We start from the raw sequence: 72,089 nt of genomic DNA, 5'->3' as shown, positions 1-72,089 counted from the left end.
ACCATGTGATTGCTGGGAATTGAACTCAGGACATTTAGAAAAGCAGCCAGAGCTCTCAAACTCTGAGCCATCTCTCTAGACTGGACCTGGGATTCCTATCACCCATGGTGCTGTTGGGGTTAATTCCATATTTGTACCTGAGAAAAGCAATGTGAGAGAAGAGACTGAACTACTAGAGAGGAATTGTTGCCTGAGCCCAGAATGGAGTCGGAGGTACAGAGGACTCAGGGGTGAATCCTAGCTCTGCTGCTAAATAGTATATTAAAAAAAAAAATCACTACCTGCCTAGGCCTCAGTTTCCTCATCTTTAAAATGTGTTAGTTCCTAGATCCCTGGAATGGAATAAACTCTTATTGAGATGATTATTTAAAATTGCTTAACAGAAGGGCCTCTGGCTTAGGCCTTGTCTTAGTCACTCTTTTGTTGCTGTAAAGAGACACCATGACCAAGGCAGCTTATAAAAGAAAGTGTTTCCCTGGGGGCTTGCTCACAGTTTCCGAGTGTGAGTCCATGGCCACAACGGTGTCACACAGGGAGGCAGGCAGGCATGGGGGTGGGGTGGCAGTGAGGGCTTCCATACTGAGACAGCAACCGAGAGACAAACAGAAAGAGGCCTAAACACTCATACAGAAGATCCTATGGGGACAAATTCTATCGGGCCTATAGTTGAACCATCTAGAGGCTAAGAAAGGAGGAGTGCTTCCTCCCGGGGGTTGAGACCAGCATATGTACCACAGGAAGCATCGGCCTCAGCCACAGCCACAGCCACAGCAGCCGAGCAGTTTCTACACACCAACTGCATTTGATCATTGCTATAATCTGTGCCTCTTACTGTTCCTGTTGAGAGAGATGCTGTGTGGCTCAGCTGCCCTCAAACTCATGGTGCCTCCTCTCCTTGACCACCACACTCATCTTCAACAGACTTTAACAGGAAACATTTTAAAAATGAGAGACAATGCCTTACCCATGCTTGATTTCACCAGGGTCTCTGTAATGCAAACTTACCTGGAAGTTGTGATAAGGTATCCCGTGAGAAACAGCACAAGAGATAAGGGGTTTTATTCTGCATTCCAGTCCATCCTGGGGAAGGGATTTCAGGGGGAACCTGGGGTATTTTTTTTGATCTTGAGAGAATTAAATGCTCATAGTCAGTTTTGCTTAGCTTTTTATTCAGTCCAGGAGCCCAGCCTATGGAATAGAGCCCCACACATGGTTAAGGTGGGTTTTCCCATGTAGGTAATCCCTCACAGGCAAGCCTACAGTTTTGTCTCTGGATGCCTCTGGACCCCCACAAGTTGACAACATTAACTACCACTGTGTTCACTCAGTAATCAATATGACATGTTGAGTGTTTGTGGATTAACATTTCCAAGTTTGGGGATTACTCGCTAAAGTAAGCATTTTGCACACATTCAAAATGAACCCCACAAGATGACACCAATACTTCACTGTGCTTGAAGAATTCTGGTGTGTCCACCAGGAAAAACTACTTGGACACAGGGTTCAAGCTGATAGAAAATATTAGTGAGCTGGCAACTACACTGAGCACTCAGGATCCTAGGGTAGCCCTCAGCTGTTCTCAAGGTGAGCTTTTAAGCACAAAACCCATAACCTGTGTCTGAGGTCTGTCTTCCCCTCCTTTTGCTGGCATCCCAGACTTGGGAAAACATCATTTTATTCTTCTCTTCCTTGAACCAGAGATTTTCATATTATATTATCTCACAGAGGTGAGATAATACAACATTTATCAGGTTTATTTCACTTGACATACCTTATCCATGTTCAGCCATAATTTTTCTTCATATGAAAATTCTTCCATTGTGTGCATGTCATGTATGATGAGTAATCTTGGGTTGTCAACTTGATCATATCTGGAATCAACTAAAACTCAAGCACCTGGGCACATCTGTCAGGAATGTTCTTTTCTTTTGTTTTTTATTTTATTTTTTATTTTAGAACCGTCTTTTTCTTTTTCTTTTTCTTTTTTTGTTAACTTTCTAAAAAGATTTTCGAAATTATACTATAATTACATTTCTCCCTTCCCTTTCCTCCCTCCACACCCTGGCATTTCCCCTCCCTACTCTGCTTCAGATCCATGGCCTCCTCTTCTTTCATTAATTGTTATGGCATTGCAAATATGTATATCAGTATGCATAATCCCAAATATAACCTGCTAAGTCCATAAAACTTTGCTGGTGTGAGGAGCTTCCGGGAGGCTGTTCTGCACTGGGCATCTAATCGGTGTGCCCTCCATGAAGTTGGCCCCCTTCAGACAGGATTTTCCTGGACTGGGTCATTTGAGAGGGATCCTTTGGGGTCAGATGACCCACCCTAAATTTGGGCCACACCTTCCAGTGGAAGCCTGCATAAAAGATCCTGGAAAAAGGGAGTCTTTGCCTTTTGTCCACTCACCCTCCCTTTCTCTGGCAAGTTCATCCATCTTGCTGCTGAGGCATTTCTTCACTGGCATTCTAGCCTACTTCTTTGGGATTTCAACTTATACTGAGGACCAGCTTAGACAGCCAGCTTTGTAGATTGAACAAACTACGGGGATCTTGAAGGTGGTAGGGATTAAACCTTGGCCTTTGTTTATGCACAGCATACGCTCAGTAATTGCTGATCTACAACCTCCCTTCCTATATCCTGTATTTTATCATTCGGGGCTCTTTGTATCCAAGGCTGACTGTGAAAGCCCAACGCTGCTTAAGATGACCTTGAACTTGTGGTTCTCCTGCCTCTGCTTCCAGAGCGCTAGAAGAAGAGGCGTGCCCCATCACCTGCAGTTGTGTGTGGTCTGGGAAGCAAACCCAGGGTTCTTATTTGCTGGGCCAAGAGTTCCACCAAGTGAGCTCCACTCCACTCCAGCCCAGCTCTGCTGCCCCACAACTCAGCCCACACATGCTGACTTCTTTGAGAGAGCCTGCACACAGGCACACACACACATATGCACACACGTACACACGTGAACACAGACAAACACACACCAGAAGCTACAGAAAGAAAGAACACAAGGTTAAATGTCAAAAATGTCAAACTGTGTCCAGAACATGAAGTGGGGTTTGGAAAGGCAGCTGTGACGGCCATTCTTGACTGTCAACTGGATTCCAGTTATCTGGTATTATGTAAAACCCCAAAATGAAAAGGCACACCTGTGAGGTATTCCTTGCTTAATTTTAATCCTCATCTTTGAGGAGGGAAGCCGTGCCTCTAATCCAGGCCACACCTTCTGCTAGAAGCCTCTATAAAAGGCGCTGGAACTAGGGAGCTTTTGCTATTTGCCTGTTACTGCCTCACTGAGAAGAAGTCCATTACTTCACTGTCCTTGCGGTAACATGTGTAGACTTCTGGCCTTTACTGAAGACCAGCTGATACATCCACACTCATGGACTGAAAAACTACTGGACTTTTGGACCTTCCATTCATAGGCAGCCATCTCTGGACTAGCTGGACTTCAGCCTGTAAATCATCTATCTAAACTCATCTATCTATCTGTCTGTCTGTCTGTCTATCTATCTATCTATCTATCTATCTATCTATCTATCTATCTATCGTGTGTGTGTGTGCGTGTGTGTGTGTGTGTTCTGAATAAATAAAAAGAAACAGCTTTTTTTTTTCTTTTAAACATCAACTCATTTTCATTACAAACAAAACTCTTTAATCTTGTTTTGATGAAGCCTCAAAATGTGCCTGGCCTTGCCTACATTCTAGAAGAAAGACATTTTGGAATCAAACTTGCAAAGGGAGGGGGCTGTGTGATCTCTTGCCAGTCCGTGGCTTGAGCTCAATCACGCAGGTCAAGATGAGCATTAGCACTAGCAGTGCATTTCCATGAAAATTTCTGCTCCTTTCATAACAAAGAGGGCTGTGCTACCCTGCACTCAGTCTTAACTGCAGCTCGGCTGTGAATGTCTGGAGAAGCCCAACCTTGGACTCTCAGAAGCAATATTTATCTGTGTGCTGTGTTCTCACACAATAGGAGTAGGACAGTTGGGATCTCTGGGCACTAATTCACTTTCACACCACACTGCACCAGGACTCACCTTCCTCTGTCAGCTCTTTATTTATTTTTGACTCGCTGCTTTAAAAGATAACAGTTTGAAAACTCCAAGGTTGGTGATGCAGTTTGATTTCCATGTCAGTATTCTGGGGCTTCTGACTAAACTTCCCTGTTAATAACCAACATCTAGACTTACGGGTTAGTTCTATAATTTCATAGTTGGCAGGGTAAGTTTCACTTCTGATCCCTACCAAAATGTCGCCAATGTTTGGCCCTCCTAGCTCACACAGTTTGTCTTGTTTGCCCAGGTCTTCTACTAGTGTGACAACATTTCCGGTTCCTCAAACTGTACCTCATGTGACACAATGTCAAATCATTCCCCTAATACTTTCAGAGAGAGCCACTGAGGAAAACAGCATGTCATTTTCCTACAGCCTGGCAATGTAGAGTTGCCAAAGAAAATAAAGTTTCCATCTTACTATAGTTCCAAAAATGGGAATTAACTTAAGTCCATTAGAAGCATGCACAGAATCTTTATGATAAAATACAATGAGAACAAAACGAAAAGGAAAGACCCAAATTGCTCAGGACAGATAGCATATGTGTTCATCAGAGAACAATGGGGGAGCTGTGGCCCTCTGGACCGGTTGCCAGGCACCCTATCTCATACTGCAGGCCTGGACATTCTTCTGCAGCAGGGTGGGTCTTGTCCCCATTCACCCACTTCTCCTTTTGTCCTTGTCCTTCTGCTTTATGGAAGACTACCAGGAGAACTTAGTTTAATTAATATGGGGTATAGAATTCATAAAGAAACGTGTAAAGCTAGCCTGTTCCTTTCACAGATACACACCACAGGGTCAAGAACTTGACTCAGGATACAACTTAAGTGGGGGATGGAAGTGATGGTGAACATTATGTTTAAAGTTACTGTGCTTAAGAGAACTTTGAAAAATCCCAGGTTGGTGGGACACTTCTCTGCTTAAAAAGCTCCCGGTGCTCTGCACAGCACAGCAGGGCTCCCTTGCACTGGGCATTCTGGAGCTTCTCTGTACACTGGCTCCTTCATCAGATCCTCATGACATCAGGGCAGCCCAGAACTGAGTTTAAGACCCGAGGGCTCAGCGGTGAGTCCTACCTCCCCCAATTCCTACCATCAAAAAACTCACAGTCTAACCTCATGTGCAGTACACAGAAAAACAAGTCCTTTGGTGCTGGAGCCCAGCTGCCAGAGGGCTTAGCTAGAATGCCCTAAAGCCTGGGTTTATTCCCCAGGACTACAGAAAACCAGTCCTGGAGGCATCTGCCTAAAATCTCACCATTTAGTGGGTAAAAACAGAGGCATCAGGAGTTCAAGGTCATTCTTTCCTACTTTGCAAATTTGGGGCCATCTTGGGCTCCATGAGATCTTGTCTCAATAAACAAGTTCAAGGCCAGCCTGGTCTACATGAGACCTGATGTCCATAATAAAAGAGCCTTACTCTTACATCCTATTCTGATATAGAACAGAACATCGCTAAAAATTAAATTGAGGCAATTAGCAAGTTAAAAAATGCCAGCTCAGTACACCTGCATATGTTTAAAAAATGTGAAGTATTTTTTGTCTTCTATCATACCTAAATTTTGAGTGGATCTCTGGAAAAGTTATTTCCATTGACCGAGGGTAAAATTTGTCTTTTCTCTGGAATGCATTTTCCTCTCTCAAAGATGGCCTAGTACTTACTATTCAACCTTTAAATGCAGGAACATGGGGCTGCAGAGTGATGGGTGGGAGGTGGGGTAGAGAGGTGGAGGAGGGGTGGTGATGGCTCAGGGATAGTCTTGCATGTATGAGGCCTTGGTTAATTCTCCACCACTGCAAACTAACAATCAATTGTTGAAGAGCTGTTCTTCTATAACACCTTATTCCCCAACCTGCCTCACGCACAGTCTGCTTTTCCTCCTGTCCATCTCCCCAAGTCCTGAACTTGGATGACACCATTATTCCCACAGCCTGCAACTCTTTATTTATGCAATACACGGTTAAGATACTTCAGGACAGCTGCCTAACGCCGACTCCCCGTTCTTGGCTTGTGTTTGTTCACAAACTAAGGAGCAGTCTAAAAGTCTCTCCGACCCTTAGATCTTGCAGTGAAAACATTTTGGCATCAGACACGCCTTTGCTATCTATCACTCAGCATTTGATAAACTGGTTGAGAGGAGCCAGAAAAGGTCCTAAGGGGTAAACACAGCTGGGTGAAAGCCAGCGACACTTAAGTGTGACCAATGCCAAGTATACAGCTCTTTCCCTGTCATCCTAGTGCCTGAGCTACATCTGGGATCTAGAGGGCGATGGTGCTCAGGCAGTTTTCCTCCCTTCCTCAACTGGACAACTTCGCCCTCTTGTGCTTTTTGACAGGCAGTTCCTTCACAGCCCAATGTTCAGTTGCCTCCTGGTGTCTAGCATCTTGGATTCTTTAAGGGCGACACCCGACTCTGGACTTCCTCCACTGGAAAAAACTGTCGAGGGCCCACACAGAAGGCAGCAAGAAAGTCTGTCCCTAGGTTTAGAGGAGTCTCTGGGCGCAGACCACCGCGAGGAGGTGCGGGGCTCAGCGGGCTCCGCCCAGGGCGGTCACCGCTGGTGCGTGGGCCCCACTTGGGTTGGCCACAGGGGCATCCATCTTCCAGGACGAGCTCAGAGCCAGGACTGGGGCGAGGGCGGGGAAAGGGTTTGCCCGGAGCACGGTCCCCTCGAGCGTCAGGGCCCCGCCTCGCCGAAGGGCCGGGGGCCCGGGCAGCAGCGGCCTTATTCCAGGCTCTATGAGCACAGGGCTGAGAGCGCGCTGAGGGCTGGGGGACCACAGGGCTGGGGCGCGGCTCCGGGTGCGCTTGTGGCCGCGGCCGCCAGGGGACAGCAGTGCCGGTGGGCGGCGGAGACCGAGCCCAGGCGCCGGGCGACCGAGGCAGCAGAGGACCCTCGCGGCGCCGGCTCCGGAGACGCGTTCCCCGCTGGGGCTGAATCAGGCGCGTCCGAGGCGCGTCGCCGCCGCCGCCCTTCGAGCCCCGCCGATCGGACTCGCGCGGGGACGGCCATCCCTTCGGCCTGCCGGGCATAGGCAACGGTGGCGGCGTCCCAGCCCTGGGGCTCTGGCAGGAAGGGAGGAGGCGGCGGCGGCCGGCGGGGCGCGACCCCCGCGAGGGTCTCCACAATGGTGCGTGGCGCTGGCGCGGTCCCCGCGTCCGCCCTGCGGCCATAGAGGAAGCGGCCGGGAGCCGCCCCCACCCCGCACCCCCCAGCCACTCGCTTGCCCAAGTTGGCATGGCCTCGCGGGCTGGGGCTCCAGCTCACCAGGACCTGCAGACCAGGACCCAACAGACACCTCGCTGCTCTTAGCTTGCTTTTGTCCGCTGTTTTGTTTGTTTGTTGGTTTGTTTGTTTTTCACATCAAAGAAAAAAATGACGCAAATATCTTCCAATATTTTGCCCCTTTTTTTCCACCAGGCATTGGTTTTCCTGTACTGAGATTACATTTTGCATTGTTCGTGTATATGACTCGCAAACATTTTCTTTCAATCTGCTGCTTTTGATATTTTTTTCAGAGATTTTGCTTTTGGAGTCATATATGGAAACTTACCATCAATCCTCAAGGTAATGGAGATCATTTTCTATGGTTTCTTTTAAACACTTTATAATAATTTTATGTTTAATCTACAGTCCTCTTCAAGGTAACTTTTCATAGGCTGTGAAAATTATAACTATTTTGCTCATGGATATCTAATTATTCGAACACCATTTCTTGAAAAAATTTACCTTTTCTTCATTGTTTTTGTACCAGTGGCAAAAAACCAACTAACTGTTCACAAGCACATCGACATTAAGATGTTCTGTTGAATGCTTGGGCTCACTGACAACACAGTGCCTTGGTCGCTGTGGCTTTATTCTGTCTGGAGTACTGTGCCTCCTCCGTATTTCTTTCACTTTTCCAGACTGTTGTCATTCTTGTGCTTCCCTCATGTGCTTTTACTTGTCCGTGTTTCTAAAGCATTAAGGTTCATTATCTATTTGGATTTATTGAAGTCCATCAATAATTTAGGGAATAAGTGTTACCTCAAGTACATGTTCTCTGATGAATACATATTCTATCTGTCCTCAACAATTTTGTCTTTCCTTTTCATTGTGTTCTCATTGTATTTTATCATAAAGATTCTGTGCATGCTTCTATTGGACTTAAGTTAATTCCCATTTTTGGAACTATAGTAAGATGGAAACTTTATTTTCTTTGGCAACTCTACATTGCCAGGCTGTAGGAAAATGACATGCTGTTTTCCTCAGTGGCTCTCTCTGAAAGTATTAGGGGAATGATTTGACATTGTGTCACAAGAGGTACAGTTCGAGGAACCGGAAATGTTGTCACACTAGTAGAAGACCTGGGCAAACAAGACAAACTGTGTGAGCTAGGAGGGCCAAATTGGCGACATTTTGGTAGGGATCAGAAGTGAAACTTACCCTGCCCACTATGAAATTATAGAACTAACCTGTAAGTCTAGATGTTGATTAATAACAGGGAAGTTTAGTCAGAAGCCCCAGAATACTGACATGGAAATCAAGCTGCATCACCAACCTGGGAGTTTTCAAACCATTGTCTTTTAAAGCAGCGTGTCAAAAATAAATAAACAGCAGACAGAAGAAGGTGAGTCCTGCTGCAGTGTGGTGTGAAAGTGAATTAGTGCCCAGAGACCCCAACTGTCCTACTCCTATTGTGTGAGAACACAGCACACAGATAAATATTGCTTCTAGAGTTCAAGGTTGGGCTTCTCCAGACATGCACAGCCAAGCTGCAGTTAAGACTGAGTGCAGGGTAGCACAGCCCTCTTTGTTATGAAAGGAGCAGAAATTTTCATGGAAATGCACTGCTAGTGCTAATGCTCATCTTGACCTGCCTGAGTGAGCTCAAGCCACGGACTGGCAAGAGATCACACAGCCCGCTCGCTTTGCAAGTTTGATTCCAAAATGTCTTTCTTCTAGAATGTAGGCAAGGCCAGGCACATGTTGAGGCTTCATCAAAACAAGATTAAAGAGTTTTGTTTGTAATGAAAATGAGTTGATGTTTAAAAGAAAATAGAAAGCTGTTTCTTTTTATTTATTCACTTTCCTGCCAATTGTAGCCCCTTCCTCATCTCCTCCTGATCCCACACCCTCACTCTTTCCCTTGCTCCCCTCCCCTTCTCCTTAGAAAGTGGGAGCCCCCACCATCACCAACCCACGCCAGCATATCCAGTCGCTTTAGGGCCGCATGCATGCCGTATCAGAAGAACTGACAGTGCCACTTGCCCTTTGGCATCCACATCACTGTGGCAGTGTACACGTCTCTCAGAGCGAGGAACTGTGCTATTTGTCTGGGTTTACCCAGGTGTGGCGGGTGGAAGACATTAGCACAGCCAACCATGATGAAGGAGGAGGTCACTCACACATCAGAGAGCAGGAAGAGTAGGGAGGGGACAAGACTCAGTGCACAGCTGATGGGGCCAACACAGAGAAATCTTTCTTTTTATCCATTTGTTCCCTCAATTGGAGTGACCTAGAAACAGCTTGCTCATGAAAGATTAGCCACATTTACGAACACAGATCTCTTTAATAACAAACCCAGAATTCTCTTTGTAATATTCTGGTTTTTTTTTTTTTAACTCAGAACAAGCATCACAAATTCATTGATACATAAGCACCCAACTTCTATAATCTATTTTTTAAAGAATTTGTTAGACTAGATCAGAAATCTCTAATACCATGGTTATATATTTTAAAAGCCTGCCTCCAGTGCCCTCTTCTGTTAACTATAGGTAAGTGCAGTTTCCCGTCTGCCTTTGAGAAGAAAGTTATTTTGGCAGAACTGTTTGACTGCAAAATTTTGCAAATTTTGGACAGTTTATTTCTACTGACTTCTTTTGTATCAATTACAGTTTACTCATTTCGTTCTACTGACTTCTTTTGTTGCTATGTTAAGAAGCTACAGCATCGAAGAAATGTATTACAAAGATTGAGTTCTTTTTCAAAAACCTGCAAGATTTATGATTTATAATAATGTTTCTCCAGGTTGACTATGTTACCATCTTCCAGGCAAGGTGCCTGTTTGTAGGATGACCTATGCCAATCAATATGAACCAGCACCTGCTCGTGGTAGCTGTCAGGCACACACAGGTGTCATCTACAAGACAGAGGTGGCCACACACTGCATTTTGACATAACCAAGGTTCTGTTTGCTCTGCCACATTGCTAAAACAAGTGATGAGGATGTAGGGTGCTAAATAACTACTTGCTGCTTGCACATGTGTTTAAGAACATTCTCCAGATTCCAACAGTTTTCCAAAGAGAGATGCAAGTCAGTTTTACTGGACACTGGTCATGAGACCAAAAAAACAAAACAAAACTTAACCAAAGCAATTTTAGATGGCCAAAGATCAAACCAACAACAGGACAAGTATAAGATTCTTCTTGGGGATGGAAAAAAATGTTAATAACTAATTAACAATCCTCAGGTACCAATAACAGGATTAAGAACACCACGGGTACTGAAAAATAGAATGTATGGTATCATAAATTTTAGATGTTCTCTGGGTCAAAATACTAGTAGTTTATTATAAAGAGGATAAGGACAAAATTTTTTAATGTATGATTTAAAATTTAGACTAAAGAGCCTTTCTATGCTTATCAACATTTATAAAAGTTTTTCGTGCTACTAAAAATGCCCAGGTTTCTCAGAAATCACAATAGAAAATAACTAAGTTCACATGAAAAAATAAAAAATGAAACAAAAAGATCCAATATGCATATAAATAAAGAGTTTAATTAAAGACATTAGAAGATCCAGGCTGGAGAAAAGGCTCGATCAGTAAAGTGCTTGCAAAGAAGAACAAGGTCCAAAGGTCCCAGTTCTGTCCCAGGACACAGTAATCCCAGGGATGGAAAGGCAGAGGCAGGAAGATCCCCAAGGTCCCTTGGTATCTGTCCTGGCTAGTCTTTTGTTAACATGAGCTAGAGTCATCTCAAAGGAGGGAGCCTCAATTGATCCATAAGATACAGCTGTAGGTCATATTCTTAATTTGTGATTGATGAGGAGGGGCCCAGCCCATCCTGAATGGTGCCATCCCTGGGCTGATGGTCCTAGTTCTATAAGAAAGCAGGCTGAGCAAGCCATGAGGAGCAAGCCAGTAAGCAACACCGCTCCATGGCCTCTGCATCAGCTCCTGCCTCCAGGTCCCCACTCTGCTTGAGTTCCCGTCCTGATTTCCTTCAGTGATATGTAAGTCAAATAAACGTTTTCCTCCCTGACATTCTTGTTGGTCACAGTGTTTCACTGTAGTAATAGCAGCCCTAACTAAGACAAGTTGGTACCAGGATTGTGGGGTGTTGCTGTGAGACTGAGCTGACCTTGATGTTTTGGGAGGATTGCAGAAGGACTTAAAACTTTGGATGAAAAAACCATTGAGTGTTGACAGCTTAGTGGGCAGCTGCTGGAGCTTGGAAGATAAGGATGTTGAGAGCGGTGCTGACAATAGAGGCCTGGCTTGGCAAGTTTCAGAGGAAAGCAAAGACTCTGCTGGGCCATTTCTGTGAGGAATCTGTGGTGTCTGAACACCTGGAGCTGAAGAATCAGCTGTGATGAACAAAAGACCAGCACCGTTGAAGAGAAAGCTTTGTGTGACTGAGACAATCAGTGCTGGTCAGCCTCAGCTGAGGAAGGAGCAGTGCTTAAGAGTCCAGCATCATTAACGTAAAGCCTTCTGGAAAGTGTTTTCTTGGGGTCAACACACAGGCGCTGTGTTCCAGAGGTGGCCAAGGCTGTTGGCAACAGAACTTTGTAGTGTACGAGTCACCCATGTGGTACTGGTTTTGAAGGCAAGAAGGAGTGTGGAGATCAGCTGAGACTTGGCTCTGTGAGAAGCCAGGAGAGGCCACTGCTGAAGGTGCAGCCTCAGCAGCAGTTGAAGACCCAGGATTAAAGGGACCATGCAGAGAGCCTTTGAGAGGCTATTGGGGAAATCCATCCCAGTTGCAGTAACATAAGATGACCACCAAGAAGAGCAACAGCAATGGAATGGTGCCTTCTGGAGCTTGGAAGACAAGCTGTGTGTGCTGCAGGGGGTGGGGCTGGAGAAGTGACCCAAGCCCCTTAGAGGAGCCCAGAAGGTCATCTGCAAAGATTAAACAAACCTACAAAAGAGAAACACAAACACAGTGTACAAATGTGGGTCAAAGCAGCCATTGGTAAGTCAGTGTAAGAGGAACAGCTTGAGAAGACAGTGTAAACTGTATCCTGTCCTGGTATGGAATTTGCTAGATTGTGTATTTCCTTTAACGAAGTCAGTTTCAGGGAGTCTGTTCTTAAGGCAATGTAGGTTTTCTCTACTGTGTTCCTTGCTCTCTTCTGAGTCTTGCTCACTAAGTGAACTGTGAGCATCTGAATTATTCTGCAATCTGTTTCAGGCAATCTAAAGTAGACTTTGCTTATAAAAATAAAAATAAAAAAAAGTTACTCCTCAGAATTCTTCCAGCCACCCCCATTTCCCAGTTTCCAAGCCCCTTCCACATGTAACTGTTTGTTACAGTGGCACCTCCCTTCCAGGTGTTCTACCCACATAGCACAGTTTGCTGAGGCTGCTGTAGTGAACTGGTGATGGAGTGATTGAGAACTTTACAGCTTCTGCCTTCCTCAAGGCAGGAGTCTGTGTCTCTGGAAGGCTCTGCACCTCAGCAGCTAGGTCACATTGAGACACTCTGCTGTGTAAGACAATAGTCACAGGATCTAGAGATTAAGGTATGACCTGGAGAAGCGGGGCATTATTTAGCCTGACACATTTGGATGTTTTATACAATGGCCCACATTTTCACACTGGTTGTTAGTGTGGCTTTAAGAGCATGGCATAACGGAAATGGACCAAAGAATATCTTTCAAAATAACTGACAAGGGGTTCTCAGAGGTTGTAGGCCTGCATATTAATGTTACCTCATGTAACAAAACAAAGCATTGTGGTTGCTCTTAGGAGACAGGATGAAGTGTCAGCTTGCAGAGCGGATCATGCCTTCAAGGTCGTCTGAGCAAATGGGGAGGTGATATCTATCCCCTTGACACACTGAATGCTTTGGTGTACTTGTGGCTTCAGCACAAGACACATAGTCTCTCCAGTCACGATATTAAATTAATTCTAATAATGATGGTATTTTAGTTTATAATATACATTTTGCTTCAGAATATGATGGGTAGCCAGGGTTCAGTGACATTTGGGGTTCCACGGTATAAGTAAAATGTCCTGTCATCTTTACAACTACAGCCATGAAGTCTACCCGGCATACAGTAAGCTGCCACACAGGACCAAGGATTGTCTCAGTCACAGCCTGCAACCGACCATGGAGAGAAACGTCTCAGGTCAGAGTCAAAAGAGAAAAGAATAAAACATACATTTTCCTAACATTCTAAAACGGCTAAGACAGCAGATGTGTCTGGTTTTGTTCTTTGACTACCAGGTTTGTATCTGTGGGAACATGTTTTCGAAGGCACTCTTGATCGCCCGGACGTGACTGCGCAATGGAGGGAAGGACAGTTGATTGTAGGAAGAAGACAGTACAGGTACAGATAGACAACACTGACCTTGCCTGCCGCATGACTCCTCATGGACCTACCAGAGGGAATATACTCTCATAAGTATGCTCTATATTTTATCATATAGTATGCACAGTATATTTATACTTTTATAAACTTATTTTATATCTTTATGCTTCAGCTTGGGAAGAATACAGAAATCTATCCTGGGAATGAATAAATAAATGAATAGGTCCTGCTTACACTTTAGTAAATGTTTTCTTATTAAATTAGACATTTCAAGGTAATTTTGGAGGGAAAGCTGGAGATCTGCCTCAGTGGCAGATGAGTTGCCTGGCATGTGCCAGGCCCCGGGATCAGTCCCCAGTGCAGAGAAGAAAGAAACTAAAAGTCTGTAAATAAATCCTGGGGAGTCTTATTTCACTTTGGTTTTAGCTGATGATATGGAAAACTTCATGTTCCACATTTCATACACTTGACTCGTAAATGAACACAATGTTCTATGCCTTAGAGGACGAAAGTAAACATTACTTTCATGATTTTCTTTTCATTCGTAGTTAGGTTAACCTGGAAATACTCAGAGTCCAACTTTTACTTATTAAAACATTTTATGTCATATCTACTATGATTTACGTAATTATATAGGCTCCATTTTTTTCCAAAATTCAAAATTGTTTCTGTTTTGATTTTTAGATTCTAAAAAACCAGTGCATTGCCAACACTTTCAAGGGTTTTACTTTTATTTAACTTACTATTCACTGTATAATTTCTTAATTTTCAAATAGAATTAAGATGACTTTAATTAAAAAAAACATAGTTTTATCATGAAGGTACTATTTCCAGTTGGCTTTTAATGGAAATAAATTAGTTGTTTTTACATGTTTAATTGGTTTTTGTTATTTTTGTTTAAAGACAGTGTTTTTCTGTGTAGCCTTGGCTGCCCTGAACTTGCTTTATAGACCAGGCTGGCCTCAAAATCACAACGATCTGCCTGCCTCTGCCTTTTCAGTGCTGGGATTACAGGTGCATATCACCGAACCGGGCTTGTCCCTGTTTGTCTTCAATTAAATATTTTATTTAATGATAGTACATGAGGACATGAATACATGTTAGATCATGAATACATGATCCAGTTCAACCTGCATTCCCTCCCCTCCAGTTCCTTCTCTGTACAACCCACCACTTCTCCCTTCAACCTTATGTTCACATGTGTGCCCACATACACACCTCGGCAGCCTGCAGCTACCAGCTGGTTTTGAGAACAGGTTTCTGGCAGAAGCTTAGTGATTAGGCTAGGCTGTCTGGACAGTGAGCACCAGAGATCTGCCTCTCCATCACGATATCAGCCTGTTATCTTAGTTCAAGAATTGTCCTTAGGTCCTCATGCTCACAGCACAAGCACTTTGCCAACTCAGCTAGCTCCCGAGCCTGTCATTGCTTGACTCTCTCAAAGCTACTCTTTCAAATCATGCATGCAGTGTAAACAGGTATTTAGCCTCACTGTTCTAATCTCATTGTAGGTTGTGTGTATACTCCTAAACTTCACACTAGTTAGATTTCACTGCTTGAAAGAATAAGTGGATCTTAGTGGCAGGAAGGCTGTCATAGAATGTGCAACACCTTGGGTTCAATGGCCAGTCCAAAAAAAAAAATTTATTGCATGCATAAATTGCTTTCTGTGTTTGTAGTTGAACAGTGAACATGTCAGTGGACTAACATTGCAGAGACGTTTCTGGAATTCAACTAGTCTATAGAATGGAATATGTGAGACTCTCATTTCTTCCCTGAAGGCACAGTCATGCGTGTCATCCTTAAGCTTATAATTACTTGGTATTACCACAGTGATAGAAAACATCATTAACTACCACCAAGAAAGGCTAAGCCCAGTTTGCCTTTCTGAGGTTTGTACACAAGATTTAAGTCATCATGGAAGAAACCGTGTTCTTTCCTCTTAGAGAACTTTATAGTCAAGTTCTGTGACAGACTTTTAAAATACCTTATTAAACAATGAAAAGTAGTAGATAATGTATCCAAAATTAATGAAGTTTTATGGAATCGCAAGTTGTACTCTCAGTCAAGTTACACTGGTGCTAACTTGAGTGAATTCCAAAACTATACTGTTTGCACAGTTACTTCGGACTGAAATGATTCCTCTGGGCTTGCTATATGGAAGTGCTTACTCTGAAGACATTTTTCAGTTGAGGCAAGCGGTAGAAAAATATATTGAAAATTGTAAGTTCTGATGCTTACACATATGCTGAGTAACCCACAAGAGCAAATTAGAATTCTGTACATGATTATTTTCAGTTAATGGATTATCAGTAATAACCTTAGATAATTAGAACATAGCACTCATTCTGTACATTATACTACTCATACACAAGCCTTATTTTTATAATGTTAGTGTATAGTAGGAAATTTTCCTGTTTTAAGTGTAGTAGTTAGGGGTTGGAGATACAGCTCAGTTGGTAGAACTCTCACTGAACATGCGCACATCTGGCCTTGGTTCCCAGCGCCACATGGACAGGGAGTGGGGCGCACATTCTTATTCCTAGCACACCGAGAGTGAGGGCATCCATAATTCTCTGCCTTAACTAGATGCTCAGGCATCTTTACCCCTTCTCTCTCGGGGCCTTCCCTCACCCTGAGCTCTCTGGGAGGTGATCTCCCTACTCCAGGATGTTCTGTGCATTCCATCCTTCTCTTCTCAGACCATGTTCTGTCAGGTGCTGCCTCTCTCTCCTTCATTTTCCACCCCACTACTCTCCATTAATCCTCATCCAGGATTTCAGAACACTTGTCCACACTCACTGTTTTCACTTCCCACCTGCTCATTCCCTTGCACTTTGACTCCCAAAGTTCAGAACACTTCGGCAGCAGTGATTGCTTGGGGCAGCGGATGACAGTGTGAGTTATGGAGCATGTCTATTCCTTTTATGAAAACTCTTGAAAATATATTGCAAAGAAGAAAATACAACATTCTCCCACTTGCTAACCACTCAGACTTAACATATCTGAGCTGTCAGGAATTCTTAATGTTTAACTTTCCTCCTAACAGAATTGTTTCCAATAAAAGCCTTTTCTTTCTTTCCTACTCTTTTTATTCTTCACTAAAGAATTGCTATTAGGAATTTAAAGTATATTCTCACTCAAATTTTTATATTTCTACTGATGGAAGATATATAAGTATTTTTCAATACTTATTTTTATGTACTTTCATATTTACATAAAATTATCCTTTAAGGGCTGGTAAGATGAGTTGCCGGGTAAAAGTGGTTGCCCTTAACTCAGACAACCTGAATTCAACCCCAAGGTCTGCGTGGTGGAAGGAGAGAACCAACTCCTCCAAGTTGTCCTCTGGCTGTCACAAACACGCCGTGGCACACGCATGCACACAAATCCTTTTAATTATGTTCAGAATCTCCTGAAGCTTGATGCTTTCCTTTACATTGTATCTTACTGCCTTGCCTTCAGTGAAGAAATGAGAGTCCACTCTCATATACTAGCTGAATTTCTACATCCAAAGCTTTCTATTATTCTGTCCCACTTGCTCAGAAGAACTTGCATTATACAAATTGTACATCCAATGAGAATATTAATTTAATCTTATTCTAGATTTTATATAAAACGATTGAAATTTCCTTTGTTCAGTTTTGTTTATCTCTTGCTTGTGGTGTGTTGTTTTCGACAGCTTCATCACTGGCCGGGGTGTGGTTCCAGGGTACTTCTCCATAGAAGTGGACATTGTGGTCCTTGTGTTAAATGGAAGAGAAAAAGGAAAGATCTCCCATGCCACCCAGTGGTTACTGTAGGCACAGAATTTAATGCAAACCCAGAAACTGCGGCATCTGGCTGTTGTCTTGCTTGGAAATGAATACTGTGACAATGACTGGATAATGCAGTTCCTCAAAAGAAATGGAGGCTTTGTGGACCTGCTTTTCATAACATACGACAGCCCTTGGATTAATGGCGCAGATGTTTTCCAGTGGCCTTTAGGTGTAGCAACTTTGTAAGTACAAGATAAGAAAGGCATCCCTCTTATGGTGTTTTAAATGGCAGTAAGCTCACTGGTGATGAGGCAGGCCAATCTTTCCTACCATCAAGAAGAGTGGCCTAGAGCATAAGTGGCAATAGTATCTGCTTTGTTGTATTTTACCATCTTCTGAGGAGAACTGAAGAGTACTTGTTTGTTCTAAAAATGGATATAGGATAAAATTTTAAGCTTATTAGTGTCCTGAAGAGATGTTTAGCAGAGAATGAACAAAGACAGAGCCATAATTCTTGTGAAAACAAATACTGTTGTGGCAGTATTTTTATATGCTGTATACACATTCCTTGGGTTTGTGATTGGCTGACTTGATGTTAATCTCAACTATAAAAGCAGAGGTTAATTAAATGATAGTTTAGGGTCCTCAATATATAATCATCCTCCAGTTTAAAAAAAATGGAAAACATTTTTTAAACTTTCTGTGGATAGATTTTTAATAGTAAGAGATAGGCTCTCAGTAGTATATAAACTTTATGAGGTCAGGAGTTTTCTTCCCTGATTTAAAATAGCTCTGTAGAAATGGGCTATAGAGGTGGCTCAGCACTTAAGAACAATTACTGCTCATATAGTAAACTCAGATTCAGTTCTAAGCACCCACAGGCTGTGTCTCATTGCCATGTGTGATTACAGTTCCAAGGCTCTGAATCCCTGTTCTGAAATCTGCGGGCGCTTGGCTACACATGGAGACAAGCAGGCATACAAATATACTAATATACACATAAATTAAAAAAAAAAGTAAATTTTAAAATAATGCTTATACACAGTAGGTACTCAGATATTTGCTGAGGAAGTGAATCATCTCACTGATAGAATTAAATCCGACATTCGTTATTATGTCACTGGTTACCATTTGTGAATTCAGACTGCTTTAGCTGTACAGATGTCACTAGAGAAATGCCAGGGACAGGTATTCCCACCCCTACATGGACAACATTCCAGGCGAACAGGTTTAGGCTGGGACCATCCTTAAAATTTCAAAAACTTTGTAAGTACACCCAACCTTCAGAAAAATCTATTTATTGAAAAGAGCCTGTATTTGTAGAAATATTTATACTTTTTCCACATTGTATGACACCACCTACTCACCTAATAGAAGACAGAAGCATAGTAATTCTGGTGTTGCCATCCTCACCTTGTTCCCGATGAGGAGATATTGGGTAGCATCTGGAAACCTTTTGGTTGTCTCAACTGAAGAGGGGGAATTATAACAACTGGTGTCATGGGGGTAGAGCCCAGGAATATTATTAAACATGGTGCAGTCTATGGCACTCTTTCAAACAAACAGTTATTTGACCCAAAATGCCATAATAATCTTATATACAGCATAGACTACAGGCACACATTTATATGCAAACCAGTGCCCATGGAATGAGCCTCCTCTGTATAATAACAGGTTTGTTGTAAGCGGTGATTGATATATCTTCTAGTAAACTGCTGTTAGTCCTAAACAGCTGTATAACCAAATCACCATACAGAGACTGGGTTTATTTAGTTAACCTAGAACACAGTGTTGGGCAATAGCTACTCCATCCTAAAACTCCAAGCCCTCATGTTTTCCTAACATTTAGATTTCCCACGTTATACTTGCTTTTTGTGACATATTAGATCCAGTCCATCTCCATGTAGTTCCAAGATCTGTCCTCCAGCTCTCTCTCCTAGCTCTCCTCTCCTCCCACTGCCCTCTGGCTCCTTCCCTCTTTCCTGTCCTCTGGCTCCTCCGAGCTCAACATTGTGTCTAATTTCTTTAGTTTGGCCTGTTTGCACACAGTTGAGACAGGATGCTTAAAATAAATATTACAAGGCAATATCCGGATTGAAACCAGACAGCTGTTGGGGGGGGAGGGAGATATCAGCATTTGAATGAACAAGGGTAAGGTGTATACATTTCAAAAGAATGTTATACCAACACAGGTTTTATTCATTGTTTTATTCTTTGGAATTTTTTTGAAATTAAATTTTCAGAGTTCATGATTATAACAGTATATATTCTTTTTAGTGGACAAATAGGACTGTTTATGTCTGTGGTGTACAATGTGCATAGAAACCATTGTCCTTAACACATGGCTTAACAAGCCAAGCTGTGGGGCATCCTACCATATAGTACTTCATTACTTGCTTTTATAGATACAGAAAGTTTCCCGTGGTTGAAGCCAGCTGGTCGATGCTGCATGATGAGAGGCCCTACATATGTAATTTTTTTAGGAACTGTCTATGAAAACTCATCAAGACAAGCACTAATGAACATTTTGAAACAAGATGGAGGTGATAAACTTTTTTGGGTTTCTGCAAGAGAGCAGTACATTCAATGTTTGCATGGTTCCTTCCTGTTGTTCTCCAATCCGAATGTCACCTTGTGTACAAATAGGTTTCCAGAGAAACAATGGTAACTGCTTATTCCAGCCTCCTGTCTGAAGGTACAGCAGTAACTAAAACTTAGGAAACTGGCTTTTCTCCAGTCTTTCCCATTATAATCAGGAAGCAAGTATTGATGTAGTAATGGAAGTCATTTTGCAATAATATCTTTTGCTATTAAATAAACACGTGGAGTGTAAAGCTGATTGGCCAGGGAATGGATGCCTAATACATATGCTTCTAGATCTAAAAATTTATTTTTAATTAAGACAGAAATTGCCTTCTAGATGGATATCACTAATTACTATGAATTTAATACAATTACTGTTAATGTAATTGTATTAAATTCATTTACTCTGAGTTACCAAACAACTGCCAAATGCCAGAAACCATCTTACTCATAATAACAGTGAAAACAAAACAAAAACAGTGCCCTCATAGCACTTGTTGGTGGAGACAAGTAAAACAGTGTGTGTCAGGAGATGGTAATGCCGTGTAAGAAAAGAATTAAAGACAAGAAGGCCACAGAGAGGACTGAGGTGGAGGGTAGAACATTTGTTTTCAAGGAGCGAAGGAGAGCACCAGGTGGAGGGCTATATTATATACAGGCCTGAAGAGGGCACAAGAGTCAGCAGGGTCCATTTAGAGAGGGGAGCCAAAGCAAAGGACATAAGGCATGAGGGTGCTTACACAGCAGCTGAAGGGCTGGTGAGTGAGAGGTGGTATGAGAGAGGAAAGTCTTACTGGAGGAAAAGCACTAATAAAATGGTTCTGGTTGAGCTGAGCTAGAGGTCAGCTAGTACCCTCTGTGCTCCTGCTGCTTCTAGACCATTCTGTCCTTCTGCACCCGGAACCCCAGTTCTCAGTCTCATGCCAGTGTGTGTAACTGGTACTCTGTAGCCCTGAGCCTTCACCTTTGCCTTACCTTTATGTTTCCTTAAAGACTGGAGATCCAGTGCCCCTCTGGCTGACACCAGTCTTGTCTGAATTCTTGGTGACTTCTAAGTCTAGCCAATCCTTCCATCACCTTGGTATAAGGTTTCTTTCCTTTCTCCCCTTCATAGATCATAGGCTTCGATCAGCCATTTCCTGTTATGGTCATTCCTAAATGGACACTTGGATTTCACATACCACAAGGTTTCTCCATGACCTCGAATTCTAGCATTCCTGTTGGTAACCATCCTATCTTGCCATTCCAGCTCATTCTCTGTAATGGGACTCCACAGTTCAGCTGGAATTTACAACATGGTTTTTACTATTCCATGATTGTTCTTCCTGTCCTTGTATCAACTTCCGCATTACACAGCTTAAATTCTACAGTCAACCAGCCCTGCATATATGTTCCCCTTTCTAATTCCCCCATCTAGCGAGCCCTACCTGTCTAGTCTCCCCTTCTGCCCACTCCATAGCCATACTCACGCAGCTGTGCATAAGTTTAGACAGTTTGAAAGCTGAAGAACCCATCACTCATGTATTTCCTAAAGTATTCCCCCTTCGTCCTCAAAGACTGCTTTATACCTTCTGTCCTAACCTCTTGACACCTCCTCAGTCTCCCTTTAGAGACTGGAGCTTATTTCACTAAGAGAATACGAATAGAAAAGAATGCCAGGCTCAGCTTCTGCATGTATGTGGCCTATATATTCATTCCATTCTCAAGACCACAGCCAGATTGAATGTTAAAATGTTTATTGCTTATGTCGTTCCCTCATCAGAACACTACAGGTCAGTCTTCTGTGAGCAGACTTTATGGTTTTTGACTGCTCACCTCAGTTCCTCTACTTCCACCTTGCTGGCCTCCCTACCAGTTCTTGGGCATACCAAGCACAAGCATGACCTTCATCTTTGTTTATTCTCTACTCTTCCCCACGTCTGCACTAGCCTGCCTGTTCACATACAGCTCTTGATTCTGAGCCCTTGGCAGTGAAACATTCAGTAATCACCCATACGAGAATGCAGCCCTGTCACTCCAGAAGCCCCTCTGTGCTTTTCCTCACAGGGCTTCAGACTTTCTAGAAAATGTCCTGACTTAACTGAAAGACCTAATGCCCACCACTGGATACAGCACAGCTGCATCAGAGTAAGCCGAGAGAACTCAACCTTCGGGAATTAAGGAGTGAATGAATACACCCATTCGGAGATTGATCACCGGATATTTTTAAATATACAGCAATAAAATGTTCAGATCATTTTCAAATATTCAAAACAAAAAACTTGTTTTAGGCAGAGTCTCATGTAGCACAGGCTGGCCTCAAACTCGGTATTTAGCCCAGGATGATGTTAAACTCCTGATTCTTCCTATGCCTCCCAACTTATAGAATTAGGGAATTATATACCCAGTTTATGGATAGATGATGATCAATACTAGGTCTGAGTTCTAGCAGCTGGGCTATACCCACACCCCCAAGCCTTAAAGAAGTTTTAAGAAATGTGTTTGGTCCAACATTTTCATTGCCTCTCACATTTATCATCTCTATGATGTGTTCACAATTTTGATAACTGACATTAAAAGATTTGCTTCAAAAAAGATGCCATAGGAAAGGAAAACTTACAGGGATTTCTTTGTTGTTTGTTTAATTTCCTAGGTGGAAGCCTCAGGAGAGAAATGAAAGACTTAAGAATTACCAAGATGCTTTGCTTCAGAGTGACCTCACTTTGTGTCCTGTAGGAGTGAACACAGAGTGTTACAGAATATATGAGGCCTGCTCCTTTGGCTCCAATCCTGTGGTAGAAGATGTGATGACAGCTGGCCACTGTGGAAACATGTCCAGTCACCACAGCGCTCCTCTGCAGTTACTCAAGGCCATGGGTGCCCCCTTTATCTTCATCAAGGACTGGAAGGAGCTTCCTGCCATTTTAGAAAAGGAGAAGACTGTAACTTTACAAGAAAACATTCAAAGAAGAAAAATGTTACTTCACTGGTACCAACACTTCAAAACAGAACTAAAATAGAAATTTACTAATATTTTAGAATGCTCATTTTTTATGAATAATAAAGGTTAATCATACCTAGTTGTAAGTGTGTGTTCGTAAGTGTGAATATGTACAGCACTTGATAAGGTGGCTCCATCAACTCAGTTTCACAGAAGGGACCACATGTTCTCCTTTTTGGCTACTGCTGTATACAAGATCAAAGAAATGGTGATATTTTACTGAGGCTGACCTGGCAAGATACTGACACAGGCAGCCTGAGGGGGTCACAATCAAAGTCACATTTAAGTGGGATTCATTTAAATGGAACTAAAATTCTTCGTTTCATATTTTTAAGGTAATGCGAATACCCCATTTTTAAAAAAGATTTATTTATTTATCTATTATGCAGTATTCTGCCTGCCTCTGTGGCAGCCGGCCAGAAGAGGGCACCAGATCTCATGCTAGATGGTTGTGAGCCACCATGTGATTGCTGGGAATTGAACTCAGGACCTTTAGAAAAGCAGCCAGTGCTCTTAAACTCTGAGCCATCTCTCTAGACTGGACCTGGGATTCCTATCACCCGTGGTGCTGTTGGGGTTTATTCTGTATTTGTACCTGAGAAAAGCAATGTGAGACAAGAGACTGAACTACTAGAGAGGAATTGTTGCCTGAGCCCAGAACAGAGTAGGAGGTACAGAGGGCTCAGTGGTGAATCCTAGCTCTGCTGCTAAATAGGATATTAAAAAAAAATCACTACCTGCATAGGCCTCAGTTTCCTTATCTTTAAAATGTGTTAGTTCTTAGATCCCTGGAATGGAATAAACTCTTATTGAGATGATTATTTAAAATTGCTTAACAGAAGGGCCTCTGGCTTAGGCCTTGTCTTAGTCACTCTTCTGTTGCTGTAAAGAGACACCATGACCAAGGCAGCTTACAAAAGAAAGCCTTTCCCTGGGGGCTTGCTCACAGGTTGGGAGGGTGAGTCCATGGCCACAAGGGTATCACACAGGGTGGCAGGCAGGCATGGGGGTGGAGCGGCAGTGAGGGCTTCCATACGAGACAGCAATCGAAAGACAAACAGAAAGAGGCCTAAACACTCAAACAGCAGTGCCTATGGGGACAAATTCTATGGGGCCTATAGTTGAAGCATCTAGAGGCTAAGAAAGGAGGGGTGCTTCCTCCCCGGGATTGAGACCAGCATAGGTACCACAGGAAGCATCAGCCTACAGCCTCAGCCACAGCAGCCAAGCAGTTTCTACACACCAACTGCATTTGATCATCGCTATAATCTGTGCCTCTTACTGTTCCTGTTGAGAGAGATGCTGTGTGGCTCAGCTGCCCTCAAACTCATGGTGCCTCCTCTCCTCGACCACCACACTCAGCTTCAACAGACTTTAACAGGAAACATTTTAAAAATGAGAGACAATGCCTTACCCATGCTTGATTTCACCAGGGTCTCTGTAATGCAAACTTACCTGGAAGTTGTGATAAGGTATCCCGTGAGAAAGAGTACAAAAGATAACAGGTTTTATTCTGAATTCCAGTCCATCCTGGGGAAGGGATTTCAGGAGGAACCTAGGGTATTTTGTTCAATTTTGAGAGAGTTAAATGCTCATAGTCAGTTTTGCTTAGCTTTTTATTCAGTCCAGGAGCCCATCCTATGGAATAGAGCCCCATACAAGGTTAAGGTGGGTTTTCCCATGTAGGTAATCCTTCACAGGCATGCCTACAGATTTGTCTCCGGATGCCTCTGGACCCCCACAAGTTGACAACATTAACTACCACTGTGTTCACTCAGCAATCAATATGACATGTTGAGTGTTTGTGGATTAACATTTCCAAGTTTGGGGAATACTCGCTAAAGTGAGCATTTTGCACACATTCTCACAAGAAACCCACAAGATGACACCAATATTCCCCTAATATTCCTAAATGGAATCTGGAGGCTAAAGATTCTGTAAATCAGACATAACGAGGATGTAATCCCAGCACACATCTTCCCGAACCCGGATTGACTCTTCTTTCCTGCTGTCTGCTGTTTCCTGTGGACCTGTAACTCCTTGCCACTGGAAAGCAGGTTCACGCACGCAAGATGAGCACTTCTGATCACGGCTTTATACCGATTGATCTTGTTCCTCACCTGGCCTTCAGTGCCATCATCTTTCTCAGACTGAAGAACCAAACCTACTCCCAAATTTGAAAATGGTGGACAGCTAAAGTCTGGGCTACCTGAAGTCTGGTTCCCCCATCAGTCCTGTGTGACTTGGCTCCACCTTGTGGTGGCTGTTTTCTTAGCCCTCTGCTCCTCTCTTTCGCCTCCTAATTTACATCTTTTCACTCTTCAGAGGTATGTGATGAGAACTTTGCCTGCTGGTGAGATTCCAGCCCTCTCTGGATAGTCCAAGTTTCCAGAAGCAGAGCTTCCTGTCCCATGTGACCCTTTACTCTTGGTGGAAGCAGGCTCTCAACACATGTCCAGCACTGTCTGGACTCCCAGTGACCCCTGACCTCACAAAGTGCTTGCACTTACATGTTCAGTGGATAGTGTTTGGGATCCAGTCCTGGGACATTTCATAACCAACATCAGAGCACTTTAGAGTCTGTTTTAAACTCAGACACACCACTTCACACTTAAGATGACACTTCTCAGGACTAATGCGCATATGGGGCACAGGGAGATCTCGTCCTTCTTCGGAGGGAAGCCTGAGATGCTGAAGTTCCAGTAAGTTCTGAGGAGGTGTGCTACAAGGGCCATTCTGAGGAGCAAAGACACCATAAGTTCCAAATATTGACTGGGAAAAGAATTCTCCAGGTGAGTCTACTCATGTGAAGCTCAGAACTAAAGCACATCAAGAGAGTAACCTTATAAAAGTTTTACTACCTGAGTGCCAGTGACGGTGCTGCCAAGACATTTTTCATTGAACACATCTCTACAAACTAATTGTTTCTTCAGTACACTTTTCGTCTTCACCTACTCACCTGTAAGAGCATCGGGCTTGTACTCAGGTCCATCTGTTTCCATTCTGCACGAGTCACAGTTCACTTACAATGGATCTGCCTTCTTTCCCCTCACCTCGGTAATTCTGAACACCTACCCCAACCAGCCTCTCCTTAGGACAACAGTTTTCTGCACTTAGAATCCTACTAAGGGTTCCCATGTGTCTGATGCACAGTGTAGTCAGAATATGAATATTCCAGGAGCCTATACCGATGAAAATATTAAATCCCATCCCTTATTTTAACAAGATGGTGTTAGCACTCCAAGGAACGCAGCAAGAGTTAGGCCAGACAAGAACTGTCAGCTGCAACTCAACAGTGAGGATGAAAGGTGGGATAGTAAGTATTCAGAGCAAAGCGTGACAAAAAGATCTCTTAGCAGCTGCAGATCTCTGCCCATATTCTAGAAGGCAAAGGTCAAGCTCTCTTTTCCTTACACTTCGGTAGATGGCATTAAGGGGGTGCCTGTTTTTCTAGCCTCTTCCCTACAGACACAGGCTGTGGCATTAGTCTTGACTTGTTGATAGATATTTGCCCAGGGAGAACAGTCTAGGGTTGGTGAATGGCGCATAACCTCCCCCTGAACCCCAGAAAAAGAAGCCCCAAACTAACTGGGGCACTGTGTACCCTCACTTGTACAGGCCACTGCCACTCTTGACAGCATGTTTCCTTCTGATCCATACTATCACGTAGCTTTTGAGGAAAGTAATGTTTGCATGGCTTTAGCTCATTCTTGAGGAAGAGGCCAAGAACCTGAAAACCCGAGGCCTGGTGCCCCAAGCACCAGCAGCATTCCTATCGTTCTGAGTTGCTCCAGGTGTCACACACCCCACAGGCCATCAGAAGTGGTTAGTGACAGGGAGACAGAATGCTTGTGCCCTAGAGCGATCCTTCTTCCTCAGTACTGAAAAAACAAAACACAGAGTCGGAACTCCACAGAGCTTTCTATAAGGGGACTGAGGAAATGCCACCTGAAAGAAAAGATTAGAGAAGATCAGCTATGTGAGAAGTGTTCTTTGACACTGCGACCTCCTTCTGTCTTCGTGGCCTAACTGACCCCAGCTCCAAAAGAAACCTGTGCTCTTCCCCTGTGGTTTCTGACCTTGAACCACCATGTCCGGTGTGGATAAGACATCTCCCAGTAGACTAAGGGACCCTTCAGCCATCAAGGGGACAACCCAAGAACTCCCAGAGAACGCCCAGCTGACCTGCAATTTGACTTGGACATCGGAAAGCTGTGTCGCAGGTGGCAGCCAACACCTGAGTAAAGACAATCCAGCCTACTTCAGCCAGAGCCAGTTACTTCTTTTATATCTATTGTAATGAATACAATAGATATAAAAGAAGTAACAGGGCCAGAAGATATTTCACCTTGATGGTACAAGACAGAAAAAAAAAAAAAAGATAAAGTAAATGGGCAGGTACAGATAAAGCTGGGATTACAAGCACCAGGTGGCCTTGCCCCTCTCTCATGCCTTCCTAACTTTTTGTTTCATTGCTGCTGCACAGCAGGGCTGGGGCCAGCAGGATTGTCCACTGGGTAATAGTGCTGGTCAGGTGAGCCTATGAACCTGAGATGTAGCCTCGGGATCCATCATGCAATGAGGCTCAGCTTCTAAAGCTTGTCCTCTGGCCTCCACAAATACACAATGGGACACATTCATGCACTCATACATGTATGCACACACACACACACACACACACACACACACACACTGTACACACCTATGCTCTCTACAAACATACTCTGTCCACACACATACTCTCTCTCTTGCTAAATGATAATTTAAAATAGAAAAACTCAAAACTAAAGCAGGCTTGTAGAATTGTCCTGTGTCCACCAGGAAAAACTGCTTGGACACAGGGTTCAAGCTGATAGAAAATATTAGTGAGCTGGCAACTACACTGAGCACTCAGGATCCTAGGGTAGCCCTCAGCTTTTCTCAAGGTGAGCTTTTAAGCACAAATCCCATAACCTGTGTTTGAGGTCTGTCTTCCCCTCCTTTTGCTTGAATCCCAGACTTGGGAAACCATCATTGTATTCTTCTCTTCCATGAACCAGAGATTTTCAGATTATATTATCTCCTAGAGGTGAGATAATACAACATTTATCAGGTTTATTTCACTTGACATACCTTATCCATGTTCAGCCATAATTTTTCTTCATATGAAAATTCTTCCATTGTGTGCATGTCATGTATGATAAGTAATCTTGGGTTGTCAACTTGATCACATCTGGAATCAACTAAAACTCAAGCACCTGGGCACATCTGTCAGGAATTCTCCTTTCTTTCTTTCTTTCTTTCTTTCTTTCTTTCTTTCTTTCTTTCTTTCTTTTTTCTTTCTTTCTTTCTTTCTCTTTTTATTTTAGAACTTTCTTTTTCTTTTTCTTTTTAACTTTCTAAAAAGATTTTCAAAATTATACTATAATTACATTTCTCCCTTCCCTTTCCTCCCTCCACACCCTGGCATTTCCCCTCCCTTCTCTGCTTCAGATCCATGGCCTCCTCTCCTTTCATTAATTGTTATGGCATTGCAAATATGTATATCAGTATGCATAATCCCAAATATAACCTGCTAAGTCCATAAAACGTTGCTGGTGTGAGGAGCTTCCGGGAGGCTGTTCTGCACTGGGCATTTAATCGGTGTGCCCTTCATGAAGCTGGCTCCCTTCAGACGGGATTTTCCTGGACTGGGTCATTTGAGAGGGATCCTTTGGGTTCAGATGACCCACCCTAAATTTGGGCCACACCTTCCAGTGGAAGCCTGAATAAAAGATCCTGGAAGAAGGGAGTCTTTGCCTTTTGTCCAATCACCCTCCCTTTCTCTGGCAAGTTCATCCATCTTGCTGCTGAGGCATTTCTTCAATGGCATTACAGCCTACTTCTTTGGGATTTCAACATATACTGAGGACCAGCTTAGACAGCCAGCTTTGTAGACTGAACAAACTACGTGGATCTCGAAGGTGGTAGGGATTAAACCTTGGCCTTTGTTTATGCACGGCAAATGCTCAGTAATTGCTGATCTACAACCTCCCTTCCTATATAATGTATTTTATCATTTGGGGCTCTTTGTATCCAAGGCTGACTGTGAAAGCCCCACGCTGCTTAAGATGACCTTGAACTTCTGGTTCTCCTGCCTCTGCTTACAGACTGCTAGGAGAAGAGGCATGCCCCATCACATGCAGTTGTGTGTTGGTCTGGGAAGCAAATCCAGGATTCTTATTTGCTGGGCCAAGAGTTCCACCAAGTGAGCTCCACTCCACTCCAGCCCAGCTCTGCTGCCCCACAACTCAGCCCACACATGCTGACTTCTTTGAGAGAGCCTGCACACAGGCACACACACACATATGCACACACGTACACACGTGAAGACAGACAAACACACACCAGAAGGTACAGAAAGAAAGAACACAAGATTAAATGTCAAAAATGTCAAACTGTGTCCAGAACATGAAGTGGGGTTTGGAAAGGCAGCTGTGACGACCATTGTTGACTGTGAACTGGATTCCAGTTATCTGGTATTATGTAAAACCCCAAAATGAAAAGGCACACCTGTGAGGGATTCCTTGCTCAATTTTAATCCTCATCTTTGAAGAGGGAAGCCGAGCCTCTAATCCAGGCCACACCTTCCGCTAGAAGCCTCTATAAAAGGTGCTTGAACTAGGGAGCATTTGCTATTTGCCTGTTACTGCCTCGCTGAGAAGAAGTCCATTCCTTCACTGTCCTTGCGGTCCAATTGTGTAGAATTCTGGCCTTTACTGAAGACCAGCTGAGACATCCACACTCATGGACTGAAAAACTAGTGGACTTTTGGACCTTCCATTCATAGGCAGCCATCTCTGGACTAGCTGGACTTCAGCCTGTAAGTCATCTATCTAAACTCATCTATCTATCTATCTATCTATCTATCTATCTATCTATCTATCTATCTATCTATCTAGTGTGTGTGTGTGTGTGTTTGTGTGTGTGTGTGTTCTGTTACTCTCGAGATCCCTGACTAAACCTGCCAGCCTTGTAAACAAGGGGAGCCCAGTTGTCCAGATGTTTTGGTTCTGCCCCTGCTGTTCTCTGCTCTGAGAAGTTCCTTTGGGTCAGAGAGGAAGGCAGGAAAGACTGAGAGGCACGCTCTTCTCTGTGGTTTCTCTCTGCCCTCTTGTGGCCGTGGCCTGAATTTGCAGGGTGAGAGGCAAAGCCATTCCACAGTGATCCACTAGGATAAAAGGCCACTGTCTTTGCTCACCTTTCAGAGTTTATTGCAGTTCAGTCATTTATTTGTGTTGGGGGTGCGGCAACTGCTGGCTTGCCATAGCACATGTGGAGGTCGGAGAATAATTTGGGTGACTGGGTTCTGTCATTTTATCTTGTGTGACTCAGGAATTGCCCTGAACTGGTCAGAGTTGCCAGTGAGCAGCTAACCGGGCTGAGCCATCTCATTGTTCCTCCGTTCTGTTTGGCAACGATCAAATCAAATATAATCTACAAAGCTTCGCCACTGTTCAATCACATGTTATGAGTTTTATGGAGATATGGTTATGTCTCTAGATTTTTGGGAGTGAGAAAAGCAGCTACAAGCAGGTTTAAACACATGGTTTAGTCTCTGTCTTTCAAGGTTTAAGGACATAGAAGCTTCTCAAACTATTTCTAAAAGCTTTTACAAGGGATAACTATCTTTTCATTTATTACATTTTTTTTCTAATTTTGTTTTGTACATTTTAGCAAAGATTTTTACTTAGTTCTCTGGTACACTGTTTTTCTGGGGAAAAAAAGAGAAATTGGCTTAGTAGAAATCCTAGCTTTTATTTTTTTAAGATTTATTTTTAATGTATATGAGTGTTTTACTTTCACATATGTAAGAGCAGTGTGTGTGTGTGTGTGTGTGTGTGTGTGTGTGTGTCTGTGCGTGCGTTTCCTGCTTAAAGCCAGAAGAGAGTGTCAGCTCCCCTGGCACTGGAGTTACAGCTGATTGTAAACTGCAAAGACAGGGCTAGGAATCAAAGTGTGGTCTTCTAGTAAAGCATCACTCTTTACCACCACGGAGCCATATCTGCTGAGTCATCCTAAAAAGATCTCTCCAGCCAAGTAGTGGTGCTGCAGCTTTTAATCCCAGCACTTGGGGGTTTTTACATTTATTTATTCATTATATGTGCTGAACTTCTGCTCCTCTGAGTTCTTACTGATCTTGGGTTTGCTTCAGCCAGCAGGAGTTCCAACAGGAATTCCAGGAATGAAAACAAGCTTTAAGATCCTAGACCTGGTAGATGGTGGGCAGGGCCTCCATTCACCAATGAATGTTGCCCTGGTGCATAAAACCACATCATAACCAGCTTGTGGAAACTGGCCTTCCAGAGCCTTGATAACAGTGGAGGGACGCACACAGTAGTATTGATTCTAACATGTGTTGACTGCTGTCTCTGGCTGAAAGTCTCTGACACTCATTGTGATTTCCACAATTTCATTTTCTACAGTGGCTCCTTGTGCCCTACAGGGATCATTCTCCCTCAGTAGGGAAAAAACAAAACGCAGAGTCGGAACTCCACAGACCTTTCTATAGGGGGACTGAGGAAATGCCACCTGAAAGACAAGATTAGAGAAGATCAGCTATGTGAGAAGTGTTCTTTGACACTGCCACCTCCTTCTGTCTTCCTGGCCTAACTGACCCCAGCTCCAAAGGAAAACTGTACTCTTCCCCTGTGGTTTCTGACCTTGAACCACCATGTCTGGTGTGGATAAGACATCTCCCAGTAGACTAAGGGACCCTTCAGCCATCAAGGGGAAAACCCAAGAACTCCCACAGAACGCCCAGCTGACCTGCACTTTGACTTGGACATCAGAAAGCTGCATCTCGGGTGGCAGCCAACACCTGAGCAAAGACAATCCGAGTAGAACCTCTATAAGGCAGCCTTGCAAGCAGGGTAAAAGAATGAGCCCTGAACAGCCAGAGAAAGGCCAGAAGAGGAAATGCCAAGAAGACAAAGAGGATGATGTGTGGTCCGAAGAGCCAGTCCAGTCCTGGAAGAAGCCGAAACAGGAACAGCATGAAACAGAGCTTGGGGATGAAGAACCTGACAAGAGCCGAATATGGTCACCCCAGGAAAAGGGTCCGTTACAGCTAATGGCCCCAGAGTGTGCCAAAGGCCCTGAGGAAGAGGCTGTGACTGAGGAGTCTGTGGGTGGAGGCCAGGGTCTCAAACCCCCTCACAGCAACAGGGAGGAAGAAGTTCAGAAACACCACCATGAAAAGTGCCCAGGGCTGTTGGAACTCCTCCAACCTGATGTCCCCGTGAGCTTTGGCCCTCACAGCACTCACACAAGCACCATGGACACCTCGAAGACTATCAAAGGTTGTGCTGAAGGGCAAAATCATGAATCGGAAACACCTCAAATCTGCACAGACAGTGTCAGCAATGGCATGCCCAGCAGCAAAGTGTCAACACCTGAGGTCAAGAAAAAGGCTCTTGAAGACCAAGAGAAGGGCAGAGGGCTGGACCGTGTTCCTGCTGTCACAGTGGACATGGAGAAAGAAATCAGCAGTGCGCTAGGCCCTGGGTCAAAAGATGAGATCTTGAGCTGTGCCTTCAAACTGCAAATGACTCGAGGAGACCTGTGGACCCTAAGGAACACCCAGTGGCTCAACGACAAAGACATCAATTTTTACATGAATCTTCTCATGGAAAGAAATCAAAGTCAAGGCTACCCGGCACTTCACGCATTTAATACCTTCTTTTACACCAAGTTAAAGTCTGGTGGCTACAGGTCAGTCAGAAGATGGACCCGGGCAGTAAACATCTTTGCCAAGGAACTTATCCTGGTCCCAGTTCACCTGGGCATGCACTGGAGCCTGGTGGTCACAGACCTATGAAAGAAGAGTATTGTCTACCTGGACTCCCTGGGACAGAAGAGACCCGGCATCCTTGAGCTGCTTTTCTGCTATCTGCGGGAGGAGAGCAAAGCTAGAAGGAACAGCGACCTTAGCCCTGCGGAGTGGAAGCAACACATTATGTCGGCAGAGGAGATTCCTCAGCAGCTGAATGGGGGCGACTGCAGCGTGTTCGCCTGTAAATACGCAGATTACATTTCCAGGGGCCAGCCCATCAGCTTCTCCCAGCAGCACATAGCACATGCCTCTGTTCAGGAAGATGGTGTGGGAGATCCTGCACCAGCGCTTCCTATAGCAGCTTCCCCTGGCGGCACTGCGAGGCAGCTGCTCCGAGCTCTTTCCCAGGTGAGGCTAAGGACTGCAGGTACTGGGTGTGGAAGAGCCTTGAACAAGTTCTGAGTGTAAAGACTGCGGCCAGGACAGCCACGGCTGCACAGAGAAACCCTGTCGGGACAGAAACAACAACAACAGAAGACACGTGTGCCCACCGAAAGTTAGAAACTATCCGGCCTGCACAGTGCATGCTCACAAGCACGCGGCTTTCGAGATTCATCTGTGACTGAGGTCGACGCTGGATTGAATTTTACTGTTCTTGTTCACAATTTTTATCTAACTGGCAGTGGACGGCTTCCGGTGCTTTTCGGCCTTTCGTTCTCGACTGCTTGTTTGCATTAGTTATTTCTGAAAGGAAGGCCACCAGTTGCCTGTCTCCGAAGGAATCTCCGGTTGCCTTCCAGTACTGTGTGCTACCACAAAAGCGTCACAGTGTGCTGCTGTTCACGGGACCCGAGCAATCCAGGAGAAGTAAGAAACACGCCGGAGGCATCTCAAGATACTTCCCAGCCTGGAAGTAAAGACATCTATTTTATTCTCAGAAGAGGAGTAACTAATGCTACATGTGCATTGTAAACCCGGGACTCCTTGAAGCCTCACCCTGCTGAGGGCTGTACTAAACTGTTTATTCCAAAAAAATAAATATAAATATTTATATATATTTTAAATAAACAAATATTTATATATAAATAAAAATATATTTTATATATTATATATATTGTTAAGCTATTTTTGAAGATGTTTTCTTTGTATATATTAAGCTGAAATTTAATATGTCATGTTAATATTTATATTCTGTCACCTTAGCCCCACTATTGGTATAGACTTAATATATTTAGTGTGAATATTGCCAACTACATGATAATCTATTTTTATACAGGAAACTTTAATTTTTTATTAGCAGTAAATCTTACATTTGTGTTGTTATTCAATAAAGTTTTTATTTAATAAAGTTTGGAGTTTTCTGAACATACTTTGCAATATCTGGTGCCTGCTATTCCTTGCATGGTGTAGTGAGGTTGTCCGAGAGAACTGGAAAGCAGATGTCCGAGACAAGATCCAACAGTGTAAGCCAGAACCTGTTCATACATCTGCATGCTGAGATTGCTCTCATTCCAAACTTCTGACGTGAAGACAGGGCACTTTAGCCAAGACATGTCCTCATCCTGGGAGAAGCTCAATATCGCAGCCAGGGCTGCCTTGAAAAACCAAACAGAACAACCAAAACAAAAAAATATGTGATATCAAGACTTCAAAAATTCAAAGTTTTAACATAGTAATCAATGGAGTTGTGATACCTAAAATTACTTCTCATCATGTTAAAACCACCTCTGTCCAGACCTCTGGACAAAGAAAAGAATGTTGCTGTTTTTAACCCCAGATAATTTTTTTTAAATCCCCAAGCTTTTATTATGACTTAAAAGTAGAAGGCTCCAGAAGTTCCTCTTTTGTAACTTAAAAGAATTCATGTGAGCCTCACGGAGTTTGCAGCTTGGATCTATCTACCTGTCACAGGTCAATTGAACTCCAATCAACAGACTAAGATTCCCCAACTCTTGCCTGTTCCTGATGGAATAGGTGTGTGTGGGGGGTGCTCCAAATGTAAGAGTTTCCTTTAAGTTCCTTAACTTTAGCTTCTGTCCCTAGTCTGAATATATCTTGGCAGATTTCCACTCACCTGACAGTCACCACCCAGGAACCACAATCAGACAACAAACCACACCAAAAGTGATCTACAGCACCCAAGCCCCAGGCAGTCCTACAAAAGTGGACAGCCTGGGCTTGCTAGGTGATGTGCTCCAGTCCAGCTGCCTTGATTGCTTCCTCTCTTTTACCTTGATCAGGAAATCAGATGCTTCTGATGAGTGCCCCATTTCCGGAATGAATCCCCTCCCAGGCTTTGATTAACATTCCTGGCTTCCTGGGCCCCTACAATGGCATCCTAATTTCAGTTGAGGCCCATTTACAAAATCATCTATGCCACCCCTTATCCTCACCAAAAGTCTGAAAAGGTTCAGTCCAAAGGAAACTCTCTGGCAAGGAAGACAAATGGTTACTTGGACTGTCTACCCAAGAAACCAGGCTCGCTCATACTGACCTCCAGGCTCCCTTGTTTGAAAAAAAAAAAAAAAGGTACCTGTAAAAACCAACTAGATCAAGATCCATCAGCAGGTTGATCCATTAGCTGAAGCAGTTTTGCAACATGATAGAGCACTCACCATACTCTGTGCAGAACAAGGATGTGATTGTGTGGCTGTAAGAGAAAACGTTGTTCTATGCAAACCACTCAGCAATCATTAGAGATTCCTGTACTCTCAGGAAAACCAAAACAAAAACAAGCAAACAAACCCTGTACACTGCAGACAGAAAAATGACCCAGAACAGGGGAAGCCCATGGTTGCCATTCTCATTTCCTTGTTTTTCCGGGTGATAACTCTGTCTTCAGATATTGCAGAACACCAGACACTTCTGTTTCTGCTGATCATCGCTGGCTTATGCATCATAAATGTCTTAACTAGATACAGAAATTTTGGTCTGGGTGCCAGTATACTGATCTTTATTAAATCCCAGTGTGAACAGGTGTTAGGCCCACCGAGAGCCCAATTACCAGAGAGAAAGATGAAGTTAGCTTGGAGATGGATTGCCGCAAACAGAAGAGGTTTATTCAGGCCAGTGAGTGATGGGGCCACTTTGCAAGTCATCAGGGAACAGCCCCGAGAGACAAAGGCATGGGGTTTTTAAAGGAAAAAGCAAGGGAGGCGTGGGGGCTGCAAGCTTGGCAGTACAGGATTGGGTGAATGGGCTTATGGGTAGTTGACTTTTAATATCATTGGTTCGTTTTAGGCACCCATGTCCAGTCAGGCCTGCCCCCGACATCTGGTGGATATCTGATCTTCAAGTTACACCCAGAATGTCCTGGATGGGGGAGCTGTGGCCATCCGGACCAGTTGCCAGGCACCCTATCTCATACTGCAGGCCTGGACAGTCTTCTGCAGCAGGGTGGGTCTTGTCCCCATTCACCCACTTCTCCTTTTGTCTGTGTCCTTCTGCTTTCTGGAAAACTACCGGGAGAACTTAGTTTAATTAATATGGGGTATAGAATTCATAAAGAAACCTGTAAAGCTACCCTGTTCCTTTCACAGATACTCACCACAGGGTCAAGAACTTGACTCAGGATACAACTTAAGTGGGGGATGGAAGTGATGGTGAACATTTTGTTTAAAGTCCTGTGCTTAAGAGAACTATCAAACAAAAAGTGTGTCTAGCCTGTAAGTCCTACTTGTCCAAGGACAGAGGAGGTCTCAGAATGCTAGGCGTTGTTCTATGATTGCCTGGTCTTGTTCATGGAGGATACAGACAGTGTGTGGTCACTCCTGTGGACAAGCTTGCTTGCCCTTGACTGCACCTAGATGGAGGTGTCTGAGGACATGCAGGCAGGAAGTCTGCCAGTGTTCCTGCCTCTAGGTGCACAAAGCCAGGATGGACACAGCCTGAGAGCCTTTATGAACACATGACTAATGTAAGTTGGGACTGCATCTTGAGAGCACTCTCAGGCACAGTCTTCACACCCTGGGTATCTGGTGCTAGCATCTGAATGAAGTCTCTTTGTTAAAATTTTAATAAATAGATAAACAAATAAAAACACCTTGTTCTCTGAAAGTAAAGAGATCTGTGTTTTTGGAAGTTGAGTGAAGTATTTCCAAACGTACATTTTCAACACAGGTATCTTTGAATATAAGCCTCATCCTTGTTTTAACTGATGTACCAAACTGTTTATTCGAAAAAGGGTACTCAACTTAAAGCTACTTTAACATTTTTGGTACAGATTAAACTGAAATTAATTTGTTACTCTTTAAGAGTATTATTCCCCTTCACATCCTCACTGTGATTTAGTATTTAGCCTCAATAGTTCCAGTTTCATAATAATCAATTTTACATGTAATAATTTAACCTTTTCTGTTCATTGCATAATTTATAATGGTATTATGAAGTCTTTATAAAGTCCAGAGATGTCCAGAACATACTTCATAAGATTATGCTCCCACTGATGCTTTTATGATGCATTCAAGATTTTCTGACACAACCTAGGGAGCAGATAGCTAGAGGATAACCCATCAGCATTCCTGTCATTCAAGTATCCTACATCAAGTTCTGATTACAGCACTTAAGGGCTTTGTCGCCTGAAGTTCTCCAATCTTCCACATTTCTTCTGCAACTCACTTCCAAAGTATTAAGAATCACATGGTCAGGGTATTGTAACAACAGCCCAACTCCCAGGACCGATTTTCCGTATTAGTTCCTTTTCTTGTTTACTATGAAAAAATGTTTTGACAAAGCAAGGAGAGAGTTCATTCTGTATTCCACAATTCAAGGGTATAGTTGATATATATAGGAAGACCTAGTTGGTAGCTGGATCTCAAGCAGTTGGTCACATTGTGAACTGGGACCAGAATAAGTTCCTTTGCGAAGAGCTTTAGTGCCTACATCCATCTTTTGACTAACCTGTAGCCCCTGCTCCATTTTTAATTGGATTATTTGCTTTTTTTGTTATCTAGTTTCTTGAGTTCTTTACATATTTTGGATAATAGTCTTCCATCAGATGTGGAGTTGGTAAAAATCTTTTTGCATTCTGTAGGGTGCTACTTTAATTGATAGTGTCCTTTGTATTACAGAAGTTTTCCAGTTTCATGAGGTCCCATTTATCCTAGTGCCTGTGCGATTGGTGTTCTGTTCAGAAATTCATCTCCTGTGCCAGTAAGTACAGAGCTGTTGCCTGCTTTTTCTTCTATCTGGTTCAGTGTATCTGGTTTTATGTTGACTGAACACAGCTGTATCTGTTGGTCTGGACAAGTTGTGAAAGGTATTTACTTGAATAATAGTACTATTGAACTTTTAGCATGATTTCAGCAGAACCTGTTGTAAAAGATTTTAGATCACCTTTTAAATTCCCTCAAGCTCTCCCAAAGCATCTATTTTGCCTGTTTCCCTCCTTTTATCACAAATTCAATTCTGCAAAAAGGGATAGACCTGACACTCTTACAGATAAACACTGAAAATCCTTTTTTTCTTTTTTCACCCTGAGATCCAAGGTAATTGGCTGCTGGACTGATGGGACACACAGCAATCACCAGCTAAGATAGTGTCATCAAACCATCTTCTGTAAGACAGCAAGCAGCAGTAAGCTAACAGCTCCAGGAACATGACCTGGTGTTTCAGGTATTGCCAAGTTGACAACTGTTGTCTCCTAACCTTCCATGCTTACACTACCCTGCCATCTTCCTAGGATGAACACTCACCATCCTGAACTCTAGTCACAGCATGGAGTCTGTTCTAAAGGCTGTGCAGCCATTAGAAGGGGACTGGCTGGCAAAGCAGGTCCTGTGAGACTTTTACACACCTCTCTGTAGTCTGGAATTCTTCTACCTGGTCAGCAGTGATGCAAACAGTTGATGCCTGACAGTTCTGCTAGCCTGGATACATCCATTTTTGCCTCCTTTCTGGCTTTGGTACCCTGAAGATGTCAGAAAATATAAGCCAAAATAAACTTTCCCCACTTGTTCCTGCCGGCTATTTTGTTACTATGTTAAGGACACAAATGCTTTTCATACTGAGAAGAGAGTATGGCCAGTTAGTTGGCTTGAGCAAAATCCTCATGGAAACTGAAGTTTTTAATGTTTTTTTTTTCTTACTGCAATAAGCAGTGTTTTAACATATAATGCTGTTTCCCTAAAGTTTGCAATTTCTAATAACGGTATATAAAATAAAACGTGTTATCAAGTGCAATGTTTTGGGACTATATACATGGTGTACTAGCCACAACTTGCTAATTCACATACAAATCACCTCAGAGTTGATACAGTTTGTGAAAGCATGTAACACCCACTCAGGCACCTTTCAATTATATTAAAATAATTTCCGTGTTATATAGTAGAGCCATTAAATTCATTGACACTATCTAACTTCCGCCATTGATCAGCATATATCCTGCTACTGACATGACCAGATGTCAGCCCTAGTAAATAGTACTGTATCAGTTAGTTCTTTATTTTAATGTGTCATATGCACTTGTGTGCATGGAAGACAGAAGAACATGTCAGGATCTACGGAGCAATACTTACAGATGGCTGAGTGTGTGCCATGCATGCTGGGCACTGAACTCAGGCTATATGCAAGAATAGTGAGCACTTTCAAACACTGAGCCAGCACTCCAGCCCATACAGTGGGTTAAAGTCAGTGAGCACGGTCAGTAAATGCTAGCTTCTTGATCTCGGTAGAACTGAACCTGAGTCACCTGTCTACCTATCCATCCATCCACCAATCTATCTATCCATCTGTTTGACGTGTTTGTGTGTGCATGCTGGTGGGGTAGTCACATGTCAGCACATGAGACTCACTTCTCTCCTACCGTGTGGTTTCTGGGGGACTGAACTTAGTTCATCAGGCTTGGCAGTAAGCACCTTTAAACACTCAAGTATCTTGCCAGGTGAGCCTCAGTAAAATATCGCCATTTCTTTGATCTTGTATACAGCAGTAGCCAAAAAGGAGAACATTTGGTCCCTTCTGTGAAACTGAGTTGATGGAGCCGCCTTATCAAGTGCTGTACATATTCACACTTAAGAACACACACTTACAGTTAGGTATGATTAACCTTTATTATTCATAAAAAATGAGCTTTCTAAAATATTAGTAAATTTCCACTTTAGTTCTGTTTTGAAGTGTTGGTACCAGTGAAGTAACATTTTTCTTCTTTGAAACTTTTCTGGTAAAGTTACAGTCTTCTCCTTTTCTAAAATGGCAGGAAGATCCTTCCAGTCCTTGATGAAGATAAAGGGGGCACCCATGGCCTTGAGTAACTGCAGAGGAGCGCTGTGGTGACTGGACATGTTTCCACAGTGGCCAGCTGTCATCACATCTTCTACCACAGGAATGGAGCCAAACGAGCAGGCCTCATATATTCTGTAACACTCTGTGTTCACTCCTACAGGACACAAAGTGAGGTCACTCTGAAGCAAAGCATCTTGGTAATTCTTAAGTCTTTCATTTGTCTCCTGAGGCTGCCACCTAGGAAATTAAACAAACAACAAAGAAATCCCTGTAAGTTTTCCTTTCCTATGGCATCTTTTTTGAAGCAAATCTTTTAATGTCAGTTATAAAAAATGTGAACACATCATAGAGATGATAAATATGAGAGGAATTGAAAATGTTGGACCAAACACATTTCATAAAACTTCTTGAAGGCTTGGGGGTGTGGGTATAGCCCAGCTGCTAGAACTCAGACCTAGTATTGATCATCATCTATCCATAAACTGGGTATATAATTCCCTAATTCTACAAGTTGGGAGGCATAGGAAGAATCAGGAGTTTAACATCATCCTAGGCTAAATACCGAGTTTGAGGCCAGCCTGTGCTACATGAGACTGCCTAAAACAAGTTTTTTGTTTTGAACATTTGAAAATAATCTGAACATTTTATTGCTGTATATTTAAAAATATCCGGTGATCAATCTTCGAATGGGTATATTCATTCAGTCCGTAATTCCCAAGTGTTTAGTTCTCTCGTCTTACTCTGATGCAGCTGTGCTGTATCCAGTGGTGGGCATTAGGTCTTTGAGTTAAGTCAGGACATTTTCTAGAAAGTCTGATGCCCTGTGAGGAAAAGCACAGAGGGGCTTCTGGAGTGACAGAGCTGCATTTTCGTATGGGTGATTACTGAATGTTTCACTGCCAAGGGCTCAGAATCAAGAGCTGTATGTGAACAGGCAGGCTAGTGCAGAAGAGTAGAGAAGAGTAGAGTGGGGAAGAGTAGAGAATAAACAAAGATGAAGGTCATGCTTGTGCTTGTTATGCCCAAGAACTGGTAGGGAGGCCAGCAAGGTGGAAGTAGAGGAACTGAGGTGAACAGTCAAAAACTATAAAGTCTGCTCACAGAAGACTGACCTGTAGTGTTCTGATGAGGGAACGACATAAGCAATAAACATTTTAACATTCAATCTGGCTGTGGTCTTGAGAATGGAATGAATATATAGGCCACATACATGCAAAAGCTGAGCCTGGCATTCTTTTCCATTTGTATTCTCTTAGTGAAATAAGCACCAGTCTCTAAAGGGAAACTGAGGAGGTGTCAAGAGGTTAGGACAGAAGGTATAAAGCAGTCTTTGAGGACAAAGGGGGAATAATTTAGGAAATAGATGAGTGATGGGTTCTTCAGCTTTCAAACTGTCTAAACTTATGCACAGCTGCGTGAGTATGGCTATGGAGTGGGCAGAAAGGGAGACTAGACAGGTAGGGTTTGCTAGATGGGGGAATTAGAAAGGGGAACATATATGCAGGGCTGGTTGACTGTAGAATTTAAGCCGTGTAATTCAGAAGTTGATACAGGGACAGGAAGAACAATCAGGGGATAGTAAAAACCATGTTGTAAATTCCAGCTGAACTGTGGAGTCCCATTACAGACAATGAGTTAGAATGGCAAGATAGGATGGTTACCAACAGAAATGCTAGAACTCGAGGTCGTGGAGAGACCTTGTGGTATGTGAAATGCAAGTGGTCATTTAGGAAATGACCATAACAGGAAATGGCTGAGCGAAGCCTATGATCTATGAAGGGGAGCAAGGAAAGAAACCTTATACCAAGGTGATGGAAGGATTGCCTAGACTTAGAAGTCACCAAGAATTCAGACAAGACTGGTGTCAGCCAGAGGGGCACTGGAGCTCCAGTCTTTAAGGAATCAGGGAGGTAAGGTGAAGGTGAAGGCTCAGGGCTACAGAGTTCCAGTTACACACACTGGCATGAGACTGAGAACTGGTGTTTCGGGTGCCGAAGGACAGAATGGTCTAGAAGCAGCAGGAGCACAGAGGGTACTACCTGACCTCTAGCTAAGCTCAACCAGAACCATTTTATTAGTGCTTTTTCTTCCAGCAAGACATTCCTCTCTCATACCACCTCTCACTCACCAGCCCTTCAGCTGCTGTGTAAGCACCCCCTGTGCCTTATGTCCTTTGCTTTGGCTCCCCTCTCTAAATGGACCCTGCTGACTCCTGTGCCCTCTTCAGGCCTGTATATAATGTAGCCCTCCACCTGGTGCTCTCCTTCGCTCCTTGAAAACAAATGTTCTACCCTCTACCTCAGTCCTCTCTGTGGCCTTCTTGTCTTTAATTCTTTTCTTACACGGCATTACCATCTCCTGACACACACTGTTTTACTTGTCTCCTCCAACAAGTGCTATGAGGGCACTGTTTTTGTTTTGTTTTCACTGTTATTATGAGTAAGATGGTTTCTGGCATTTGCCAGTTGTTTGGTAACTCAGAGTAAATGAATTTAATACAATTACATTAACAGTAATTGTATTAAATTCATAGTAATTAGTGATATCCATCTAGAAGGCAATTTCTGTCACAATTAAAAAATAAATTTTTAGATCTAGAAGCATATGTTTTAGGCATCCATTCCCTGGCCACTCAGCTTTATACTCCATGTGTTTATTTAATAGCAAAAGAAATTATTGCAAAATGACTTCCATTACTCCATCAATACTTTCTTCCTGAGTATAATGGGAAAGACTGGAGAAAAGCCAGTTTCCTAAGTTTTAGTTACTGCTGTACCTTCAGACAGGAGGCTGGAATAAGCAGTTACCATTGTTTCTCTGGAAACCTATTTGTACACAAGGTGACATTCGGATTGGAGAGCAACAGGAAGGAACCATGCAAACATTGAACTTACTGCTCTCTTGCAGAAACCCAACAAAGTTTACCACCTCCATCTTGTTTCAAAATGTTCATTAGTGCTTGTCTTGATGAGTTTTCATAGACAGTTCCTAAAAAATTACATATGTAGGGCCTCTCATCATGCATCATCGACGTGCTGGCTTCAACCACGGGAAACTTTCTGTATCTATAAAAGCAAGTAATGAAGTACTATATGGTAGGATGCCCCACAGCTTGGCTTGTTAAGCCATGTGTTAAGGACAATGGTTTCTAAGCACATTGTACACCACAGACATAAACAGTCCTATTTGTCCACTAAAAAGAAAATGTACTGTTATAATCATGAACTCTGAAAAGTTAATTTCAAAAAAAAATCCATAGAATAAAACAATGAATAAAACCTGTATTGGTATGACGTTCTTTTGAAATGTATACACCTTACCCTTGTTCATTCCAATGCTGATTTCTCCCCGCCCCCCAACTGTCTGGTTTCAATCCGGATATTGCCTTGTAATTACTTATTTTAAGCATCCTGTCTCAACTGTGTGTAAACAGGCCAAAATAAAGAAATTAGACACAATGTTGTGCTGGGAGGAGCCACAAGACAGGAAAAAGGGAGGAGCCAGAGGGCAGTGGGAGGAGAGGAGAGGTAGGAAAGAGAGCTGGAGGACAGATTGTGGAACTACAAGGGGATGGACTGGACATATTTCACAAAAAGCAAGTATAACGTGGGAAATCTAAATGTTAGGAAACCATGAGGGCTTGGAGGTTTAGGATGGAGTAATTATTGCCCAGCACTGTGTTCTAGGTTAACTAAATAAACCCAGTGTCTGTGTGTTGATTTGGTTATACAGCTGCTTAGGACTAACAGCAGTGTCACTAGAAGATATATTAATCACCACTTACAACAAACCTGTTATTATACAGAGGAGGCTCATTCCACTGGCACTGGTTTGCAAATAAATGTGTGCCTGTAGTCTATGCTGTACACAAGATTATTATGGCATTTTGGGTCAAATAACTTTTTGTTTGAAAGAGTGCCATAGACTGCACCATGTTTAATAACATTCCTGGGCTCTACCCCCTTGACACCAGTTGTTATAATTCCCCCTCTTCAGTTGAGACAACCAAAAGGTTTCCAGATGCTACCCAATGTCTCCTCATCAGGAACAGGGTGAGGCTGGCAACACCAGAATTACTATGCTTCTGTCTTCTATTAGGTGAGTAGGTGATGTCATACAATGTGGAAAAAGTATAAATATTTCTACAAATACAGGCACTTTTCAATAAATAGATTTTTCTGAAGGTTGGGTGTACTTACAAAGTTTTTGAAATTTTAAGGATGGTCCCAGCCTAAACCTGTTCGCCTGGAATGTTGTCCATGTAGGGGTGGGAATACCTGTCCCTGGCATTTCTCTAGTGACATCTGTACAGCTAAAGCAGTCTGAATCTACAAATGGTGGTAACCAGTGACATAATAACAAATGTCGGATTTAATTCTATCAGTGAGATGATTCACTTCATCAACAAATATCTGAGTACCTACTGTGTATAAGCATTATTTTAAAATTTCCTGTTTTTTATTTATGTGTATATAAGTATATTTGTGTGCCTGCTTGTCTCCATGTGTAGCCAAGCACCCACAGACTTCAGAACAGGGATTCAGAGCCTTGGAACTGTAATCACACATGGCTATGTGACACAGCTTGTGGGTGCTTAGAACTGAATCTGAGTTTCCTATATGAGCAGTAATTGTTCTTAACTGCTGAGCCACCTCTATAGCCCATTTCTACAGAACTATTTTAAATCAGGGAAGAAAACTCCTGACCTCAGAAAGTTTATATACTACTGAGAGCCTATCTCTTACTACTAAAATCTATCCACAGAAAGTTTAAAAAATGTTTTCCATTTTTTTTTAAACTGGAGGATGATTATATATTGAAGACCCTAAACTATCATTTAAGTTTTTTACAGTTGAGATTAACATCAAGTCAGCCAATTACAAACACAAGGGAAGTCTATACAGTATATAAAAATATTGCCACAACAGTATTTGTTTTCATTAGATGTATGGCTCTGTCTTTGTTCATTCTCTGGTAAACATCTCCTCGGGACACTAATAAGCTTAAAATTTTATCCTATATCCATTTTTAGAACAAACAAGTACTCTTCAGTTCTCCTCAGAAGATGGTAAAATAAAACAAAGCAGTTACTATTGCCACTGAGGCTCGAGGCCACTCTTTTTGATGGTAGGAAAGATAGGCCTGCTTCATCACCAGTGAGCTTACTGCCATTTAAAACACCATCTTCCCTGTTCTGTTCAGAAAACCCGAGGGATGCCTTTCTTATCTTGTACTTACGTTGCTACACCTAAAGGCCACTGGAAAACATCTGCGCCATTAATCCAAGGGCTGTCGTATGTTATGAAAAGCAGGTCCACAAAGCCTCCATTTCTTTTGAGGAACTGCATTATCCAGTCATTGTCACAGTATTCATTTCTAAGCAAGACAACAGCCAGATGCTGAAGTTTCTGGGTTTGCATTAAATTCTGTGCATAAAGTAACCACTGGGTGGCATGGAAGATCTTTGCTTTTTCTCTTCCATTTAACACAAGGACCACATTGTCCATGTCTATGGAGAAGTACCCTGGAACCACACCCGGGCCAGTGATGAAGCTGTCGAAAACACCACACCACAAGCAAGAGATAAACAAAACTGAACAAAGGAAATTTCAATGGTTTTATATAAAATCTAGAATAAGATTTAATTAATATTATCTTTGGCAGTGCAATTTGTATAATGCAAGTTCTTCTGAGCAAGTGGGACAGAATAATAGAAAGCTTTGGATGTAGAAATTCAGCTAGTATATGAGAGTGGACTCTCATTTCTTCACTGAAGGCAAGGCAGTAAGATACAATGTAAAGGAAAGCATCAAGCTTCAGGAGATTCTGACAATAATTAAAAGGATTTGTGTGCATGCCTGCCAAGGTGTTCTTGTGACATCCAGAGGACTTTTGGAGAAGTTGGTTCTCTCCTTCCACCATGCAGACCTTGGGGTTGAATTCAGGTTGTCTGAGTTAAGGGCAACCACTTTTACCTGGCAACTCATCTTACCAGCCCTTAAAGGATAATTTTATGTAAATTTGAAAGTACATAAAAATAAGTATTGAAAAATACTTATATATCTTCCATCAGTAGAAATATAAAAATTTGAGTGAAATTATACATTAAACTCCTAATAGCAATTCTCTAGTGAAGAATAAAAAGAGTAGGAAACAAAGAAAAGGCTTTTATTGGAAACAATTCTGTTAGGAGGAAAGTTAAACATAGAGAATTCCTGACAGCTGAGATATATTAAGTCTGAGTGGTTAGCAAGTGGGAGAATGTTGTATTTTCTTCTTTGCAATATATTTTTAAGAGTCTTCATAAAAGGAATAGACATGCTCCATAACTCACACTGTCATCCGCTGCCCCAAGCAATCACTGCTGCCGAAGTGTTCTGAACTTTGGGAGTCAAAGTGCAAGGGAATGAGCAGTTGGGAAGTGAAAACAGTGAGTGTGGACAACCATTCTAAAATTCAGGATGATGATCAACGGAAAGTAGTGGGGGAGGAAAATGAAGGAGAGAGAGGCAGCACCTGACAGAACATGGTCTGAGAAGAGAAGGATGGAATGCACAGAACATCCTGGAGTAGGGAGATCACCTCCTAGAGAGCTCAGGGTGAGGGAAGGCCATGAGAGAGAAGGGGTAAAGATGCCTGAGCATCTAGTTAAGGGAGAGAATTACGGATGCCCTCATTCTTGGTGTGCTAGGAATAAGAATGTGCGCCCCACTCCCTGTCCATGTGGCGCTGGGAACCAAAGCCAGATGTGTGCATGTTCAGTGAGAGTTCTACCAACTGAGCTGTATTTCCAACCCCTAGCTACTACACTTAAAACAGGAAAATTTCCTACTATACACTAACATTACAAAAATAAGGCTTGTGTATGAGTAGTATAATGTACAGAGTGAGTGCTGTGTTCTAATCATCTAAGGTTATTACTGATAATCCATTAACTGAAAATAATCATGTACAGAATTCTAATTTGCTCTTGTGGGTTACTCAGCATATGTGTAAGCATCAGAACTTACAATTTTCAATATATTTTTCTACCGCTTGCCTCAACTGAAAAATGTCTTCAGAGTAACCACTTCCATATAGAAAGCCCAGAGGAATCATTTCAGTCCGAAGTAACTGTGCAAACAGTATAGTTTGGAATTCACAAAGTCAGTACCAGTGTAAGTTGACTGAGACTACAACTTACGATTCCATAAGACTTCATTAATTTTGGATACATTATCTACTACTTTTCATTGTTTAATAGGGTATTTTAAAAGTCTGTCAAAGAACTTGACTACAAAGTTCTCTAAGAGGAAAGAACACGGTTTCTTCCATGATGACGTAAAATCTTGCATACAAACCTCAGAAAGGCAAACTGGGCTTAGCCTTTCTTGGTGGTAGTTAACAATGTTTTCTATCACTGTGGTAATACCAAGTAATTATAAGCTTAAGGATGACACGCATGACTGTGCCTTCAGGGAAGAAATGAGAGTCTCACATATTCCATTCTATAGACTACTTGAATTCCAGAAACTTCTCTGCAGTGTTAGTCCACTGACATGTTCACCTCTCAACTACAAACACAGAGAGCAATTAATGCATGCAATAGACATTCACTTTTTTTTTGGACTGGCCATTGAACCCAAGGTGTTACACATTCTATGACAGCCTTCCTGCCACTAAGATCCACTTACTCTTTCAAGGAGTGAAATCTAACTAGTGTGAAGTTTAGGAGTATACACACAACCTACAATGAGATTAGAACAATGAGGCTAAATACCTGTTTACACTGCATGTATGATTCCTCTGAGAGAGTCAGGCAATGACAGCTAGGGAGATAGCTGAGTTGGCAAAATGCTTGTGCCGTGAGCATGAGGACCTAAGGACAATTCTTGAACCAAGATAAAAGGCTGATGTCGTGACGGAGAGGCAGATCCCTGGTGCTCACTGTCCAGACAGCCTAGCCTATTCACTAAGCTTCCACGAGAAACCTTTTCTCAAAACCAGCTGGTTGCTGCAGGCTGCCGAGGTGGGTATGTGGGCACACATGTGAACATAAGTTTGAAGAGAGAAGTGGTGGGTTGTACAGAGAAGGAAATGGAGGGGAGAGAATGCAGGTTGAACTGGATCATGTATTCATGATCTAACATGTATTCATGTCCTCATGTACTAAATTATGATGTACACCTGTTCCCAGCACTGAGGAGGCAGAGGCAGGCAGACTGTTGTGAGTTTGAGGCCAGCCTGGTCTACAAAGCAAGTCCAGGGCAGCCAAGGCTACACAGAAAAACACTGTCTTCAAACAACAATAACAAAAACCAAGTAAATATGTAAAAACAACTAATATTTATTTCCATTAAAAGCCAACTGGAAACAGTACCTTCATGATAAAACTATGTTTTTTCTAATTAAAATCATCTTAATTCTATTTGAAACTTAAGAAATTACACAGTGATAAGTAAGTTAAATAAAAGTAAAACCCTTGAAAGTGTTGGTAATGCACTGTTTTTTTAGAATCTAAAAATCAAAACAGAAACAGTTTTGAATTTTGGAAAAAAAGGGAGCCTATATAATTACGTAAATCATAGTAGATATGACATAAAATGTTTTAATAAGTAAAAGTTGGACTCTGAGTATTTCCAGGTTAACCTAACTAGGAATAAAAGAAAATCATGAAAGTAATGTTTACTTTCGTCCTCTAAGGCATAGACCATTGTGTTCATTTACCAGTCAAGTGTATAAAATGTGGAACATGAAGTTTTCCATATCATCAGCTAAAACCAACATGGAAATAAGACTCCCCAGGATTTATTTACAGACTTTTAATTTCTTTCTTCTCTGCACTGGGGACTGACCCCGGGGCCTGGCACATGCCAGGCAACTCATCTGCCACTCAGGCAGGTCTCCAGCTTTCCCTCCAAAATTACCTTGAAATGTCTAATTTAATAAGAAAACGTTTACTAAAGTGTAAGCAGGACCTATTTATTTTTTTATTCATTCCCAGGATTGATTTCTGTCTTCTTCCCAAGCTGAAGCATAAAGATATAAAACAGGTTTATAAAAGTATATATATACTGTGCATACTATATGATAAAATATAGAGCATTCTTATGAGAGTACATTCCCTCCGGTAGGTCCATGAGACGTCACGCGGCAGGCAAGGTCAGTGTTGTCTAACAGTACCTGTACTGTGTTCTTTCTACAATCAACTGTCCTTCCCTCCATTGCGCAGTCATGTCCGGGGGATCAAGAGTGCCTTCGAAAACATGTTCCCACAGATACAAAACTGGTAGTCAAAGCACAAAACCAGACACATCTGTTGTTTAGCCGTTTTAGAATGTTAGGAAAATGAATGTTTTATTCTTTTCTCTTTTGACTCTGAGCTGAGACGTTTCTCTCCATGTTCGGTTGCAGGCGGTGACCAAGACATTCCTCGGTCACCTATCGCAACTTACTGTATGTGGGGTAGACTTCAGTGGCTGTAGTTGTAAAGATGACAGGACATTTTACTCATACAGAGGAACCCCAAATGTCACTGAACCCTGGCTACCCATCATATTCTGAAGCAAAATGTATATTATAAACTAAAATACCATCATTATTAGAATTAATTTAATATTGTGACTGGAGAGACTAAATGTCTTGTGCTGAAGCCACAAGTACACCAAAGCATTCAGTGTGTCAAGAGGATAGATATCACCTCCTCATTTGATCAAAGGTCCTTGAAGGCATGATCTGCTCTGCAAGCTGACACTTCATCCTGTCTCCTAAGGGCAACCACGATGCTTTGTTTTGTTACATGAGGTAACATTAATATGCAGGCCTACAACCTCTGAGAACCCCTTGTCAGTTATTTTGAAAGATATTCTTTGGTCCATTTCCATTATGCCATGCTGTTAAAGCCACACTAAAAACCAGTGTGAAAATGTGGGCCATTGTATAAAACATCCAAATGTGTTAGGCTAAATAATGCCCCGCTTCTCCAGGTCATACCGTAATCTCTAGATCCTGTGACTATTGTCTTACACAGCAGAGTGTCTCAATGTGACCTAGCTGCTGAGATGCAGAGCCTTCCAGAGACAGACTCCCTCCTTGAGGTAGGGAGAAGATGTAACGTTCTCAATCGGTACACAGGCAGTTCACTACAGCAGCCTCAGCAAACTGTGCTATGTGGGTAGAACATGGTACCTGGAAGGCAGGTGCCACTGTAACAAACAGTTACATGTGGAAGGGGCTTGGAAACTGGGAAATGGGGGAGCTGGAAGAACTCTGAAGAGTAACTTTTTTTTAATTTTATTTTTATAAGCAAAGTCTACTTTAGATTGCCTGAAACAGACTGCAGAATAATTCAGATGCTCACAGTTCATTTAGTGAGCAAGACTCAGAAGACAGCAAGGAACACAGTAGAGAAAACCTACATTGCCTTAAGGACACACTCACTGAAACTGACTTCGTTAAAGGAAATACACAATCTAGCAAATTCCACACCAGGACAGGACACAGTTTATACTGTCTTCTCAAGCTTTTCCTCTTACACTGACTTACCAATGGCTGCTTTGCCCTACATTTGTACACTGTGTTCGTGTTTCTCTTATGTGGGCTTGTTTAATATTTGCAGATGATCTTCTGGGCTCCTCCAAGGGGCTTGGGTCACTTTTCCAGCCCCACCCCCTGCAGCTCCAGAAGGCTTGTCTTCTTAGCTCCAGAAGGCTACATTCCATTGCTGTTGCTCTTCTTGGTGGTAATCTTATGTTACTGCAACTGGGATGGACTTCCCCAATAGCCTCTCAAAGGCTCTCTGCATGGTCCCTTTAATCCTGGGTCTTCAACTGCTGGTGAGGCTGCACCTTCACCAGTGGCCTCTCCTGGCTTCCTACAGAGCCAAGTCTCAGCTGATCTCCACACTCCATCATGCTTTCAAAACCAGTATCACCTGGGTGACTCGTACACTACCAAGTTCTGTTGCCAACAGCCTTGGCCACCTCTGGAACACAGCACCTGTGTGTTGACCCCGAGAAAACACTTTCCAGAAGGCTTTACGTTAATGATGCTGGGCTCTTAAGCGCTGCTAGTTCCTCAGCTGAGGCTGACCAGCACTGATTGTCTCAGTCACACAAAGCTTTCTCTTCAACGGTGCTGGTCTTTTGTTAATCACAGCTGATTCTTCAGCTCCAGCTGTACAGACACCACAGATTCCTCACACAAATGGCCCAGCAGAGTCTTTGCTTTCCTCTGAAACTTGACAAGCCAGGCCTCTATTGTCAGCACCGCTCTCAACATCCTTATCTTCCAAGATCCAGCAGCTGCCCACTAAGCTGTCAACACTCAATGGTTTTTTCATCCAAAGTTTTAAGTCCTTCTGCAATCCTCCCAAAACATCACGGTCAGCTCAGTCTCACAGCAACACCGCACAATCCTGGTACCAACTTGTCTTAGTTAGGGCTGCTATTACTACAATGAAACACTGTGACCAACAAGAAAGTCAGGGAGGAAAAGGTTTATTTGACTTACATATCACTGAAGGAAGTCAGGACGGGAACTCAAGCAGGGCGGGGACCTGGAGGCAGGAGCTGATGCAGAGGCCATGGAGGGGTGCTGCTTACTGGCTTGCTCCTCATGGCTTGCTCAGCCTGCTTTCTTATAGAACTAGGACCATCAGCACCATTCAGAATTGGCTGGGCCCTTCCTCATCAATCACTAATTAAGAATATGACCTACAGCTGTATCTTATGGATCAATTGAGGCTCCCTCCTTTGAGATGACTCTAGCTCATGTTAACAAAAGACTAGCCAGGACAGATACCAAGGGACCTTGGGGATCTTCCTGCCTCTGCCTTTCCATCCCTGGGATTACTGTGTCCCGGGACAGAACTGGGACCTTTGGACCTTGTTCTTCTTTGCAAGCACTTTACTGCTCGAGCCTTTTCTCCAGCCTGGATCTTCTAATGTCTTTCATTAAACTCTTTATTTATATGCATTTTTGATCTTTTTGTTTCATTTTTTATTTTTTTCGTGTGAATTTAGTTATTTTCTATTGTGATTTCTGAGAAACCTGCGCAGTTAGACAGTTTAACTGTGTAGCTCACATAGCTATTCTTTGTTGTCAACTTGGCTACATCTGGAATGAACAAAAGCCAAGGTTCTGGGTACACCTGTAAGGGACTTTTCTTAATTGAATCACTCCAAGTGTACAGACCCACCTTTAATCTGGCCACTCCTTATGGTGGGAGCCCATACAAAGGAGGTGAAAGCAGGAAGCTCTCTCCTTGCCTGCTTCCCCTCACTCTCACTGGCAAGTCCACTTCTTCACTGGCATTAGAGCCTACTTCTTCCAGGATTCCAGAATATGCTGAAGACCTGCTGAGACATCCAGCCATAACCAAACAACTATTAGCCCCTTGGACACTCCTTTGGAGACAGCCATTGTTGGAATAGTCAGGCCACAGCCTGTAAGCCATCATAATAAATCCCGTTTACACTTTCCTGTACATATTCAATCTTTTAGTTCTGTTTCTTCACTGAACCCCAACTAATACAGTAGCCTAGTATGTCCCCTAACTCAGGCAATCCCTCTACCACACCCTTCCTGAGCTCTGGAATTACATGTGAGAATCAAGCATGTCTCCATCCTATTAATTTACATCGGGGACTCAATTTTCCCTCTAGGACCCACCCCAAATCCATTTCCAAAGCATAGTATGCAAATATATTCTATGTTGGTCCATTCTTTTATGATGGAAATGATCATGACTGAATATGACAGAAAGGAGGGTTTAGACCAAGCATTTTGTCTCGCTGCTGCCACTAACCACTTCTGATGGCCTGTGGGATGTGTGACACCTCGAGCCCCTTAGTCGATAGGAATGCTGCTGGTGCTTGGGGTGCCAGGCCGAGGGTTCTCAGGTTCTTGGCCTCTTCCTCAAGAAGGAGCTAAAGCCATGCAAACATTACTTTCCTCAAAAGCTAAGTGATAGTATCGATCAGAAGGAAACATGCTGTCAAGAGTGGCAGTGGCCTGTACAAGTGAGGGTACACAGTGCCCCAGTTAGTTTGGGGCTTCCTTTTCTGGGGTTCAGGGGGAGGTTATAAGCCATTCACCAACCCTAGACTGTTCTCCCTGGGCACATATCTATCAACAAGTCAAGACTAACGCCACAGCCTGTGTATCTAGGGAAGAGGCTAGAAAAACAGGCACCCTCTCAATACCTTCTACCAAAGTGTAAGGAAAAGAGAGCCTGACCTTTGCCTTCTAGAATATGGGCAGAGATCTGCAGCTGCTAAGATATCTTTTCGTGATGCTTTGCTCTGAATACTTACTCTCCCACCTTTCACCCTGACTGTTGAGTTGCAGCTAACCGTTCGTGTCTGGCCTAACTCTTTCTGCGTTCCTTCGAGTGCTAATACAATCTTGCTAAAATAAGGGATGGGATTTAATATTTTCATCGGTATAGGCTCCTGGAATATTCATATTCTGACTACACTGTGCATCAGTCACACGGGAAACCTTAGTAGGATTCTAAGAGCAGAAAACAGTTGTCCTAATGAGAGGCTGCTTGGGGTAGGTGTTCAGAATTACCGAGATGAGTGGAAAGAAGGCCGATCCATTGTAATTGAACTGTGACTCGTGCAGCATGGAAACAGATGGACCTGAGTACAAGCCCGATGCTCTTACAGGTGAGTAGGTGAAGACAAAAAGTGTACTGAAGAAACAATTAGTTTGTAGAGATGTGTTCAATGAAAAATGTCTTGTCAGCCCCATCACTGGCACTCAGGTAGTAAAACTCTTGATGTGCTTTAGTTCTGAGCTTCACATGAGTAGACTCAACTGGAGAATTCTTTTAACCAGTCAATATTTGGAACTTATGGTGTCTTTGCTCCTCAGAATGGCCTTCTTAGCACACCTCCTCAGAGCTTACTAGAACTTCAGCATCTCAGGCTTTCCTCCGAAGAAGGACCAGATCTCCCTGTGCCCCATACGTGCATTAGTCCTGAGAAGTGTCCTCTTAAGTGTGAAGTGGTGTGTCTGAGTTTAAGACAGACTCTAAAGTGCTCTGATGTTGGTTATGACGTTTCCCAGGACTGGATCCCAAACACTGTCACTGAACGTGTAAGTGCAAGCACTTTGTGAGGTCAGGGGTCACTGGGAGTCCAGACAGTGCTGGACATGTGTTGAGAGTCTGATGTGTGCTGTGATGCTCCAGAGTGATCCCTAAACACAAGGGAGCATGCTGTCTTCCTCTGTTTCATTTGTAATCCGTCTGCTTGGGGGCACAAGAATGTACCCTTCCATTTGAGGGGGGTCCCAGGACGGCCCATCAGACAGGAAATTCATTAAAGCCACAATTATAGCTAAAAAGTATGTGAACTTGGCACCAACGGTGCATTTCCATTTGCTATTTTAAAATTTGTTTCAGAGTCTGGGAAGATCCGTCAGTTGGTCAAGCGCCCACCGTGAAAGCATGAGTTTGGGTCTCCAGCAAATGTAAAAAGTCCTCAGTGTGATGGAGTGAGTCTGTAGGTTCCCAGCTGGGAAGGCAGCAGGAGAACACCTGGGCCCCACGGCCTAATCAACCTAGCCAAATGGGTGCACCCCAGGTTAGGAGGGAGACCCTGACTCAAGAGCTGAGGTGGAAAGAGGCTGAGGAACACGTGATGTCAGCCTATTTCCTTCACATGTATAGATGCATATGTACACATGCAAGTACACACATAGACACACACACACACACACACACACACACTGACACCATTCAATTACTCGGCACTGAAGCAAGCAATGCTTCTGTAAGTGACATTGTTTGGCCACAGGCCCTGGTGAATACCCCTACTTCCACCAGGGGTAAAGGGTCACATGGGACAGGAAGCTCTGCTTCTGGAAACTTGGACTATCCAGAGAGGGCTGGAATCTCACCAGCAGGCAAAGTTCTCATCATATACCTCTGAAGAGTGAAAAGATGTAAATTAGGAGGCTATAGAGAGAGGAGATGGCTAAGAAAACAGCCACCACAAGGTGGAGCCAAGTCACACAGGACTGATGCAGGAACCAGACTTCAGGTACCCCAGACTATAGCTGTCCACCATTTTCAAATTTGGGAGTCGGTTTGGTTCTTAAGTCTGAGAAAGATGATGGCACTGAAGGCCAGGTGAGGAACAAGATCCATCGGTATAAAGCCATGATCAGAAGTGCTCATCTTGCATGTGTGAACCTGCTTCCCAGTGGCAAGGAATTACAGGTCCACAGGAAACAGCAGACAGCGGGAAAGAAGAGTCAATCCGGGTGCAGGAAGATGTGTGCTGAAATTGCATCCTCGTTATGTCTGATTTACAGAATCTTTAGCCTCCAGATTCCATTATAGGAATATTAGGGGAATATCGGTGTCATCTTGTGGGGTTCTTGTGAGAATGTGTGCAAAATGCTCACTTTTAGCGATTAATTCCCAACTTGGAAATGTTAAGCCACAAACACTCAACATGTCATATTGATTGCTGAGTGAACACAGTGGTAGTTAATGTTGTCAACATGTGGGGGTCCAGAGGCATCCGGAGACAAACCTGTAGGCATGCCTGTGAAGGATTACCTACATGGGAAAACCCACCTTAACCTTGTATGGGGCTCTATTCCATAGGCTGTGCTCCTGGATTGAATAAAAAGCTAAGCAAAACTGACTATGAGCATTTAATTCTCTCAAGATCGAACAAAATACCCCAGGTTCCCCCTGAAATCCCTTCCCCAGGATGGACTGGAATTCAGAATAAAACCTGTTATCTCTTGTACTCTTTCTCACGGGATACCTTATCACAACTTCCAGGTAAGTTTGCATTACAGAGACCCTGGTGAAATCAAGCATGGGTAAGGCATTGTCTCTCATTTTTGAAATGTTCCCTGTTAAAGTCTGTTGAAGCTGAGTGTGGTGGTTGAGGAGAGGAGGCACCATGAGTTTGAGGGCAGCTGAGCCACACAGCATCTCTCTCAACAGGAACAGTAAGAGGCACAGATTATAGCGATGATCAAATGCAGTTGGTGTGTAGAAACTGCTCTGCTGCTGTGGCTGAGGCTGTAGGCCAATGCCTCCTGCGGTACCTATGCTGGTCTCAATCCCCGGGAGGAAGCACTCCTCCTTTCTTAGGCTCTAGATGCCTCAACTATAGGCCCGAGGTGTTCTGAATTTGTCCCCATAGGCTCTGCTGTTTGAGTGTTTAGGCCTCTTTCTGTTTGTCTCTCGGTTGCTGTCTCAGTATGGAAGCCCTCACTGCTGTTCCACCCCCATGCCTGCCTGCCACCCTGTGTGACACCGTGGTGGCCATGGACTCACCCTCTGAACCTGTGAGCAAGACCCCTTGGAAAGGCTTTCTTTTGTAAGCTGCCTTGGTCATGGTGTCTCTTTACAGCAACAGAAGAGTGACTAAGACAAGGCCTAAGCCAGAGGCCCTTCTGTTAAACAATTTTAAATAATCATCTCAATAAGAGTTTATTCCATTCCAGCGATCAAGGAAATAACACATTTTAAAGATGAGGAAACAGAGGCCTAGGGAGGTAGTGATTTTTTTCTTTTAATATACTATTTAGCAGCAGAGCTAGGATTCACCACTGAGCCCTCTGTACCTCCGACTCCGTTCTGGGATCAGGCAACAATTCCTCTTTAGTAGTTCAGTCTCTTCTCTCACATTGCTTTTCTCAGGTACAAATACGGAATAAACCCCAACAGCACCATGGGTGATAGGAATCCCAGGTCCAGGCTAGAGAGATGGCTCAGAATTTAAGAGCACTGGCTGCTTTTCTGAAGTTACTGAGTTCAATTCCCAGCAATCACATGGTGGCTCCCAACCATCTTTCGTGAGATCTGGTGCCCTCTTCTGGCCTTCTGGCACACATGCAGGCAGAATACTGCATAATAGATAAATAAATAAATCTTTTTTAAAAATGGGGTATTCACATTACCTTAAAAAAAAAAAAAAAAAACAAAACAGGAAATGAAGAATTCCAGTTCCACTTAAACGAATCCCACTTAAATGTGACTTTGATTTTAACCCCCTCAGGCTGCCTGTGTCAGCTCTTGCTCTCCCCAGGCTGACCCATCATTTCTCTGCCAATTATCATTACAGGACAACAATCTCATCATGGCATTCCTCTGCTTACAAGACTCCCGGTGCTCTGCACGGCACAGGAGGGCTCCCCTGGGTGGCTCTGACCTTCCTTCCTGGCTTCTGCACTGGGCATTCTGGAGCTTCTCTGGACACCGGCTATTTGGTCAGATTCACATGCCATCAGGGCAGCCCAGAACTGAGTTTCAGACCCCTTGGGCTCAGCGGTCAGTCCTAGCCCCCACCTACTTCCTAGCATCAAAAAAAATCACAGTCTAACCTCATATGCAGTACACAGAAAAACAAGTCCTTTGGGGCTGGAGCTCAGGTGCCAGAGGGCTTCGCTAGAATGCCCTAAAGCCTGGGTTTGTTCCCCAGAACTACAGAAAACCAGATGTGGAGGCATCTGCCTATAATCTCACCATTTAGTGGGTAAAAACAGAGGCATCAGGACTTCAAGGTCATTCTTTCCTACTTTGCAAATTTGGGGCCATCTTGGCCTCATGAGATCTTGTCTCAATAAACAAGTTCAAGGCCAGCCTGGTCTACATGAGACCTGATGTCCAAAATAAAAGAGCCTTACTCTTACATCCTATTCTGATATAGAACAGAATATCGCTAAAAATTAAATTGAGGCAATTAGCAAGTTAAAAAATGCCAGCTCAATGTACCTGCATATGTTTAAAAATGTGAAGTATTTTTTGTCTTCTATCATACCTAAACTTTGAGTGGATCTCTGGAAAAGCTGCAGAGTGATGGGTGGGAGGTGGGGTAGAGAGGTGGAGGAGGGGTGGTGATGGCTCAGGAATAGTCTTGCATGTATGAGGCCTTGGTTAATCCTCCACCACTGCAAAGTAACAATCAATTGTTGAAGAGCTGTTTTTCTATAACACCTTATTCCCCAACCTGCCTCACGCACTGTATGCTTTTCCTCCCGTCCATCTCCCCAAGTCCTGAACTTGGATGACACTATTATTCCCACAGCCTGCAACTCTTTATTTATGCAATACACGGTTAAGATACTTCAGGACAGCTGACTAACGCCAACTCCCCGGTCTTGGCTTATGTTTGTTCACCTACTAAGGGAGCAGTCTAAAAGTCTCTCAGACCCTTAGATCTTGCAGTGAAAACATTTTGGCATCAGACACGCCTTTGCTATATATCACTCAGCATTTGATACACTGGTTGAGAGTAGCCAGAAAAGGTCCTAAAGGGTAAACACAGCCGGATGAAAGCCAGCGACACCTAAGTATGACCAATGCCAAGTATACCGCTCTTTCCCTGTCATCCTAGTATCTGAGCTACATCTGGGATCCAGAGGGCGATGGTGCTAAGGCAGTTTTCCTCCCTGCCTCAACTGGACAGCTTTGCCCTCTTGTGCTTTTTGACAGGCAGGTCCTTCACAATCCAATGTTCAGTTGCCTCCTGGGGTCTAGCATCTTGGATTCTTTAAGGGCGACACCAGACTCTGGACTTCCTCCACTGGAAAAAACTGTCCAGAACCCACACAGAAGGCGTCAAGAAAGTCTGTTCCTAGGTTCAGAGGAGTCTTCGGGCAAAGACCACCTCTTGGAGCCCAGGAGGAGCAAGGCTCAGCGAGCTCCGCCCAGGGCGGTACCGCTGGTGCGCGGGCCCCACTCTGGTTGGCCACAAGGGGCCTCCATCTTCCAGTACGAGCTCAGAGCTGGGACCGGGGCGAGGGCGGGGAAAGGGTCGGCCCGGAGTGCGGTCCCCTTGGGCGATAGGGCCTCGCCTCGCCGAAGTGCCGGGGGCCGGGGCAGCCGCGGCCTTCCTCCAGGCGCCAATAGCGCAGGGCTGAGCGCGCGCTGAGGGCTGGGCGGCCGTTGGCGGGGGGCGCGGCTCCGGGTGCGCGTGTGGCCGCGGCCGCCAGGAGGCAGCAGCGGCCGGTAGGCGGCGGAGACCAAGCACAGGCGCCAGGCGACCGAGGCAGCAGAGGACCCTCGCGGCGCCGGCTCTGGAGACGCGTTCCCCGCCGGCGCCGAACCGGGCGCGTCCGAGGCGCGTCGCCGCCGCCGCCCTTCGAGCCCCGCCGATCAGACTCGCGGGGGTACGGCCATCCCTTTGGCCTGCCGGGCGTCGGCAGCAGCGGCGGCGTCCTAGCCCCGGGGCTCAGACAGGAAGGGAGGAGGCGGCGGCGGCCGGCGGGGCGCGACCCCCGCGAGGGTCTCCACAATGCTGCTCGATATGGAGGAGGTACAGTACTCCAGACAGAATAAAGCCACAGCTACCGAGGCACTGTGTTGTCAGTGAGCCCAAGCATTCAACAGAACATCTTAATGTCGATGTGCAAGTGAACAGTTAGTTTGTTTTTGACACTGGTGCAAAAACAATAAAGAAAAGGTAAATTTTTTCAAGAAATGATGTTCGAATAATTAGATATCCATGAGCAAAATAGTTACACTTTTTGCAGCCTATGAAAAGTTACCTTGAAGAGGACTGTAGATTAAACATAAAATTATTATAAAGTGTTTAAAAGAAACCATAGAAAATGATCTCCCTTACGTTGAGGACTGATGATAAGTTTCCATATATGACTCCAAAAGCAAAATCTCTGAAAAAAATATCTACAGCAGCAGATTGAAAGAAAATGTTAGCGAGTCATATACACGAACAATGCAAAATGTAGTCTCAGTACAAGAAAACCAATGCCTGGTGGAAAAAATGGGCAAAATATTGGAAGATATTTGTATCATTTTTTTTCTTTGATGTGAAAAACAAACAAAACAGCAGACAAAAGCAAGCTAAGAGCAGGGAGGTGTCTGTTGGGTCTTGGTTTGCAGGTCCTGGCTAGCAGGAGACCCAGCCTGCAAGGCCGGCTGTGCCAACTCGGGCGAGCGGATGGCTGGGGGTCCGGGGTGGGGGCGACTCCTGGCCGCTTCCTCTACGGCTGCGGGGTGGACGCGGGGACCGCGCCAGCGCCGCGCACCATTGTTGAGACCCTCGGGGGGGTCGCGCCCCGCCGGCCGCCGCCGCCTCCTCCCTTCCTGCCGGAGCCCCGGGGCTGGGACGCCGCCGCCGCTGCCAAAGCCCGGCAGGCATAAAGGATGGCCATCCCTGCGCGAGTCCAATCGGCGGGGCTCGAAGGGCGACGGCGGCGATGCGCCTCGGATGCGCCAGATTCAGCGCCGGCGGGGAAAGCATCTGTGGAGCCGGCGCCGCGAGGGTCCTCTGGTGCCTTGGTCGCCCGGCGCCTGGGCTCGGTCTCCGCTGCCCACCGGCATCTGCTGCCCCCTGGCGGCCGCGGCCACACGCGCACCCGGAGCCGCACACCCGGAGCCGCGTCCCCACCTGGCAGCCCTGTCCAGCCCTAGGCGCGCGCTCACCCTGTGCTCATGGCGCCTGGAGGAAGGACGCCGCTGCCCGGGCTCCGGGCACTTTGTCGAGGTGGGGCCCTGTCGCCCCATGGGACCGCGCTCCGGGCCGACCCTTTCCCCGCCCTCGCCCCGGTCCCAGCTCCGAGCTCGTCCTGGAAGATGGAGGCCCCTTGTGGCCAACCCGAGTGGGGCCCATGCACCAGCGGTGACCGCCCTGGGCGGAACCCGCTGAGCCTTGCTCCTCCTGGGCTCTGCACTGTGGTCTGCGCCCGGAGACTCCTCTGAACCTAAAGACAGACTTTCTTAATGCCTTCTGTGTGGGCCCTCGACAGTTTTTACCAGGGGAGGAAGTCCAGAGTTGGGTGTCGCCCTTAAAGAATCCAAGATGCTAGACCCCAGGAGGCAACTGAACATTGGACTGTGAAGGAACTGCCTGTGAAAAAGCACAAGAGGGTGAAGCTGTCCAGTTGAGGCAGGGAGGAAAACTGCCTGAGCACCATCGCCCTCTAGATCCCAGATGTAGCTCAGGTACTAGGATGACAGGGAAAGAGTGGTAAACTTGGCATCAGTCACACTTAGGTGTTGCTGGCTTTCATCCAGCTGTGTTTACCCTTTAGGACCATTTCTGGCTCCTCTCAACCAGTTTATCAAATGCTGAGTGATATATAGCAAAGGCGTGTCTCATGCCAAAATGTTTTCACTGCAATATCTAAGGGTCTGAGAGACTTTTAGACTGCTCCCTTAGCCGGTGAACAAACACAAGCCAATAACGGGTAGTCGGCGTTAGGCAGCTGTCCTGAAGTATCTTAACCGTGTATTGCATAAATAAAGAGTTGCAGACTGTGGGAATAATAGTGTCATCCAAGTTCAGGACTTGGGGAGATGGACGGGAGGAAAAGCAGACTGTGCGTGAGGCAGGTTGGGGAATAAGGTGTTATAGAAAAACAGCTCTTCAACAATTGATTGTTACTTTGCAGTGGTGGGGAAATAACCAAGGCCTCATACATGCAAGACTAACCCTGAGCCATCACTAACCCTCCTCCCTCTCTCTACCCCAGCTCCAACCCATCACTCTGCAGCCCCAGTTCATGCATTTAAAGGCTGAATAGTAAGTACTTGGACATCTATGAGAGAGGTAAATGCATTCCAAAGAAAAGACAAATTTTACCCTCTGTCACTGCAAGTAACTTTCCCAGAGATCCAATCAAAGTTTAGGTATGATAGAAGACAAAAAATACTTCACATTTTTAAACATATGCAGGTGCACTGAGCTGGCATTTTTTAACTTGCTAATTGCCTCAATTTAATTTTTAGCGATATTCTGTTCTATATCAGAATAGGATGTAAGAGTAAGGCTCTTTTATTTTGGACATCAGGTCTCATGTAGACCAGGCTGGCCTTGAACTTGTTTATTGAGACAAGATCTCATGAGGCCACGATGGCCCCAAATTTGCAAAGTAGGAAAGAATGACCTTGAAGTCCTGATGCCTCTGTTTTTACCCACTAAATGGTGAGATTATAGGCAGATGCCTCCACATCTGGTTTTCTGTAGTTCTGGGGAATAAACCCAGGCTTTAGGGCATTCTAGCGAAGCCCTCTGACAGCTGAGCTCCAGCCCCAAAGGACTTGTTTTTCTGTGTACTGCACATGAGGTTAGACTGTGATTTTTTTGATGCTAGGAAGTGGGGGGGCTAGGACTCACCACTGAGCCCTGGGGGTGTGAAACTCAGTTCTGGGCAGCCTTGAAGGCACAAGGATCTGACGAAGGAGCCGGTGTCCAGAGAAGCTCCAGAATGCCCAGTGCAAGGGAGCCCTCCTGTGCCAGGCAGAGCACTTGGAGTCTTTTAAGCAGAGAAATGCCATGAAGCGATTGTTGTCCTGTAATGATAACTGGCAGAGAAAGGATGGGTCAGCCTGGGGAGAGCAAGAGCTGACACAGGCAGCCTGAGGGGGTCACAATCAAAGTTACATTTAAGTGGGATTCATTTAAGTGGAACTGGAATTCTTCATTTTTTGTTTTTTTTTTTTTTAAGGTAATGTGAATACCCCATCTTTTAAAAAGATTTATTTATTTATTTATTTATTTATTTATTTATTTATTATGTATACAGTTTTCTGCCTGCATGTGTGCCAGGGGGCCAGAAGAGGGCACCATATCTCATGATAGATGGTTGTGAGCCACCATGTGATTGCTGGGAATTGAACTCAGTAATTTTAGAAAAGCAGCCAGTGCTCTTAAACTCTGAGCCATCTCTCTAGCCTGGACCTGGGATTCCTATCTCCCATGGTGCTGTTGGGGTTTATTCCATATTTCTACCTGAGAAAAGCAATGTGAGAGAAGAGACTGAACTACTAAAGAGGAATTGTTGCCTGAGCCTAGAACGGAGTCGGAGGTACAGAGGGCTCAGTGGTGAATTCTAGCTCTGCTGCTAAATAGTATATTAAAAAAAAAATCACTACCTGCCTAGGCCTCAGTTACCTCATCTTTAAAATGTGTTAGTTCTTAGATCCCTGAAATGGAATAAACTCTTATTGAGATGATTATTTAAAATTGCTTAACAGAAGGGCCTCTGGCTTAGGCCTTGTCTTAGTCACTCTTCTGTTACTGTAAAGAGACACCATGACCAAGGCAGCTTACAAAAGAAAGCCTTTCCAAGGGGGCTTGCTCACAGGTTCAGAGGGTGAGTCCATGACCACCACGGTGTCACACAGGGTGGCAGGCAGGCATGTGGGTGGAGCAGCAGTGAGGGCTTCCATACTTAGACAGCAACCGAGAGAAAAACAGAAAGAGGCCTAAATACTCAAACAGCAGAGCCTATGGGGACAAATTCAAACCACCTCGGGCCTATAGTTGAAGTATCTAGAGGCTAAGAAAGGAGGAATGCTTCCTCCTGGGGATTGAGACCAGCATAGGTGCCGCAGGAAGCATTGGCCTACAGCCTCAGCCACAGCAGCCAAGCAGTTTCTACACACCAACTGCATTTGATCATTGCTATAATCTGTGCCTCTTACTGTTCCTGTTGAGAGAGATGCTGTGTGGCTCAGCTGCCCTCAAACTCATGGTGCCTCCTCTCCTCGACCACCACACTGAGCTTCAACAGACTTTAACAGGGAACATTTTAAAAATGAGAGATAATGCCTTACCCACGCTTGATTTCACCAGGGTCTCTGTAATGCAAACTTACCTGGAAGTTGTGATAAGGTATCCCGTGAGAAAGAGTACAAGAGATAACAGGTTTTATTCTGAATTCCAGTCCATCCTGGGGAAGGGATTTCAGGGGGAACCTGGGGTATTTTGTTCAATCTTGAGAGAATTAAATGCTCATAGTCAGTTTTGCTTAGATTTTATTCAGTCCAGGAGCCCAGCCTATGGAATAGAGCCCCAAACAAGGTTAAGGTGGATTTCCCATGTAGGTAATCCTTCACAGGCGTGCCTACAGGTTTGTCTCCGGATGCCTCTGGACCCCCACAAGTTGACAACATTAACTACCACTGTGTTCACTCAGCAATCAATATGACATGTTGAGTGTTTGTGGATTAACATTTCCAAGTTGGGAATTAATCGCTAAAAGTGAGCATTTTGCACACATTCTCACAAGAACCCTACAAGATGACACCGATATTCCCCTAATATTCTTATAATGAAATCTGGAGGCTAAAGATTCTGTAAATCAGACATAACGAGGATGTAATTTCAGCACACATCTTCCTGCACCTGGATTGACTAGTCTTTCCCGCTGTCTGCTGTTTCCTGTGGACCTGTAATTCCTTGCCACTGGGAAGCAGGTTCACACACGCAAGATGAGCACTTCTGATCATGGCTTTATACCGATGGATCTTGTTCCTCACCGGGCCTTCAGTGCCATCATCTTTCTCAGACTTAAGAACAAAACCGACTCCCAAATTTGAAAATGGTGGACAGCTAAAGTCTGGGGTACCTGAAGTCTGGTTCCTGCATCAGTCCTGTGTGACTTGGCTCCACCTTGTGGTGGCTGTTTTCTTAGCCCTCTGCTCCTATCTATCACCTCCTAATTCACATCTTTTCACTCTTCAGAGGTATGTGATGAGAACTTTGCCTGCTGGTGAGATTCCAGCCCTCTCTGGATAGTCCAAGTTTCCAGAAGCAGAGCTTCCTGTCCCATATGACCCTTTATCCTTGGTGGAAGTAGGGGTATTCACCAGGGCCTGTGGCCAAACAGTGTCACTTACAAAAGCATTGCTTGCTTCAGTGCCGAGTAATTGTATGGTGTCAGTGTGTGTGTGTGTGTGTGTGTGTGTTTGTGTGTGCACTTGCATGTGTATACATGCATCTATACATGTGAAGGAAATAGGCTGACATCACGTGTTCCTCAGCCCCTTTCCACCTCACCTTTTGAGTCAGGGTCTCCCTCCTAACCTGGGGTGCACTCATTTGGCTAGGTTGATTAGGCAGTGGGCCCCAGGAGTCCTCCTGCCGCCTTCCCAGCTGGGAGCCTACAGACTCACCCCATCACACTGAGGACTTTTTACATTTGCTGGAGATCATGCTTTCACGGTGGGCGGTTGACCAACTGACCCATCTTCCCAGACTCTGAAACAAACTTTAAAATAGCAAATGGAAATGCACCGTTGGCACCAGGTTCACATACTTTTTAGGTATAATTGTGGATTTAATGAATTTCCTCTCTGATGGGCCGTCCTGGGACCCCCCTCAAATGGAAGGGTACATTCTTGTGCCCCCAAGGGGACTGATTACAAATGAAGCAGGGGAAGCCAGCATGCTCCCTTGTGTTTAGGGATCAGACCAGAGCATCGCAGCACGCATCAGACTCTCAACATAAGTCCAGCACTGTCTGGACTCCCAGTGACCCCTGATCTCACAAAGTGCTTGCACTTACACCTTCAGTGGTTAGTGTTTGGGATCCAGTCCTGGGACACTTCATAACCAACATCAGAGCACTTTAGAGTCTGCTTTAAACTCAGACACACCACTTCACACTTAAGAGGACACTTCACAGGACTAATGCGCGTATGGGGCACAGGGAGATCTTGTCCTTCTTCAGAGGGAAGCCTAAGATGCTGAAGTTCCAGTAAGCTCTGAGGAGGTGTGTTACAAAGGCCATTCTGAGGAGCAAAGACACCATAAGTTCCAAATATTTACTGGGGAAAAGTATTCTCCAGGTGAGTCTACACATATGAAGCTCAGAACTAAAGCACATCAAGAGTTTTACTACCTGAGTGCCAGTGATGGTGCTGACAAGACATTTTTCAATGAACACATCTCTAAAAACTAATTGTTTCTTCAGTACACTTTCACCTTTACCTAATCACCTGTAAGAGCATCGGGCTTGTACTCAGGTCCATCTGTTTCCATGCTGCACGAGTCACAGTTCAATTACAATGGATCGGCCTTCTTTCCACTCATCTCGGTAATTCTGAACACCTACCCCAACCAGCCTCTCATCAGGACAACTGTTTTCTGCTCTTAGAATCCTGCTAAGGTTTCCCATGTGTCTGATGCACAGTGTAGTCAGAATATGAATATTCCAGGAGCTTATACCGATGAAAATATTAAATCCCATCCCTTATTTTAACAAGATGGTGTTAGCACTCCAAGGAACGCAGCAAGAGTTAGGCCAGACAAGAACTGTCAGCTGCAACTCAACAGACAGGGTGAAAGGTGGGAGAGTAAGTATTCAGAGCAAAGTGTGACAAAAAGATCTCTTAGCAGCTACAGATTTCTGCCCATATTCTAGAAGGCAAAGGTCAGGCTCTCTTTTCCTTACACTTTGGTAGAAGTTATTGAGAGGGTGCCTGTTTTTCTAGCCTCTTCCCTAGATACACAGGCTGTGGCGTTAGTCTTGACTTGTTGATAGATATGTGCCCAGGGAGAACAGTCTAGGGTTGGTGAATGGCGCATAACCTCCCCCTGAACCCCAGAAAAAGAAGCCCCAAACTAACTGGGGCACTGTGTACCCTCACTTGTACAGGCCACTGCCACTCTTGACAGCATGTTTCCTTCTGATCGATACTATCACTTAGCTTTTGAGGAAAGTAATGTTTGCATGGCTTTAGCTCCTTCTTGAGGAAGAGGCCAAGAACCTGAAAACCCTCGGCCTGGCGCCCCAAATACCAGCAGCATTCCTATCGACTGAGTGGCTGGAGGTGTCACACATCCCACAGGCCATCAGAAGTGGGTAGTGGCAGCGAGACAGAATGCTTGGTCTAAACACTCCTTTCTGTCATATTCTGTCATGATCATTTCCATCATAAAAGAACGGACAGACATAGAATATATTTGCATACTATGCTTTGGAAATGGATTTGGGGTGGGTCCTAGAGGGAAAATTGAGTCCCGTTGTCATTTAATAGGATGGAGACACGCTTGATTCTCATATGTAATTCCAGAACTCAGGAAGGGTGTGGTAGAGGGATTGCCTGCGTTAGGGGCCATACTAGGCCACTGTATTAGTCGGGGTTCAGTGAAGAAACAGAACTAATAGAATGAATATGTACAGGAAAGTGTAAAAGGGATGGATCACATCTGGAATCAACTAAAACTCAAGCACCTGGGCACATCTGTCAGGAATTTTCTTTTCTTTTGTTTTTTATTTTATTTTTTATTTTAGAACCTTCCTTTTCTTTTTCTTTTTTTTTTTTAACTTTCTAAAAAGATTTTCGAAATAATACTATAATTATATTTCTCCATTCCCTTTCCTCCCTCCACACCCTGGCATTTCCCCTCCCTACTCTGCTTCAGATCCATGGCCTCCTCTCCTTTCATTAATTGTTATGGCATTGCAAATATGTATATCAGTATGCATAATCCCAAATATAACCTGCTAAGTCCATAAAACGTTGCTGGTGTGAGGACTTTCCGGGAGGCTCTTCTGCACTGGGCATCTAATCGGTGTGCCCTTCATGAAGCTGGCCCCCTTCAGACGGGATTTTCCTGGACTGGGTCATTTGAGAGGGATGCTTTGGGGTGAGATGACCCACCCTAAATTTGGGCCACACCTTCCAGTGGAAGCCTGCATAAAAGATCCTGGAAGAAGGGAGTCTTTGCCTTTTGTTCACTCACCCTCCCTTTCTCTGGCAAGTTCATCCATCTTGCTGCTGAGGCATTTCTTCACTGGCATTGTAGCCTACTTCTTTGGGATTTCAACATATACTGAGGACCAGCTTTGACAGCCAGCTTTGTAGACTGAACAAACTACGGGGATCTTGAAGGTGGTAGGGATTAAACTGTGGCCTTTGTTTATGCACGGCAAATGCTCAGTAATTGCTGATCTACAACCTCCCTTCCTATATAATGTATTTTATCATTCAGGGCTCTTTGTATCCAAGGCTGACTGTGAAAGCCCCACGCTGCTTAAGATGACCTTGAACTTCTGGTTCTCCTGCCTCTGCTTACAGACTGCTAGGAGAAGAGGCATGCCCCATCACATGCAGTTGTGTGTTGGTCTGGGAAGCAAATCCAGGATTCTTATTTGCTGGGCCAAGAGTTCCACCAAGTGAGCTCCACTCCACTCCAGCCCAGCTCTGCTGCCCCACAACTCAGCCCACACATGCTGACTTCTTTGGGAGAGCCTGCACACAGGCACACACACACATATGCACACACGTACACACGGGAACACAGACAAACACACACCAGAAGCTACAGAAAGAAAGAACACAAGGTTAAATGTCAAAAATGTCAAACTGTGTCCAGAACATGAAGTGGGGTTTGGAAAGGCAGCTGTGACGGCCATTCTTGACTGTCAACTGGATTCCAGTTATCGGGTATTATGTAAAATCCCAAAATGAAAAGGCACACCTGTGAGGGATTCCTTGCTTAATTTTAATCCTCATCTTTGAAGAGCGAAGCCGAGCCTCTAATCCAGGCAACACCTTCCGCTAGAAGCCTCTATAAAAGGCGCTGGAACTAGGGAGAATTTGCTATTTGCCTGTTACTGCCTCGCTGAGAAGAAGTCCATTCCTTCACTGTCCTTGCAGTCTACTTGTGTAGAATTCTGGCCTTTATTGAAGACCAGCTGAGACATCCACACTCATGGACTGAAAAACTACTGGACTTTTGGACCTTCCATTCATAGGCAGCCATCTCTGGACTAGCTGGACTTCAGCCTGTAAGTCATCTATCTAAACTCATCTATCTGTCTGTCTGTCTGTCTGTCTGTCTGTCTATCTATCTATCTATCTATCTATCTATCTATCTATCTATCTATCGTGTGTGTGTGTGTGTGTGTGTGTGTGTGTGTGTGTGTGTAGGTGTGTGTGTGTGTGTTCTGTTACTCTCGAGATCCCTGACTAAACCTGCCAGCCTTGTAATCAAGGGGAGCCCAGTTGTCCAGATGCTTTGGTTCTGCCCCTGCAGTTCTCTGCTCTGAGAAGCTCCTTTGGGTCAGAGAGAAAGGCAGGAAAGAGTTGAGAGGAGCGCTCTTCCTGTGGTTTCTCTCTGCCCTCTTGTGGACGTTGCCTGAATTTGCAGGGTGACAGGCATGGCCATTCCACCGTGATCCACTAGGATAAAATGCCACTCTCTTTGCTCACCTGGCAGGGTTTATTGCAGTTCATTATTTATTTGCATTGGGGGTGCGGCAACTGTTGGCTTGCCGCAGCACACGTGGAGGTCGGAGAATAATTCGGGTGACTGGGTTCTGTCTTTTATTTTGAGTGACTCAGGAATTGCCCTGAACTGGTCAGAGTTGCCAGTGAGCAGCTAACCTGGCTGAGCCATCTCCTTGGTCCTCCCTTCTGTTTGGCAACGATCAAATCATATATAATCTACAAAGCTTCGCCACTGATCAATCACATGTTATATGAGTTTTATGGAGATATGGTTATGTCTCTAGATTTTTGGGAGTGAGAAAAGCAGCTACAAGCAGGTTTAAACACATGGTTTGGTCTCTGTCTTTCAAGGTTTAAGGACATAGAAGCTTCTCAAACTATTTCTAAAAGCTTTTAGAAAGGATAACTATCTTTTCATTTATTACATTTTTTTCTAATTTTGTTTTGTACATTTTAGCAATGATTTTTACTTAGTTCTTCGGTACACTGTTTTTCTGGGGGGAAAAAGAGAAATAGGCTTAGTACAAATCCTAGCTTTTATTTTTTTAAGATTTATTTTTAATGTGTATGAGTGTTTTACTCTCACATATTTAAGAGCAGTGTGTGTATGTGTGTGTGTGTGTGTGTGTGTGTGCGTTTCCTGCTTAAAGCCAGAAGAGAGTGTCAGCTCCCCTGGCACTGGAGTTACAGGTGATTGTAAGCTGCAAAGACAGGGTTGGAAATCAATGTGTGGTCTTCTAGAAAAGCATCACTCTTCACCACGGAGCCATCTCTGCTGAGTCATCCTGAAAAGATCTGTCCAGCCAAGCAGTGGTGCTGCCGCTTTTAATCCCAGCACTTGGGGGTTTTTACATTTATTTATTCATGATATGTGCTGAACTTCTGCTCCTCTGAGTTCTTACTGATCTTGGGTTTGCTTCAGCCAGCAGGAGTTCCAACAGGAATTCCAGGAATGAAAACAAGCTTTAAGACCCTAGACCTGGGCGATGGTGGGCAGGGCCTCCATTCACCAATGAATGTTGCCCTGGTGCATAAAACCACATCATAAACCACAGTTTTTTGTGGAAACTGGCCTTCCAGATCCTTGGTGACAGTGGAGGGAGGCACACAGTAGTCTTGCTTCTAACTTGTGTTGACTGCTGTCTTTGGCTGAAAGACTCTGACAATCATTGTGATTTCCACAATTTCAGGTTCTACAGAGGCTCCTTGTGCCCTAGAGCGATCCTTCTCCCTCAGTAGGGAAAAACAAAACGCAGAGTGGGAACTCCACAGACCTTTCTATAGGGGGACTGAGGATATGCCACCCGAAAGACAAGATTAGAGAAGATCAGCTATGTGAGAAGTGTCCTTTGACACTGCGACCTCCTTCTGTCTTGGTGGCCTAACTGACCCCAGCGCCAAAGGAAACCTGTGTTCTTCCCCTGCGGTTTCTGACCGTGAACCACCTTATCTTGTGTGGATAAGACATCTCCCAGTAGACTAAGGTGCCTTCAGCCATCAAGAGGACAACCCAAGAACTCCCACAGAACGCCCAGCTGACCTGCACTTTGACTTGGACATCGGAAAGCTGTGTCATGGCCGGCAGCCAACAGCTGAGCAAAGACAATACAAGTAGTCCCTCTATAAGGCAGCCTTGCAAGCAGGGTAAAACGATAAACCCTGAACAGCCAGAGAAAGGCCAGAAGAGGAAACACCAAGAAGAGGAAGAGGATGATGTGTGCTCAGAAGAGCCAGTCCAGTCGTGGAAGAAGCTGCAACAGGAACAGCATGAAACAGAGCTTGGGGATGAAGAGCCTGACGAGAGCCGAATATGGTCACCCCAGGAAAAGGGTCCGTTACACCTAATGGCCCCAGAGTGTGCCAAAGGCCCCCCAGAAGAGGCTGTGACTGAGGAGTCTGTGGGTGGAGGCCAGGGTCTCAAGCCCCCCCACAGCAACAGGGAGGAAGAAGTTGAGAAACACCACAATGAAAAGTGCCCAGGGCTGTTGGAACTCCTCCAACCTGACGTCCCCGTGAGCTCTGGCCCTCACAGCACTCACACAAGCACCATGGACACCTCCAAGACTCTCAAAGGTTGTGCTGAAGGGCAGAATCATGAATCGGAAACACCTCAAATCTGCACAGACAGTGTCAGCAATGGCATGCCCAGCAGCAAAGTGTCAACACCTGAGGTCAAGAAAAAGGCTCTTGAAGACCAAGAGAAGGGCAGAGGGCTGGACCGTGGTCCTGCTGTCACAGTGGACATGGAGAAAGAAATCAGCAGTGCGCTAGGCCCTGGGTCAAAAGATGAGATCTTGAGCTGTGCCTTCAAACTGCAAATGACTCGAGGAGACCTGTGGACCCTAAGGAACACCCAGTGGCTCAACGACAAAGTCATCAATTTTTACATGAATCTTCTCATGGAAAGAAATCAAAGTCAAGGCTACCCGGCACTTCACGCATTTAATACCTTCTTTTACACCAAGTTAAAGTCTGGTGGCTACAGGTCAGTCAGAAGATGGACCCGGGCAGTAAACATCTTTGCCAAGGAACTTCTCCTGGTCCCAGTTCACCTGGGCATGCACTGGAGCCTGGCGGTCACAGACTTAAGAAAGAAGAGTATTGTCTACATGGACTCCACGGGACAGAAGAGACCCGACATCCTTGAGCTGCTTTTCTGCTATCTGCGGGAGGAGAGCAAAGCGAGAAGGAACAGCGACCTGAGCCCTGTGGAGTGGAAGCAACACAGCATGTCGGCAGAGGAGATTCCTCAGCAGCTGAACGGGGGCGACTGCGGCGTGTTCGCCTGTAAATATGCAGATTACATTTCCAGGGACCAGCCCATCACCTTCTCCCAGCAGCACATGCCTCTTTTCAGGAAGAAGATGGTGTGGGAGATCCTGCACAAGCGCTTACTGCAGCAGCGCCCCCTGGCGGCCCCTGCGAGGCAGCTGCTCCGAGCTCTTTCCCAGGTGAGGCTAAGGACTGCAGGTACTGGGTGTGGAAGAGCCTTGAACAAGTTCTGAGTGTAAAGACTGTGGCCAGGACAGCCGCGGCTGCACAGAGAAACCCTGTCGGGACAGAACAACAACAACAACAGAAGACACGTGTGCCCACCGAAAGTGAGAAACTATCCGGACTGCACAGCGCATGCTCACAAGCACGCAGCTGTCAAGATTTATCTGTGACTGAGGTCGACGCTGGATTGAATTTTGCTGTTTTTGTTCACAAGTTTTAGCTAACTGGCAG

General features: G+C 44.3%; 1 protein-coding gene and 2 pseudogenes across 1 annotated transcript; 2 read left to right on the top strand and 1 right to left on the bottom strand.

Moving 5' to 3' along the window:
• The first annotated feature begins 32,329 nt into the window (after positions 1 to 32,329).
• LOC132648574 (sentrin-specific protease 2-like) lies at positions 32,330 to 33,053 on the top strand (annotated as a pseudogene).
• A 6,694-nt stretch (positions 33,054 to 39,747) lies between these two features.
• LOC132648667 (ribitol-5-phosphate xylosyltransferase 1-like) lies at positions 39,748 to 58,640 on the bottom strand (annotated as a pseudogene).
• A 12,401-nt stretch (positions 58,641 to 71,041) lies between these two features.
• LOC132648563 (sentrin-specific protease 2-like) lies at positions 71,042 to 71,752 on the top strand (the record flags this gene model as incomplete). Its single annotated transcript, XM_060370402.1, has 1 exon — positions 71,042 to 71,752. A coding segment is annotated over one exon (711 nt), but the record flags the coding sequence as incomplete, so codon positions are not given.
• Positions 71,753 to 72,089: the final 337 nt, after the last annotated feature.

This window comes from Meriones unguiculatus, chromosome 17 (assembly GCF_030254825.1).
Source record: "Meriones unguiculatus strain TT.TT164.6M chromosome 17, Bangor_MerUng_6.1, whole genome shotgun sequence".
Taxonomy (NCBI): Eukaryota; Metazoa; Chordata; class Mammalia; order Rodentia; family Muridae; genus Meriones; species Meriones unguiculatus.
The sequence above is the reverse complement of the archived record's forward strand: the minus strand, read 5'-3'. Positions and strand labels throughout refer to the sequence as shown.